At 42.0% G+C, this 71,867-nt stretch overlaps 5 protein-coding genes across 9 annotated transcripts in view; 2 read left to right on the forward strand and 3 right to left on the reverse strand.

Annotated features, from left to right (window-relative positions):
• Positions 1-3,996: 3,996 nt before the first annotated feature.
• On the reverse strand, positions 3,997-9,370 carry gja1b (gap junction protein alpha 1b). Its single transcript, XM_056405780.1, has 2 exons — positions 9,303-9,370; positions 3,997-7,239 (listed from the first exon to the last, which is right to left on the reverse strand). Exon 2 carries the CDS (start codon positions 7,221-7,223, stop codon positions 6,072-6,074), a length of 1,152 nt encoding a protein of 383 aa, XP_056261755.1. The 5' UTR covers positions 7,224-7,239; positions 9,303-9,370; the 3' UTR covers positions 3,997-6,071.
• A 3,862-nt stretch (positions 9,371-13,232) lies between these two features.
• On the reverse strand, positions 13,233-15,582 carry LOC130187210 (gap junction Cx32.2 protein-like). Its single transcript, XM_056404621.1, has 2 exons — positions 15,423-15,582; positions 13,233-14,687 (listed from the first exon to the last, which is right to left on the reverse strand). The coding sequence occupies exon 2, from the start codon at positions 14,669-14,671 to the stop codon at positions 13,799-13,801; it is 873 nt and encodes a 290-aa protein (XP_056260596.1). The 5' UTR covers positions 14,672-14,687; positions 15,423-15,582; the 3' UTR covers positions 13,233-13,798.
• A 4,054-nt stretch (positions 15,583-19,636) lies between these two features.
• On the forward strand, positions 19,637-23,573 carry LOC130187847 (gap junction Cx32.2 protein-like). The gene is made up of 2 exons (XM_056405773.1): positions 19,637-19,700; positions 22,066-23,573. Exon 2 carries the CDS (start codon positions 22,075-22,077, stop codon positions 22,837-22,839), a length of 765 nt encoding a protein of 254 aa, XP_056261748.1. The 5' UTR covers positions 19,637-19,700; positions 22,066-22,074; the 3' UTR covers positions 22,840-23,573.
• A 5,030-nt stretch (positions 23,574-28,603) lies between these two features.
• mcm9 (minichromosome maintenance 9 homologous recombination repair factor) lies at positions 28,604-54,917 on the reverse strand. Of its 4 annotated transcripts, XM_056405769.1 has the most exons (16): positions 54,658-54,917; positions 54,546-54,586; positions 52,770-52,958; positions 49,536-49,692; positions 46,725-46,831; positions 44,345-44,551; positions 44,133-44,214; positions 43,029-43,229; positions 42,804-42,929; positions 42,600-42,719; positions 42,242-42,416; positions 38,002-38,213; positions 36,354-36,557; positions 35,201-35,283; positions 32,643-32,788; positions 28,604-30,498 (listed from the first exon to the last, which is right to left on the reverse strand). In XM_056405769.1, the coding sequence occupies exons 3-16, from the start codon at positions 52,932-52,934 to the stop codon at positions 28,899-28,901; spliced, it is 3,585 nt and encodes a 1,194-aa protein (XP_056261744.1). In that variant the 5' UTR covers positions 52,935-52,958; positions 54,546-54,586; positions 54,658-54,917; the 3' UTR covers positions 28,604-28,898. The 4 variants fall into 4 exon arrangements, with proteins under 4 accessions (XP_056261744.1, XP_056261743.1, XP_056261747.1 ...); XM_056405768.1 differs by lacking the exon at positions 54,546-54,586; XM_056405772.1 differs by having other exon boundaries at positions 44,345-44,458; positions 54,546-54,917.
• A 4,922-nt stretch (positions 54,918-59,839) lies between these two features.
• Positions 59,840-71,867, forward strand: part of cep85l (centrosomal protein 85, like) — a 27,935-nt gene continuing 15,907 nt past the window's right edge. The window contains exons 1-3 of one of the 2 annotated variants that reach the window (XM_056404749.1): positions 59,840-60,474; positions 63,834-63,998; positions 69,010-69,875. In XM_056404749.1, coding sequence (XP_056260724.1) covers positions 60,426-60,474; positions 63,834-63,998; positions 69,010-69,875 — 1,080 coding nt within the window. In that variant the 5' untranslated portion in view covers positions 59,840-60,425. The remainder of the gene's footprint in view (positions 60,475-63,833; positions 63,999-69,009; positions 69,876-71,867) is intronic. The other variant, XM_056404748.1, reaches the window with a different exon arrangement.

Below are 71,867 nucleotides of genomic sequence, written 5' to 3' on the forward strand. Positions count from 1 at the left end.
GATTCTCTTGTAGCGTCACTTGTCAACATATTTGTTGAATGAATTAAGCTCTACATGTATTAGGCAGGCGGAGGTGGTTGGTGTGGGTGTTTGGCGTTTCCATTAACCTGCTCAATGCACAAATTTTAAATTGCGAACTAAAAAACAAGAAATGGAAACGCAAACCCTTTTGATTTAAGTGGCAGGTCCTGTTGTATCAGGCCCCAGGGAGCCACGTCCAACAGAGAAACAGACTTCTGGAAATCTGTTGTCATGTTTAATTGGAGTGATATCATGAGAGAAGAAAACCAGCTTTATTCACATAACATCACTCGATGGAAACACAGAACATTCACTATTGTGTTATGTTGATTTTTCAAAAAAAAAATTGCTTCTTTTTTGTGCAAAATTGAAACGGAAACCTGGAGCGTGTTGGCGACTGTCACTCCAGAGACCAGGGCTCTGTGTTTGTGGTTAGGTTCACACTATCACAGGACTTGGTTAAGGTCAGGGAGAGATTGTGGTTTCGTTTAATACAGAAAAAGTTCACTGTTACTTCAAATCTATGATGTCTCAGCCCATATATACATCATACATCTTAACCGCAGCAGAGGACACTGGAAGTCTATCAGACCCTCCATGTTGAGAAATGACACTAAAAAGTCTAAATAGTGAGTTAAAGCTCCATAATTTCCACTTCTCCAGTGTTTTATTGGAAGTGTTGAGAAATAAGAAGATATAATTGTGGTTTTAAGAACCAAAAACCATCTCAGTGTAGTTTTACATTTCTTCTCTCAGGCTTCTCCCTGGAGTTCTTGTAAAAACAGGCCATTGAGCCAATCAGCCAATCAGAAGACAGGTTCAGAGCGTCCTCTCTTCTGACTGTTTTCTGAGCAATCCAATAAAGATACAGCAGATTTCAGGTAAACACTCAGGAAACGCAAATCCTGCATGGTTGGATGGTGGCTCCAGGTGGGTGGGGCTTGGGGCGTGGCTGAGAGTGGTGATTGCTTCATTCTGACATCATAAAGTTCCAGAAGTCCTGACGGCTGGTTTTAAGGCTCAGTTTCTGAATACAGGCTGTGTGCATTTCTCTGTGGACTGAGGCTTTGATACTTTCACAGTATTAATATAGAAGCTAGACCTGCTTTATAATCTGATACTGGTCAGATACTGGTATGTGACACTGGTCTGTCTGTCTATCCTGATATTTACTTCTGCATTTGGGTCAGTAAAACCTGACTGTGTCTGATGGTGGTATTCATCATAGTGGAGTTATGAATCTGACAGAGCGTGACTCAGATCAGCTTCATATGATATATCACCATGAGTCAACATGACACTCTTCACTGACCTGGAAACCCTTGACAGATTCATGACAAAAAAACACAAGATCTCCTTTTTAGCTTTTTCTAGAGTTTTCAACCATATCACACAGTCTTCTTCAGCATCTGGGTCTGTTGACATGAGCTCATCCTGGGAGACATGGTGAAACAGAAAGGAAGCAGAAGAAGAAGGGTTTGATAGCTTTATAATCAAACAACACATGGACATCTACCTTTATACTATATGGAGCTTTAATGGTGCTGAATGATGAGAGAGAGAGAATATGTTTAAAGTTTGACAGTTTACAAATGATTGGCTAAAGGCGAGCATGTCAGGTTGTGATTGGATGAAGACCAGAATGAGCTAGTGGAGAAAGGATGAACAAGGAGGTTCCTGACTGAGCTTAGAATAGAACGTTAATGTTTTATGTTTTATCTCATCAGTGTTGTTTGCAATGTCTAGGAAACTTCAAACTTTGCTTTTTTTTTTCAGTGCCTGATTTTATGAGTGCAGGTTGTAGTGTTTTACGTTTGCATTATTTCTTTGGTCAAATGTTGAATGTCTGTTGTCATTGTGATAAAAGCTGGTGAACTGACAGCGATGGAAGTCAAGGACGTCATCTCTCTGTTCCTGATAAAGTCTGATGTTGTATTTTATGAAGATGTTTAAATGTTGTCCGCTCTAAATTATTTAGGAGTTCCAGCTCTGCTAAACCATCAGCTTACTGATATTAAAATGATTAAGTCATTAATGAGAGTTTGACGTCCCCCACCTCGCTCTGAGCCACATGTGGTCTTGTAGCTGCAGCTTGGCCTTCTGCTTACATGTGGTTTGATTTAGTGCTGTGGAAAGATTAAATAGGAAACTTGGAGAAGCAAAAAAGAGCCGTGTCCTTTCATATTATGAAATTTAACTGCGTCTCTCGGAAGCCTTTATCGTAGCTGCAGTGCACTTCAGGACTGAATACCTCCATGTTCCTATCACTCGCCTTAATCTGGATCATGACTCGGTTTGTTTGGTGTTCAGACGGCCTTGGCAGAATCAGCTGGACAGAGCTTTCTTCTGTTTTAAGCACATGATGCAATCCTCCAAAAATATTACAATAGTTAAGTCAGAAAAACTCTCATCATAAAGTTAAAACAATATGTATAGATGCCAGTGTGGTTGTATTCGGCAGGCTAGCTGTGCAGGGGGCTCCACACATGCAGCATGGACGAATATACACAACAGTATGAAATTCACATCATTCTACATGTTTGAACAAAACCAAATATGATTAACTATAAAACACAGAGCAAGAGAAGGGCAGCATGGTGGAGGGAGAAACCAGATGTTGATGAAAATCTCATATGTTAATTGACCTGCCAGAATTTGAATATATTTATTATATGTATATTTTAATATTGAGAAATATACGTAAGCAGCTGATCTGTGTATGTGAGTACTGAATATTAAAAGTGACATATTTGTATTTTTCCTTTCCCACCAAGATACTCAGTCAAAGGGCGGTTACTGCAGACCTTGTATCTCTGCTCATCAGAAATTCCTGATCAGTTTTTTATGTGTCACATTTTACTGAGGTGTTAATTCAATTAACAAAGCTATGACTAAGTTTGTGTTGACCTCCTCCATGATAAAACTGAGACTAAAACCAGGAAACGTTATCTTTTATGAAACAGTTAGAACTAGATCTAGAGCTACCACCTCACGACTGTATCCCTCTGCCAACCAGTAAAGTTGCAGTTTACATCCACATCAGTCCAGACCCATTCATGAAATAGACTTAATAAAAGGTAGTGTATGTATGACCTTTGACCTTTTGGATATAACATGTCATCATTTCCATTATTTTATCCTATTTGTGTGAAATTGTGTCAGTTTTTGTTCTTGGGTTATGGCCAAAAACGTGTTGTGTGAGGTCACAGTGGAGGACTGGAGGACCAGGAAATTGTAATTTCCTCAGGACATTGCTGAGATAAAAAGTGAGCTAATGCTAACAAGACATCATCAAGGTAAGTGGATGTGGAGGTGATGTTAGCTTGTCTGCTCGTCTCAGTCTAAACCCAGCAAACAGACAGGTTTAAAGGTCCACATAGTCTAAAGGCAGATGTCCATGTGTAGTGTGATTATAGATCAGCTCTAGCTTCTATATTAATATTGTGAAAGTATCAAAGCCTCAGTCCACAGAGAAATGCACACAGCCTGCATTCAGAAACTGAGCCTTAAAACCAGCTGCCAGGATCTTTGTGATGTCACAACAAAGAGTGTTTACCTGAAATCTGCTATATTTTTTTCCATCACTCAGAAAACAGTCAGGTCACTGAGCCAATCAGAAGAGAGGAGGCTCTGAGCCTCTCTTCTGATTGGCTCAGTGACCTGTTGTTACTAGAGCTCCAGAGAGAAGCCTGAGAGAGGAGATGTAAAACTACACTGAGATGGTTTTTATATGTTCTGATGGATCAACACTTCAGAGGAAAATATGGGACATGAACACTGTAATTGTGGACAATAAGGTGAGCAGTGGCTTTATCAACTGTAACCACACATGAAAGATGGAAACAGCTGAAAAATTCTTGATAAAGTTATTAATGTGGGATAAAATGTGACTAAAAAATGACTCAAATGTTCCTAAAACTAATACGTGTTTAAGCTAAAAGAGAACGATCTGCAATAAAGCCAGTCAATCAGTGATTAAGAAAGAAAAAATATTTATTGGTTAAAATAGCTTTTCACAGATACAATGAATAGATTTGTGTTTTGCTATCATGCACTTACACTGTACAACAGTGGATCCCCATGGATTAGCATTGTCTGAATAACTACAACATATGACTGTTGCTCCTGTTCTGTCAGTGGACGACATCTCTCACAGAACCAGTCAATGAAACCAGTGGTCAGATGTCTGATGGGATGCACTGCAGTGATTTCTGTTATAAAATAAATTAGTAGTGTGTATCAGAAAAACTCTTTTACCACTTACTGTGTGCACCATATTACATCTCTATCACCAAGATCTCAGTGCAAACACCGCTGTAGCCCAAAGATCCATGACACATGTAAGTACCGACAAAATGATGTACGATTGACAAATGAAAACAAAGAGAACAAAAAGAAAAGAAGCCCAGATTCATCCTAGTGTTTGGTAGTTGTGGAGCTACATTGGCATACATTTTAATTTTACTGACTAAATATTAGTCCAGATCTATAAGCAGTCTTCTAAAAACTCACATTTTATTGTGACACAGTTAGCTTGATTTACAGTACTAAATATCTATTTCTCAAGCAGCAATGGTTACATCTGAATCTGAAATCAAAACATTACCTACAGAACCAGGAAATCATTCACTCCAATATGTAAAACACAGATCATCATTCTACTGCCCACAGAGGATGAAAAAAGAGTGGATGACAGTGATTAAATCTTACTTTATGGACCCCGCGTACTGCTGCGCTCACACACACCACAACAGAAAAATCAAACCACAAAATGAAAACATCAGACCACATAAATTCAAAGTTTATCAGGAAACAACAGTCCACACTGACTGACGAAGTTACTTTAAAAAAAAAAAAAAATACAAATTGTTTTTACTGTCAATAAATATACAGTTGTTGGGGAGTTAACGAAAGATGTTTTCTGTGAGTGAGAAATCCTGGATAGTAGTCAATTCTTCCTCTTAGTGGTGGGTGTCCTACAGAGGCCAAGCAATAAATATTCACTACAACTGACACTGAGCTTCTCCTCCACACTTTCCTGTAAGTCACTAACTTCTGTCTACAGTGGGGACTTGGTTAAGATAGTTAGGATGTAAGTTAAAAATGTATTAATAATATAGACCTACGTATAAATTCAGCTTTATTACAGAAGCAAACTGTAAGAGCAACTGACCGCCCGTCAAACAGCAGAGACGAGCTGTTGGTCTCACAGGTGACTGAAGTGAGGGCTCGTCCCGGTTTGTTCAAAGTACCTGACCCATGTTTAGTCCTCTCTCAGGAGCTGAGCTCTTATTTCTTAACCATTACCTTACAAAGTTTCAGTCACCTTAACCTTAGGAGTTTGGGTTTGTCACACCAAACTGTTCGTGGCTGCAGCTCTAATTATTGCCTGTAATCAGAATGAACTGCCCTGCTTTAGATCATTTGGCTGAATTATGGATTTGGGACATGTGGACGTCGGGGGGGGTTTTGCTGTACTGTATTAGTTTATTTGACAGGGCAGTGCTCGCTGATCACAGGAAGAAGACCTGAATGTACCAGATGTTAATGTGTATCTGCTGTTAAACAGACCCAGCTGAGAAGGCACCCTGTTGTCACTGTCGCCATAGCGACCTCAGCTGAGGCAGCGGTCTGTCGTCAGTTGAGGAGAGAGGAGCAGAAACTACGGAAACTAGAAGAACTAGAAAACCAAACGAGTCACTTTGACCAGTGTGGTCCTGGGTTCTAGAGCAGGTCAGTGACTGGTTCTAAGGAGCGCCTCGCTCAGACTCCGTCCTTCTGGCTGTTAAGTTCTCTTACAGCTGGGTTAGCTCCGCTAAAAAGTTATGGTAAAAGTCATTGAAAAAATATTTGCAACTTGTACCTTTGACAGTGTTACATAATTAGTTTAAACGTCTCTTTGATCGACTAAGAGTCTCTATGCTGAAGACAGTGACTGAGGTTAGTCCCACCTCTTACATTAACCTATGTGATGGAGTGTTTCCTGATTCTCTGGCTGCAGCCGCACGTCTCATCAGCCAGGCAGAGGTGGGAGGAGGAGGAACCTGGTCTCACACGTCCAGGTCGTCTGGCCTGGCTCGGCTGCTCATGCGGCTGCTGGCCCGGCTGCAGGGCCTGGCATCCATCAGCGCCAGCGGCTGCAGCTCATGTCCTGCTGACGAGGACAGTTTCTTATGCTCGTGGGTGTCGTCGGGGAAGTCAAAGGCTTGTGCGTGGGAGTTTGAAATAGTGCTTCCTCCACCGTTCTGGCCGAGCCGGTTCTGCTCTGTGGAGTAGTTGGCCCAGTTCTGCTCATTGGCCTGCTTATTATAATTGCGGCATGAGCCGGTTCCTCGCTCCCCTGTGGCCATCTTGTAGCCCGGGGGAGACATGGGCGTGAGCGGGGCGGTCGGGGAGGAACAGCCGTTGTAGTAGGCGAACTTGGTGGTGGGGCTTGTGGTGCCTCCTCCGCCGGGGAACAGCGTGGTCTGCTGTTTGCCTTTCACTCGATCTTTGATTCTCTTAAAAAACACATAGAAAAGCTCGATGATGTTTAGGAGCAGGGACACCAGAGAGACCACCAGCATGAAGATGATGAAGACTGTCTTCTCTGTGGGGCGGGACAGGAAACACTCCACCTTCTGTGGACATGGGGACCTCTCACAGGTGTAGACTGCAGAGAGGCTGAAGCCATACATGTACCACTGGATGAGCAGAAAGCCCACCTCAAACATAGACTTGAAGAAAATGCTGACAATGTAGGTTCTGAGCAGAGCCCCCTTCATCTTCACTTTCCCGTGCTCTTCAATGCCGTACTTAAGCTTTTTCATCTCAATTTTCTTCAGAGGGATGTCGACATCACCTCCGTCGTTTTGCACGGCTTTAAGCGTCTCCTCCTTCCTGTTGAGTTTCTGCTCCTTCCTGTTCAGATAGAAGACGTGAGCCAGGTAGAGGAGTGTGGGCGTCGACACAAAGATGATCTGGAGGACCCACAGGCGAACATGGGAGATGGGGAAAGATTTGTCATAGCAGACGTTGTCACAACCAGGCTGCAGGGTGTTACATCTGAAGGCAGACTGCTCGTCTCCCCAGGCTGACTCCACCGCAGTGCCCAGGACCAGGATTCTGAAGATGAAGAGGACCGACAGCCAGACCTTCCCCCCGGCAGTAGAGTAAGCCTGGACCTTGTCCAGCAGACGACCCAGAGCACTCCAGTCACCCATTCTCAGGGAGCGTTAGCTGGTGAAAGAGAGTAGTATCAGCTATTAAGACATGTTCAGGTTCAAACAGACACAGTATAAACGAAGATTAATGTCCTCAGCATCGAGATATTTTTTACTTTTAGCAACAGTCCGTGATTAAAAAGCTTTGTTATCGGTGGAGACGAAACGAGTCATTTTAGGCTAATCCAATTAGAGAGAAGCAGTGTGTATGCCCCACTGCCTTCAGATCAACACAGTGTGACATGAAACTCTATGTAGTCATCAAAAGTGCTTTAGATTGAACTGAGCAGGTTGAAGAAACCCTGGATCCCAAGATCACGGACCCACGGAGGGTCTTTGTTGACCCCTGCTGTTACTATGAAGATTTAAACACAACACGAAACATGTTAGAACAACATACACTGCCTCAAGCACAGAGAGGGTTCCACCTCCAGGACTGTAAAACCTTCTCCTCCGGTCAGAACACCTGCTCCTGCGCCTCAGGCCTCTTCTTAAAAATCTGTGTCAGAGTTTACACATGTGAAGACTTTCTATTAGTCTTTACTCCTGTTGCTACTGAGCAGAAAGAACAGGATCTGCTTCAGGTGCTGGATCATCAGCACACCAGATACCTACTGAAATCTTTGGTCTGAGCCGAGCTGCTCAGAATGAGGTTTCCGGAGAAAGGCCAGTGTGCTGCGTGATTATGCACCCAATCTGATCAGTGTGTGTGGCAGAGCAGACGCTGCAGCTGAAACTGCTCAGGAAGGCCTGTGGTGAGCCTCTTTCCTCAGATCCACACACACACACACACACACACAAACACACACTTCCTGTGGGAAAATCCTTGGGACCAGCAGGACACAGCCCAGGGAGACAGGGAGTAAAACACGCTCTCAAACACTGACCAGTGACTAGTTTAAGTCAAGTTAGTTTTATTTATACAGTGCCAAATCAGAGGGGGGGGCACTGAACTTATCTGGGCCCTGTCCCCTGGCAACTACTGCCCCCCTTGGTCAAACCGAACTGTGTGCTATAGAAGCAGTGTCAGCGCAGAGAAAAATACTGCTGAGCTCCTCTGACAAGCAGACCTCAGTGAGATTTAAATAAGCTGGTTATAATAAAATCAACTGGTATATTCAGCACAAATAAAACAGAAGAGGTCCTTCCACTGTGATTTGAACTAGACTGAAATGACGAACCACAGATTTAATCCGGTGGATGTCTGCTGTGGGTCTGAGAGGAAAATAACTATAAAATAAGAGGAGCTGTTACAAGGTTCAGATCCTTGGAGGTAAAGAGGAGAAGCCTCCAACAGACCCATGTACAGACATTTACTTAACGCGGATTAGTAGGAGCCTCCAATCGGACCCACATGGTGCCAAACTAAGTGCATGTGTTCTCACTTATCTCATGATAAACTAGGTCCACTCTGTCCCGTGACCTGTGTTCCTGCAGGAATCACCTGCAGCCCTGAACAATGGCAGCTAAGAAGAGGATGAACAGACTCTCAGTGTCTGTTATTAGACTGAGAACATCCCGCCACTTTCTACTTGACTGAGTTTGTTTGGTGGAAATGAACAAGACAGAGCAGAACAATAGAGTCCAACACAATGAGGCTCTCAGCAGACTGAGCACTCTCTGCCTCATATCATGGGACATTCAGGAAAAAGCTCCAAATGATGGAGCAGTCCCTCTGTCCCCTCAACTCAACTGTTAGTCTGAGTCCTTGAAGGTAAAACACAAGTTTCCTCACGTTAAAAGTGCAGAGGACAGAGTGGCCCGGGTTACAGCGTGAGGCCAGAACAACAGGATGAGAAAAGAAAAAAGAAAAAAAACGCAGCGACTTCATTTTTCATCTGATAACTGAAGCAAAAGAAAATATCAACCAGTAAATGAAAAAAACTATTTTATCTACTTCTCCCCCTCCAGATGTGAATCTGGAGTTTTTCTTAGTGGAAGTGAGGAGTTAAAAAACGGAGCAGAGACGCGGAGGGAAACTTCTCAAAGTTAGTGAAGCAGCAGCCGCAGAGACAGACGCAGCCGCGGAGCTTCAGCGTCTCCGCCGCACAAGTCCAACACAAAGCGGCTCTAACTTACCTGGGAAGTTTGAGAGATACAGAAGAGGGGGCTTCCTCCGCCACTTGTACCAGTCTCCCTCTGACGATGGTGAAATCCCTTTTAAGAGTCCCGTCAGAGAAGTTCACAGTCACCTGATCTCTACGTCAGGACCCCGGTCTGCGAGGAGGACACAGGGAGAGATTCGCACTGGGAACCGCCAAGGTGTGGAGCCCGGACTCTATTGTTTCATCTGTGCAGAAACAACAGGATCCAGATGTGGCAACAACACACAGGCAGATGAGGTCTCAGAGTTCTCCAACACTTTTACTGCAGCTCCTCTGTTTCTGTTACTGTGCAGCTTTACATTCAACATGTGATCAGTTCATACAAATAATCATGTAACACACCGACAGGAGAAACACCACTGCTCCATCACTCCATGTTAATGAGTATTTTGATATTTGGTCCTTTTATATTTTGGTACTTTTACATAAGAAGAAGATCTGGATTCTCTGGATTTCTTTTTTCTTTAACGACCTCAGCTGATGTGTTGATGTGAGAGCTGTGAGCTTAACTCAATTGAACCACATGTATCATTAACATTTATCCCTAGTAACAATGCACTGATTATATTGACAATGCAATTATAATGTTTGTATATTGCTATATACTCTATCTGAAGCTTTTTAGCAGGTGATATTTATCCATCATCTTATATATCTTGAATATACTGCAGTGTTTCTCTGCTGGTGAGCTGTAGCTGATGATAAAAGCCCCCTGTGGTTATCAATTGTTAACATATAATTATTTTAAAAAGTATTATCATTATGAATTGAAATATGTTCACCACTAACACTCCTACAGTCAAACTAAAACTGCCTCTGTGCATTTTGTAACTTTCCATTGAACCGCTGGGTCTCCATGACTACTCTCCACCGGTGCACACCTCCACCTAGTGGTGGAGATGATGCGGTGTCGGTGTGAGTGTGGGGACACACCGTGTACATGTTGTTGTATTACAGGGTTTTACACAGACATGTTTGAGGGTTTAACAGGGTCATTGGCTTAACAAGTATGGAATGAGGACACACACACACACACACACACACACACACACACACACACTGTCTTGAGGTGACAGCCCCTCATTAGGACCTCCAGCAGGAAGAGACTGATAGTCTCTGCAGATTGATGAAGTCAGTGTCATTTACATTTGTTCATATTTACTTAAATAGTAAGTGTTAAATCATAAGTCTAATACCTGTAGCCTAATACCCTACCTCATCTGAAAATCACCTGTCATCCTATTAACCACACCCAGGAAGTTCTATAACCCCACCCTTTTGTCTGCAAAGCCCTTTCCCTCCAAACCACTGAGAACAAAGAGAACCACTGTGAGTTGAAGAATGGACTTTTCAAACCTTGTGTTATTTTATTTGGTTAATATTATAGCAGTTATTTGGTTAGTATTTTATTGTTGCGTGGTTATTGAATGTTTATTTGTATTATATTTCATTAGATTCCTATGTTTATTACCCTGCAAGTGAAGAAAGAGATGGTGGATGCATGAATGAAGTAAGTGGAAGTAACGTCAGCTTGATTTACTTTAGTTTATTATTTAATATATTCTTATTATTGTTACAGCTGATATTTTAAGTTGATGCATAATATATCCATCCATCCATCCATCCATCCATCCATCCACCCACCCATCCATCCATCCACCCACCCACCCATCCATCCATCCATCCATCCATCCATCCATCCATCCACCCACCCACCCACCATCCATCCATCCATCCATCCATCCACCCACCCACCCACCCATCCATCCATCCATCCATCCATCCATCCACCCACCCATCCATCCATCCATCCATCCATCCATCCATCCACCCACCCACCCATCCATCCATCCATCCATCCATCCATCCATCCATCCATCCATCCATCCACCCATCCATCCATCCATCCATCCATCCATCCATCCATCCATTCACCCACCCATCAACCTAAGCATCTTGATTTGTTGGAACGGCTTCTGGAGCCTGTGTTTAAATGTGAGCCATTGCTACAACCTAGTTTTTCAGTAAGATTTCAATATTAGAATTAAAATGTTTCATGTGACATAATGCAGTGATAAACGTCATATACCTCCATTCTGCCATTTATTGTTAGGATACTGACATTATGGATGTTGTTACAGTGTAATGGTTAAATTGTAAGGTTTAATCTTACCTTGTAAAGTGCATTGAGATAATGTATGTTATGATTTGGAGCTATACAAAAATAAAATTGAATTGAATAGTAATATTATAATAATAATTAAGTAAAACAATTATAATGTAATTGTTCTTACTGTCCGTACTGGACTCTAAGAGATCCCTTCCTGAAGTGATCCAAAGTCCAGAGTCTCGCTCCATGTAAAAATATATTCAGTTCATCTGAAGCTCATATGACGCTGCAGTCTGAGTTATACAAATACACTTATAACATTTCAGTATAAAAGTATGTCTGTGTGCTTTCAAAGTGTTTCCATGCTGAGCCACAGCTGACTACAACATGAAATGCAAATTCATCATATTAGCTTTGACTGAACTTTTTTTCCATGTTCACACAAAACAAGGACTATGGACTCTGTCCCCCATCACTTACACTGAAGTTGAAGGACTCTCTTCACAGCCAGTGTGGAGGAGGACTGATTACAGAGACGACAACCTGCAAGGAGGTGGATGCATATATATATATATATATATATATATAGACACACATAACAGCTATAACTGCTGTATATATATATATATATATGTTTCATATATACACGATATACAATTCAACAGCTACATGTATAGCTGTTATGTATATATATACAGTATATAGCTCAGTGGTGGACTGCAGGTGTCATTTGTAGCTTATTTATTATTTAGCTCATCACCGTGTTTACTCCACCTAGCTTACATTTATAGTTCTAATCTGTAAAGACCGATGTTCTATATGTTGTTGAGTTGTGTTCTTACATCACAAATGTTTCCATCAATTCTCAAACCAGAGAAATCTGTGACTTTAATCATGGTAACGCTCCATGTCATTGGTCTCCTGTCAGTGACATCATATCCTCTATGATCATGTGTCAGTGTGTTTGTCTGACAGAAGCTCAACATTGACTTTTATCTAGTTTTAAGCCACATACACTTTTTACACCTTGGAGGTTTTCAGCTCTATGTTTGAAGCAGATGAAGGATTTTAGTCGTCGGACGTCTGGATCTGAAGTTATCAGAGAAACAAGCTGAGGAAATGTTAGACAGCTCAGCTCCCAGCTGCTGGAGACGTCCTGTCCTGTGTCACTGAAGAGTGTCTGTGAATCTCTGATTGTGAAAGGTAAACTGCTTTCTGGGTGTTTCTACTGGTTTGAATCCCCTGGTGTGTTTGTTATGGAGAGGAGGACACCTCTGTGGATAATTCAGCTGCTGGTAAAAACCTGCTGAACGTCTGCTTCATAAGTTATCAGAGAAACAATCAGAACAAAGGTTAGCATCAATCTCAGCTCCAACTCTTCCCTGAGTCTCTGTCCTCCGTACAGCGTCGCTCAAACACTGACTTTAAATGTCAAACTGCTTCATTCAGTGTTTTTAACAGTTAGAATCACCGGGTCTGTTTGATTTCCTGAACCACTGACACTGAAGGAATCCAAACCGGGAGGAGCTTACAGTAATGGTGGCAAAGACAACAACTCCCATGATCCCATGCTACTTTATGAGGTCACTCAACGCCGTATTTTGTTATTGTTTGGATTGAGACCCCTAGAGGCAAAAATTACTGACTGTGTGTTTAAGTTTATTTCTTTCTTCACCACATGTGCAGATATTCACTGAAGGGGAGGAAGTGTGTGGTCTGAGATTCCCACTGTCACCTGGACACTGAAGCTGAAATCTGAATCATGCCCTCCAGTGTTTTTGCCGACTCACCAGTGAGTGTGACCGTACTTACCATCCATACACTCCTGCACCTCCTTCACACACATCACAGTAGACAAACAATACCACACCATGCTCTTTTTGTGTGGAGAATTAAATAACTAGTAAAAAGTAAAGTAAAAGTAAAAAGCTGTGCGTATCACCGAGCTCTTGTAACCTGTAAATTTGGATTTAATGTCCTAATTTTCACATTTTGTTTTCATTACAGATTTTATTTCTTTAACATGTAATGTGTATAACAGAGTGAAACATTTATTACAGCACAATGTGACTCATATTGTCAACACAGCAACAAATATTACCTATTACAAATATAGTAAACATAATTATATTAATGGATGACACACATGTGTGAAACAGTGGTGTTACTGACCAATCAGAGCACAGTATCGTCAAGGTTTATTTTTAAATTAATTAATTCAATTGAACGCTTAAAGAAAAAACAGCAAATGTGGGTAACTCACTCCAGCTGTTTGAGAAAATGTTTAAGAGTAACTGAAGCAAAAAATAGGAAGAGCAAACACCTCCAACAGACGTTCATTAATTATTATAACTGATGTGTCAAGTGTCTTTTTCTTTTGTGACAGAGTCGCCATGTTTGTCGTCACTGCAGAGCTCTTTCAGACCCTGACCAGGCGGAGGCAGCAGTGGGAAGCCTCCGTACTGGCTGCTCATGCCCCCCCAGCCAGGATTGGATGGGTACTGCTGTAAACTGGACACATGCTCCTTGGCCTGAAGCCGTTTCCTGGCGTTTCTCCTCTGGTTACAGAGCAGATAGATGATCTCGATGATGTTGAGCAGCACTGAGATGCCTGAGACCACGAGCATGAAGATGATGAAGATCGTCTTCTCTGTGGGACGGGAGATGTAACACTGGGCTCCGCTCAAATGGGCACAAGGTGGACTCACAGTACAGTGGAAGTAGGACACCATGAACACGGTGCCAAAGATGTAGAACTGGCCCACAATGAATCCCGCCTCCAGGAGGATCTTGAATACCAGCTGGGTCATGTAAGTGCAAAAGAGGATGCCTTTTATCTTCACCTTCCCTCTGTCGTCGGTGTACTTGGGTTTCCACAGTCCATTTCCAGTGGGGCTGTTCTTCAGCTGCTCCATCATCCTCTTCTCTTTGTGGATGATGTGGACAGCGTGGCCCAGGTAGACCAGGGTGGGCGTCGATACGAAGGTGATCTGCAGGACCCAGTAATGAATGTAGGATATTGGGAACATCCGGTTGTAGCAGGCGTGTTTGCATCCTGGTTCCAGGCTGTCACAGTAGAACTCCGACACTTCGTCTCCCCAGACGTTGTCCGCAGCGGCGCCCAGGACGAAGATCCTGAACAGGAAGAGGACACTCATCCAGATCTTCCCCACCACAGTGGAGTGAGACTGGACCTTGTCTAGCAGAGCGGACAGGTAAGACCAGTCACCCATGGCTGCAAACTAATGTCTGAAGTGAAAGAGAAACACACACACACATTGAACTTCGCTAAGAGCGTTAGTCTATTCTATCTATATTAATCAAGGTGTCTACATTTCCCTCTAAGAGATGAGCACATTAAAGACGTTTAGGTCTAAATAAACTAGACCTTTTAATATTGATTAAACTGAATTTAAGCCTTTAAACTTCCTGAGGCAGTCTCATCAAACTTCTAGGAGCTCAAAGAACCTGTCAAAGCTCAGCTGATTCATGACAGTCTAAACTAACCTCGTCCTCCTCCTGACACTGCAAAAAAGTGAAGCGATGATAAGTTCAGATAACACAAAAAAGCATTAGCTGCACCTGTTGGAAATCCTGTTGCTTCAGATAACATTGTGTTTATCACCACAGCCCTCTAAGACTGGAACTGGCTGCTGGACTCTCTTAGATACAACAGTAAAATTCAATTCACTTTAAGTACAATGAAATTAGATTAATCAGGTAATAACAGGGGAAATGGCAGAATAAATCAGCAGCATGATAAACACAGATGTCTTAAAGAAATGGCTTTATAAGACCAGTATCATTTACAGACATATAACAAAATAACAAGTTACTCAAGTTGCTCAAGATCTGCGACAACTAGCGTATGGTGAGAAGGTTACATGGAGTCTGTCTTAAAGAAACACTGAAGGACATCCTGTGAGACAACAACATGTGTTAAGTGTTTTCATTCAAGGTTGTAGAAAGATAAAAAGTACTTGCCTGTCAGGCTTCAGATATCAGAAACTCCTTGCCGTGAGCCCATCACAGGTACGGCCAACGAAAGACGCGACACACTGACCGGCGGCAGACTTAAATATGGCCAGGCCTGTGGGTTTGGTCTGGATGACTCAGGTCACGTACATTTCAGTCTAAACTCACAGCTTCTCGTTTCACTCAGTCCAACTCGTGATGATTTTGATGAGTCTGGAGAAAAGATTTCATCACTCTCACTTCCAGTACAGGAAGCCATGATGAACCTTAACACTGCAAAATATTGTGCTTTACCTCCCACTGAGAGCGTATAAGTCACACATCCTACACCCAGACTGTATGTACAGACAACACCTTGTTTACGCGCAGTAATGTGTCTGAAGGGAAGAAACTGATGACAGGTTTGAAAGGAGGTCAAAGAGCATACATCTGGTAGCACTTTACATTAAGACTACCCTTATAAAGGATTTATAAATGGTTTATAATTAAGATATTAATTTGGTTGTTAACACTTTGTAAATCATAAAGAAACAATTATAAAGAAAATAGTTATAACAGTTTTCATACATTGATGAAGGCTCATTATTTGGTTTGGCTTAAGATTACTTTAATGCTTATTACTCACTAAACATACTAATGAGTTACTGCCATTTATACCTGGTAAAAGGAGCATTGTAGTAACTCATTAATAATTGGTGATGTGTTTTTACACTTCACAATTAGACTCCTTCTACCTGTTACAAATAATAGTAACTCATTAATAAATGATTATGCCTATACAAAAATGCAATATATGTCATATATGTCCCAATATTAAGAGTTATGTTGCCATATATGTGAACTATAAGGGAAATATTGTTATCACATATATACATCCTCTGGATATATGAAGATATAAGTTTATAACATATATGAAATACCTATTGTAATACAATGATGAATATTTGTGTGGCATACAGGGTTTTTCCTGCATAGAGAATTAGTTCTTCTAATATGGGGGAAAAAAGTAAATTCATGTTGCGGACGACATACGTCTTGTCAGGTCATCCACAATCCAGGACATGAAGCAGCGATCCACCCCCATCCCTTCCAGCTTGTCTTTAAGGATGGGGGGCTGGATGGTGTTAAATGCACTTGAGAAATCAAAGAACATAATCCTCATGTACCTACCTGGCTCATCCAAGTAAGAATGGGCCAGGTGGAGCATGTAAAGGACGGCATCATCCACTCCAATATGTTCCTTGTAGGGAACTGTAGGGGGTCTAGTGCATGTTCAACCTGTGGCCTCAGAAGGTGGAGAAGCAGCCGCTCCAGGTCTTCATGGTGTGTGATGTGAGGGCCACAGGTCTGTAGTCATTTATCTCAGCCGGTCGTCCTACTTTAGGGACCGGAACAACACATGATGTTTCCCACAGGACCGGGACCCTCCCTGTTTGAGGACTTAAGTCAAAGATCCTCTGGAGAGGCTCAGACAGCTGGGCTGCACAGTTCTTTAACAGCCTCGAACACACACCATCCAGGCCTGTTGCCTTTCCAGGGTGTAGCCTCTTGAGCTCCGCCCTCACCTCCTTCGCTGTAAAGCACAGGAGACTTGACCCCAGTGTGGAGGGAGTTGTAGCTGCAGTGTCAGGTTGTGGAGGAGATGCTGTAGGAGAAGCTGCAGCTGAAGCAGAGGGAGAGAGAACAGGTGAGGCTGTGTCACACCTGGTGTAGAACAGGTTGAACTCACTGGCCTTGTCCACATCACCTGATGTTGCCTGGCTGTTCTTGTCTTTATAGCCAGTGATGGTCCTCATCCTCTTCCACACTTCTCTGGTGTTGTTGTGCTGCAGCTTCCTCTCTACTTTCTTTTTGTAGTCCTCCTTCTCCTGCTTTAATCTCCTCTTCAGCTCATGTTGCACACACCTGAGCTTCTCCCTGTCTCCATCCCTGAAGGCCTCCTTTTTCTGGTTGAGGAGGGTCTTGATGTTACTGGTGATCCAGGGTTTGTTGTTTGGAAAGCAGTGTACAGTCCTTGCTGGTATTACAGTGTGTACAATCTGACGTCACATGTGACAGGCTCTGCTCACGGCCGAATGGCAACGATGTGAGAGAACTCCCTCGGTACGTAGTACGGTCTAAGAACAACTGCCAAAAGTTCGATATCTCTAATATCTCATTCTGCAGTGAAGCCGGGTACACAACAGTCGTGAGTGTTGTTGTTACTCACTACACTCACGGTATGCTGGCTGGTTCTTCACAAGTGCCTCCAGTTCATCACACTTGTTAGCCAGGGAGCTGACATTTCCCATGAGGATCGATGGTAGAAAAGGCTTTTATCTCCATCTCCTAGCCTTTAGCTTAGCCCACAGCTTCCTCTTCTTCACAGTATGGGATGTTTAACTGAATATCTGGTACACTTTAAAGCCAGGATAAATCAACTTATTAGCTAAAGTTATGTGACATGCAGCTTTAAACAGCAGACACGCAGGTCTCCAGTCGAATGATTAGAGAGGGATCATTGTTTGTAAAGCTGCAAATGTGCAGAGCTGCCACCAAATGATGTGTTAACTGGAACACCTTGTATTTTTAATAAAAAGGTTTGGTGGGCTGCTTACATGGAGTTTACATCTGATTTACCTGAAGAGTTTTGTTTTGAGAGATTTGACTTGGTGTGGAGGAGGATTAGTTCTTAGTGATTCACATTTGTGAGGAATAGGAGGGAGGGAGACAGTCTGTTATCAGTCACTGGCTGGAGGTCACAGAGGTCACTCCATAACTGAGAATAATAAATAATCTAAACGATGCTCACTCTACTGAAGACACACTGCAGTTTTGCTGTCTCTACTAAAACACAGGTTTCCAGATGAACTGAATCGTTTCATGTGAAGGATTCTCTGTCTGTCTGTGTAAATCTTGGGTTTAACATCCAAAGTGTAGACATCTGTGGATCACAAAAAAATGTTGGATCCTGCTGGACTGTACTTATACAGCATCTTTCTAATGTTATCACCCCCTCAGAGCTCTTGTGTTTCCTTACCCACACACAAATGTAGAAAAATATGAACCATTTGTGTGAAATTTTGTCATAATTGCTGTGTGAAGTCTTGAGTAATGGCTAAAAAGTGTTTTGTGAGGTCACACTTCCCTTGACCTTTGCCCTTTAGCCACCAAAATCAAATCAGCTCATCTATGAGTCCAAGTGGTAACTTTGGCCAAATTTGAAGAAATTCCCACAAGGTGTTACGGAGATATTATGTCCACAAGAATGGGACGGAGGAACGTACATACTATATATACAGACGGATGGACGGACAACCCAAACACAATGTCTCCCGCTCCGGAGTGTCAGAGTGCAGAGGCATAAAAATAATAATAATAACTATTTCATATATTGGCATATATGTCTAACTCATATAAATACGTATGTTTATGTATATTACTTATATTGTTATGTAAATATAGATCCACCCCAATATAAATCAAATATGCTGTATATCATTAACATATATGGTAGCAACATGTTATAGTCTATAGATTTCATCATATAGATATTTTTAATATACTGTATGTAGATATACAATTTTTAAGATGAGTATTTCATATATTATATAAACTTATACCTTAATATATGTGGTGTGATAATATATCCCCTTATAGGTGACATATACGGCCATCTCACTCTGCATATAGGGATATATGTTATATATTACATACAGTCATCAGCCACATTAACCTGCTGGGGCACTGGGGGCCAATATACTCTACTACCCTCATTCACCCCACTCTGAGCAGTGTGTAGTCTTTCTGGGCTGGTCTTCCTGTTCCCAGGTTTGATTCATAGTTATTGATGAAACATACATTTAGTCTTAGAACTGGTCTACACTTGTCCTTGACCCTCTTCAAGATAAGGCCTCAAGACCAGGTAATGAAGCAGGAGCCTTAAGGAGCCTATGATGGTGAAGTTTAAATGAGCACAAACCAGTTGACCCTTTGACCAGCTGGTGGATCCAGCCTTGGCCCCAGTCTTAAAGAGCAACGTGAGCTTCAGCTTATTGCTCAAGGTGAAAGTCATTTTCAGAGGAGTGAGGTTATTCAACCATGTTGGAGCAGCTGATGTGATGACAGTTTTCGTCAGCTGTCATTGCTCAACATCTGTCATGTTGTGGTTAAGGAGGGAGGGCGGGTCCAGTGGACCTGGGAGGACTCTGATAGTTCTGTTGTCATCAGTATGATTTATAAGGGGGAAGTGAGAGAAGCAAAGTCACAGTAAAGGACTGACTGAACGAGGCAGTGTTCATCACTGAGGTAGGACCAGCTATTACTGTGTGAACAGATAATGCTGTACAATATCAATTATTCATGAAATATCAAATCTGACTTTATTTCACAGTCTTAAGAAACTTATTAGCAGTGTTACTGTGTTATTATAAAAAGGTAATATCACACCTCAGAAACAAGCTTTTTACTGGAAGTTGTGTCTAAATATAATTTTGTATCTATAATCCAATAGTAGCCTACTGGCTTTGGATTTTTAAACAAATGCATCATATAAAATCTTTCTTTCTATAATACTGGTGTTTATGTTTTTAAAGCATTAAGGCAGTCAGGCTCTCTCTGATTTGTCCTAATGAGTTTGTGGTGTCTGTAACAGATTCATTTATTTAGTCTCACTACTCTTTATTCAGAGTCCTCAGACTCTACCAGGGGTGGAGAGTAACTATGTGCATCTACTAGAGTACTGTACTTAAGTATATTTTTTCAGTATCTGATTATTGTTTTTTTGACTTTGACTCCACTACATTTCTATGAAGCACTCTTACTTTGAAGCAGAGCTTTTAGTCAGTGAATGTATTTTCTTTTATTTTGAAAATGTGATAGGGTTAGGATTAGTGAAAAAAACCAGGAGAAAATCAATCACAGCCAACTCCTCCACTGTCAGTCATGTTTGAACCTGTCAGCGTCCTAACAATGACGACCTTAGATAAAGATGAGGCAGAAGATTCTTCACCAGAGACCATGCTCTGATCTGAAGTCTGTGTTTGAAACTTTAAGAAAAATAAAGAAAGATTCATTTAGTTTTAATGTTTGCTGTGTTTACCACGACCAGACTTCATCACTGTCTGAAAAAAAAATGAAAACAGCAATGACTCCTTAAGTTGTGTTTTTATGTCCATGTCTACAGTCTTTGTATCATATCCTACAGTCTTTTTATTCTACAGGTTCTACAGTCAGTCAGTCAGTCAGTCAGTCAGTCAGTCAGTCAGTCGGTTGTTTCAGATTCTTTAGGTTCTGTAAATGTGGAACAATACAACAATGTGTTGCTATAAATACTTTTGAATACTGTAAATCAAGTACTCCAGTACTTTAACTCAACAACTTTCACTTGTATTGAAGTCATATTTGTCCAGGAGGATCTATATTGTGACTCCAGTGATGGAGCTGTGGATTTTGTCCACCTCTGATCTCTACACTGGCTTCCAGAGTCCAGTCAGTATAATAGACATAATGTGGTTTCAGCATGACCCTTATGCACCTCTGAAGTGTTGCTAAAATTCAAACTACAGCAACAGGCACTTATACTGAAACAATAAAACAGGCCATTGGTCAGAGTGTTGCAAACAAGTCATACGACTGTTTCCAGAAGTCATGATGTCAGCTCTTTGGCGGAGGTGAAGGGTGAAGCCAGTGAGATGAATTCAAGAAGTCTTTTCTGTTTTGGTGCAAGCTGTAACGTCTGTAATCTGCACAGCCCACTGACAGGAACACTGTATGCTTGTGCACAAGGCTGGACTGAGGCTGTGGCACTAATTTAGTTTAGTCAGTCCTCCTCTGTATTCCTAATGTATATCTCTCACCTCAATGAGGGATCTCAAAGGAGAGTTGAATATTCCCAAAGCCTTCATTCCTCCCCCTCAACTGAAGTTAACAGTCAATATGGACTTCCAAGACCATGCAATTTTCTATCACAGCCTATTAGCCTTTACAACTTATGAGAATTTTTGATGAAATATACAGCAGCTCTGTATTTTTGGTTGATTATATTTGCATTCCCCTGGCTGAAAACTTTCTTTATGGAATAGCAGTCTAGTGCTGATGCACTAATGTGACATTTAAAGTTTTGGCTGAATAAAACTCCTTGTTCACACATAAGAGAAGACTGCTAACTGTTGACCGCTAAATGTGGGTTGCTAACTGCGGACTGTTCACTGTGAGCTGCTAACTGTGGGCTACTAACTGTTGACTGCTAGCTGTGGGCTGCAAACTGTGGACTGTTAACCGTAGGCTGCTAACTGTGGGCTAATTGTTGACTGCTAACTGTGGACAGCTAACTGTGCTAAGTGTGGGCTGCTAACTGTGGACAGATAACTGTGCTAACTGTGGACAGCTAACTGTGCTAACTGTGGGCTGCTAACTGTTGACTGTTAACTGTGGCCTGCTAACTGTGGGCTTCTAACTGTGGGGCAGCTAACTGTTGACTGCTAACTGTGAGACAGCTAACGTATAACTGCTAACTGTGTTAGTGCTGTTTAGGTTTTCATGTCCACTTTGAATTGTCCTGTGTGTAAAATGTGCCACACACTGAGGTTTCCTCATATTGACCTCACTGACATGAAACGTGGCAGTGTCAGTGGTGTGCTCATCAGTGCTGTCTCTGTTTTCTCTCTCTTAGACTTTCATCATGGGGCAGTGGTCCTTCTTGTCTGATCTGTTGGACAAGGTGCAGTCTCACTCCACTGTTGTGGGGAAGGTCTGGATGAGTGTTCTGTTCCTCTTCAGAATCTTTATCCTGGCCGCTGGTGTAGATACAATATGGGGGGATGAACAAGCAAACATGGACTGCAACACCAGAAGCCCTGGTTGCAAGAACGCCTGCTACGATAAATCTTTCCCTATGTCTCACTCACGCTTCTGGGTCCTCCAGATCCTAATTGTCTCCACACCGACACTCATCTATCTGGGGCACGTCCTGCTGGTGATTCGCAGAGAGAACAAGTTGAGGAGACGCGTGGAGCAGAAATTTGGTAAGAATGGGATGGTTAAAGCTCCAACGTACTCAGATGAACACGGCAAGGTGCAGCTGAAGGGTGTCCTGCTGGTCAGCTACATGATACAGCTGCTGTTCAAGGTCCTGCTTGAGGTGGGATTCATCGTAGGCCAGTATTACCTCTACGGCTTCATATTCATGCCCACTAAGATCTCATTTCCCCACTATCCCTGTCCATCCCCGGTGGACTGCTTCATAAGTCGTCCCACAGAGAAAACCATCTTTATTGTCTTTATGATGGCGATGGCCGTCTTCTCTGTGGTCCTCAACATCGTGGAGATGTTCCACCTGATCACCAGCAAGATTAAGGAGCGGAAGAGGAGGAGCAGTGGCTCAGTCCCGTCAGAGGTGTACAGCCTCACCTCGCCGAAGCACAGCGAGAGAGTCACACTGTGCTGAGAGACTATGAACAGACATTCAGCTTCACCTGCAGTCCGCTGCTTCTCGCTTTGCTCAAGATTGTTAGAGATGAATGTTGAGATGACTCATATCCAATTTCAAACTGTCAGAGTACCTACAGTGATTCATCATAGATTTTGCCTTTTACTTGTAGCTTTAAATAAATGAGGTCTGTAGAGCAGCACTATAATTTGTATTCAACCATTTCCATCAAACTGGTCAATGTGAATGTGACAGGGACTATTAAATAATGTGCTTGTGTGAAAATTAAACTTTTGAAATAGTTTCAGGTATTTCAAATGTAAATTGGACGGATGTGGTTCTGGACCTGGTGAGTCTGTGGCTTTAAGAGTTTCTAGAAATGAAGGAAAGATAATTAACTTTATTTATAGCACTTTTCATTACAAATAGTCTTTATAAAAGTCATCTTATGGTGGCTGAAACACTAGTTCACTGTCACTTTGACCTGGGTCATTTTAAAAATTCACCTCCGTACAAATGTTAGTTTGGAGCTGATAACTTCATTAGGATGTTTGTTGATTTCTTATAGTTTATGTCTGTGTATTAGTGGGAACTATTAAAGACACACAGCTGTTCTACAACCCATTTCATATTGTTTCATTTACAGATTGTCATTGTTTACTCTGCTGCTGTACAGTGGAATATTTCTCCTTTAAGAATAAAACTGTTTTTTAATCATGAAATAAGTTAAATCAATAAATCAGTGGATAATGTGGCTTTATATTTTTTCCTCTGAAATACATGAGGGGATAGTGTCGGTTACTCTACAACAGCTGCTTGTCGAACCAAAACATACATTATACCACTCTATACACTGATATGTACCACAGACATTAATCGCTGACATTAAATACTGATTTTTAATCTCTTAACCTCTTGACCTCCTGGTGGTTGTCTGCCTCTTCCACTCAGACTAGTTTCAGATTACATCGCTGTTTATCCAGAGTCATATACAATATGCCTGGAGCTCCATCGCAGAGGTGACTGTCAGTCTGATCTGGTTCAGTGTCGTCACAGAGGGAGGTTGATCACAGACAGTGTGTGTGTGGAGAACCTGGAAGCTGTTGGTGGAGACGTTACATTTCAATCAGCTGCAGCTTCTCTTATTCTTCTTCCACATCAACTGAGAGAGAATCTGAGATCAGCCTCAGCAGACATCATGACAGAGATGCTGCTGCTGCTGCTGCTGCTCAGAGTCTCTTTCAGATCTCAGAGGACTGAAGTTCTGTCCCACGTCTACACCAGTTCACATCTCAGTTCCTGTCAATGACGCTCATGTTCACAACAGATTCTGCATGTGAGTATCATTTTAACTCTAGAATAACTCATAGGCGGCGTCGGGCCGCACCTGGCCTGTAGTCTGGGAGTACCACACCACAGTAGTTACCAATGATTAACATGTTTTCAGCCGAGTCAGCCATCAGTTAATGTCGGTTGAAATGACCTAAATTCATTTCGCCGTGTTAATGTTGGGCCAGTGAGAATCTGTATTCAACAAACATGTAGCGATAGTTTTATTTTCCTTTGTCAAACTGTTGTCTTTATCATTTTACGGAGCTGTTTTATGATTACGCTGTTCTGACACTACAGCACAGACTTCACCGCAGCCTTCAGCCGGGGGAGCTGAGGTGTAGCTTCTCCGCTTCCTCCTCTCCAACACTGCACATGTCAGGGATTTAGTTAATCATGTGGTTCTGTGAAGTGGAATAAAATCACAATGTCAAAGAGTAAACCATTACAGCATGATAATAACTAATGATTCATTCTGATGACACCGTGGATACAGTTCACTAACAGTGAGTTACTAAAAACATTGTCTGCCTCAGACTTCCTGACTTCACATTATGTTAAAACCTCATCTCTCAAAAAGTGAACTTTCCAGAAAAAGAGGAACTGAGAGTTTAGGCCGCTCATCTGTGTGAAACTCTTTACTGCAGTAAAACTTTGGATTTATCACATTATCTTGACTCAAAGCTTTCTCTGAGATTTCAGCCCCATCTGATGGTTTTCGACAGCAGATGGCTCAGCTGTCGACACGTCACTTTGACATACAACATGTGTCACATTATCACCGGTACATGGGGGAGATGATGTCCCCCAATGACTCGTGGGTCACAACCTTTGGCCTCTCCACAGGTGAGTCTTACAGTCATTAGTAAAATATTGTTGAGAAGCTCATCAGGGCGCCCCGGTGGCGTGCACCTTACCGCATCAGCCTGGATTTGAATCCAACCTAAGCACTTTGTTACAGGTCCTCCCCTTTCTCTCCCCAACTTCCCCGTCACTCTCTCACTGTCCCTATCAAAAGAAAGGCAAAAATACTGCCCGAATAACCACAAAGAAAAACATTGCTCGTACTTTATACAGTACATTTAGGTGCCAGACCCTCACGGTTTATAAAACATCAAAAGTACAGTTACAGTGGTCAAACATTTAACTTCATTACCAGAGGGGGACAGAGTCCACAGCTCCATTACTGGAGTCAGAGTACAGCTCCTCCTGGTCAAATACGACTCCAATACAAGGGAAAGTTGTTCAGTCAGAGTTAAAGTACTGGAGTACTTGACGTTAAAAATACTGAAGTATTCAAGGGGTACGTTTATGTGAACACATTGTTGTATTGTTCCACATTTACAGAACCTGATGACTCTGAAACAACCTACTGACTGACTGACTGACTGGCTGACTGACTGACTGACTGGCTGACTGACTGACTGACTGACTGGCTGACTGGCTGACTGACTGACTGACTGACTGGCTGACTGGCTGACTGGCTGACTGGCTGGCTGACTGTAGAACCTGTAGAATAAAAAGATTTTAAACATAAAAACACAACTCAATCAACTTAAGGAGTCACTGCTGTTTTCATTTTTTTTTTTAAGTCAGTGATGAAGTTTGGTCGTGGTAAACAAGGCAAACATTAAAATTAAATGAATCTTTCTTTATTTCTAAAGTTTCAAACACAGACTTCAGATCAGACCATGGTCTCTGGTGAAGAATCTTCTTCCTCATCTTTATCTAAGGTCGTCATTGTTAGGACACTGACAGGTTCAAACATGACTGACAGTGGAAGAGTTGGCTGTGATAACTCTAACCCTAACTCAGTGTATGGTCACATTTTCAAAATGAAGGAAAATACATTCACTGACTAAAAGCTCTGCTTCAAAGTAAGAGTACTTCATAGAAATGTAGTGGAGTCAAAGTCAAAAAAACAATAATCAGATACTGAAAAAATATACTTAAGTATAGTAGTCTAGTAGATGCATGCATTATTAATTTCATCTCTATGATTATTACACCTTGCATTTACTCTGTAGATAGTGGTTTAGTTAATAAACTCCTTTATTTACACCCAGTCTTTGTCCTGTTGTGTTCTTTTGATGTAGAGACTGGAGATCCATTGAATCGAGAAGTCATGGCTTCTGAGATGAGATTGATAAATTTATCAATGAAGTAATTGATTCTTGTCCTCCCAGAGGACTGGTGGCTAAACCACTAACAACCAGAACTCAAGGTTATTTATATTTAATCAAACAGCTCTGTGATGTAATCTTTTGACCTGTAGAAACACAGACACACACATAAAGTATAGAGCTGTGTATGTATACGTTAGTACAGATCCAGGTCCTCGACCTGCTGACTGAGCTCCAACACCAACAGCTTCTTTACTGTAACAGCTTCATGTGTTCGTCAGCATCAAGACTCAAATCACTCAAAACAAAGTGAGGATTTTCTTTTAATAATAATTTGCGTAAACTGAGACTTTAAAGAGACGTGGTCCGGTGAGCCCACAGCTCTTGTATGATGAGAATAAATGTACAGTGGTCTGAAATGAATTGCTTGGTAAGAACAGACCAGTGTGCACCTGAAAAAATCCAGATTTTATACTTAATGAAACAACAGACAGTAAAATGAAGCTGGTGTGTGACAGGCCATCTGTTGATCCAGTCCTCAGTGTCTGAGACCAGGACAGGTATGAAAACCAGAGGCAGGATGCACAAAACACCTTAAGTCCTCATATGGAAATGTAAAATGTTAAATATATGCCCATCTGTCAAGAATGATGTTGCCACATAAGTTAACTATAGGTGATATATCACTCTCAAATATGCACATTCTCTGGTTATATGAAGATATATATTTATAACTTATGAAATATCCATAGTAAAATGTGTATGAACATGAGCATGTTTAGTGTACCTTAAGTTAAAGGGCCCTAGTTTTATTTTATTAATTTAAATGTTTTTTTTGCTTTACACACTTGGTTTCTTGAGCCTTTCTTCTCTGGTCCCTGACAATGATATTCTATGCTGCGATTTAATAGCTGGCCTAGCAGTGGACTGAGGTGTCATACTGGCTCCTAAATGACATGGATGTGTTGGAGGAAAAAAGGTCCTGGTCCGGGCCAGACTCTAAGTCTAGACCTCTTCACCAACACTTAACTTTCTACAGAACTGCACTTTTAATGGAGTCAAAAAAAGATTACAAAAAGAAGTCACTGGAGATGGTCAGAGTCCAATGCAATGGAATTTATTCTTTCACAAAAACAAAAGCGAGATCAGATCCGGATCCTAACTGAAGACAGAGTGCCTGTGCATCATCATATATATTTCACTCTTAGGTGGGTTCTCCACCTATTTTTCTAAAGCAAACCTATCAACGCCATTGGAACAATGGTGTCCAGCCCCAAACCAGGCCTGCCAGGTGTCCAGAAGCCTCCTATCCATCCCCACCCTAGGTCTTCTATCCATCCTCAAAATCACAAAAATATCAAAATAGCTATATCATTGGATTATATAACTTTGGTTTATATAAGTTTAACATTCAGTATATTTATAATGCATAGTATATTTTAGTGAAAATTTACTTCAACAGATGGAGTGACAGGTCTCAGACAAAAGGAAAGCACTCTGGTTAAAAACATCTGTCAGCTGTGGTGTTACCTGGGCAGGAGTCTCTTTCAAAAAGCAGGTTTAGTGAAAACTCTGTTTTTTTCTTCAATGTGACATCATAATGTTCCTTCAAAAACACTTCTGGTAATTATTCAACACTGTAACCATATTTGCTGTAACACCATCCCACTGGGTATATCAATTATTCTTTTCACTGTTAGAATTAATAATCAACAGTATATTCTCTCTCTCTCTCTCTCTCTCTCTCTCTCTCTCTCTCTCTCTCTCTCTCTCTCTCTCTCTCTCTCTCTCTCTCTCTCTCTCTCTCTCTCTCTCTCTTCTCTCTCTCTCTCTCTCTCTCTCTCTCTCTCTCTCTCTCTCTCTCTCTCTCTCTCTCTCTCTCTCTCTCTCTCTCTCTCTCTCTCTCTCTCTCTCTCTCTCTCTCTCTCTCATGATCAGTCTGCAGCTGAGAGGTTGGAAACAGCAGCTAACTCCCTCTGAACTGTTACTGACTGCTGCTTATTGTAATGGACTGATTCAGCCTGATGTTAATGATTTGTAAAAAATTTGTTCTTGAGCAAATAAAAGTGGTTTGAAAAATCGAAATCCACCCCCCTCCCCTCCGTAAAGTGCTGTGAGATAATGTATATTATAATTTGGCACTATACAAATAAAACTGCATTGAACTGAATTGCATTGGTGGAGGGGAGGAGGCGGCGATTCTAGTTTGCTACTAAAATGCCCAATAACTCACAACCAGGAAATGATCTGTCAACATAAGTGGTACTGACCAATGACTGACGGAAGCACTGATGAATCCAACAAAGTACGATTACATGATGAACACCTGGAACAGTTAAGCAGTTTTATTTTCAGACTGAAGCAGGTGACTACAGCACACATCAGGCACAGAGCTGAGCTGATGTGCCCCCCAGTGACATGTCACATGAAGCTGGTTACAGTGGTATTCTTCACACACACACACACACACACACACACACACACACACACACACACACACACACACACACACACACACACACACACACACACACACACACACACACACACACACACACACACACACACACACACACACACACACACACACACACACACACACACAGTGTGACAGCAGCCTGTGATTCAAACTCTGACTTTCTTTGAAACCTCTTGGTCCCAGTCAGTATCGAGAACATCATCACCTAACTCCACAGAGCCAAAGAGGGACAGTCCTGAGAACGGACCCTTAGACCCACTGGCGCTTGGTGGGGGGGCCAGCTCAAAACACTTCCTCTTCTTCAGGTTGAAAGAGCTGTCAGAGTCAACAGGACCATTGTTTATCAGACTGTGTGCAGTATGAGTGGGCTCTGTCTTTGTTTTAGACTGTGACCCCAGTACTCGTTCAGGTTCTTGTCCTGGTGGGAGCCCACTAACTGGGGGGGGTAACACATCTTTTACTTTGCCCGTGGTGACGACAGGTTTCATCTTTCCTTCTGAGGGAGCCTGTTGAGGAGAATTTTGAGTTTTCTTGACGTCAGAATTTGCTCTGGAACATTCAGGACTGTTTCCTTTAGATGAACCTTTTCTCACTCCAGGAGGATGATTTGTGGTCGTGGACTCAGTTGTGCAGGTGAATGAGAATCGTGAGAGTTTAGCCAGTGTTGAGAAGCCCACAAACGACTTTGAATTTGAAGGTGGGGTACCAGCCGAGCTGTCTGCTACAGTCTTATCAGCAGTAAGAGCATCTGTATCATGACTCCTCTGTACTTTACCGACAGCTTTTCCTCGAGCCACTTTGTCCTTTCCAAAGGAAAAATCGTCCTCATCCAGTTGTATTGATGTTAAACAGGAACCATCTTCAATTTGTCCGTCACCCACACAGCTGACATGTTTTCTCCTGCTTGCACCTTGTAGAAGATTTTGCTTCTGGTTCTTCTCTGTGTCTGTAGGTGGACTGGCCGACTCATCACCACCACGTTCAGTTTGTAACTCTGAGCTGAGTAATGGTCTCATCTTCCGTGGTTTGAATTTAAAGCCTGACAACTTTGCGTGCAGGTTTTTACCTGTTTGAAGTTCAGCTTCCATCTTCTCCCTCAGCACAGAGCACATGTTCTTAGTCCCAGTCTGGTCCCTCCGGTTTTTGCCTGACGACTGGTTGTCCTGGATCCGGTTGTGTTCAGCTGATGACAGTGTGCTGCTGCTGTGGGAATCTGAAGTTGAATTTAAAGCATCAGTCACATTTTTACCTGCACTGTTCGTCAACCCCACCCTCTCTCCATGTCCCCCTTCTCCCTCTGTGTCACACAGCTGATGGTTCGGGTCCAGGTCCCCCAGTCTTCTGTCCCTCAGACTCTTGGAGACTTTCTGAACCACATGTTGATCATCTGTGTGTGTATCAGAGTGTGTTAGACCCCCTGCAGCAGAGCTCACTGCTCCATCCTGGTCTGGTGATGAGTCTGTGTTGCTCTGAACATCACTTTGACCGTGTGGATGTTTGACTGCTTTTCGATTCAGTTTTTCTTGGGTTGACGTAATTGTCGGTGAGGTCATATGATCTGGTGACACTGATGGAGTGATGGAGTGGAACCAGTCCAAGCCACTCTCCACTGTGACATCACCCTTATGGTCACTGGTGATGTCATGGTGGTGTGTTTTGTTGATGGTGTATGCGTCTCTGAGTCGATGCTGGTGATTATCAGCTGCTGGATCAAACTGGGAGGCGTCTGACGTGCTGCTCTTCAGCCTGGTGAACACAGAGGATGTTTAAAGATAATAGAAGATAGAGAAGATAATACAACCAAAGGATGAGAAAAATAAACTGCACCAGCCATGTTCATCACAGTAAAGAAACAGGGCAACAGTATGGATGGGTTTTTAAAGGTTCTGTAAACAAGATTTCAAACAATAATACAGCAGCTAACAACTGCTTTCTCTTTAAAGATATAGTGTCGTCAGAGTGGCGCAGTGGGTTGAGCAGGTGCCCCATATGTAGAGGCTACAGTCCTCGCTGCAGTCGGCCCCGGTTCGACTCCCGCATCAGACGGCCCTTTACTGCATGTCATGCCCGCTCTCTCTGCCTCCCCATTTCCTGTTTCTCTCTACTGTGTTATCAATTAAGGCATAAAAAGCCCCCCCCCCCCTAAAAAAAGGAAAAGATATAGTGTAGTCATGTGGTCCTGAGCAGAGAACAAAGCCACACCCCCTCATCTGTTTTTTGAGTCAAGCCATGGAAAACAATTGAAAAAAATTAAGTTTCAAATCAAATTACTAATGGTTCAGAATGAACTCTTAAAACAATCCACGGATAAACAATCAGCCACAACAATAAAAACAGTTAGCTGTTTTAATGTTGTGGCTGATCTGTGTATATGCACTGACATGCACATGGCTGATTGTTGTTTGTGTGCATGTCATTGACTGTGAGCCCCTGCTGTTAATCCGTTGGTCCTCCCCACATTTATAAAGACACAGGCTCCGCCCACAGGTGAGATTGCTCGGTGCAGTACACAATGTTCAGGTGAAAGTGAGAAACCACATTTTCGTCTAAAAAGGCCTCAGACAAATGGTCTCGCCCCCCCAGTACCTGTCCGACCTCCTCCAGCCCTATACCTGTCCTCAGAGACGGGTCTGCTCTCCACCCCCTAGGAACTTTGGGTGACAGAGCATTCGGTGTGGCAGCCCCCACCCTCTGGAACTCTCTCCCTGAAGAGATTCGCACAGCCCCATCTCTGGGCATTTTCAAAAACCTGCTGAAAACCCACCTGTTCACCAAGGCCTATCACCTCCATCATGGCCATCCTTATTCTGTCTCATCTAGTTTTCATTTATATGTTTTATTTACTTTGTGTTCTTACTCTGTAAAGCTGCCTTGGGTACCTTGAAAGGCGCTATAAAAATCCAAGTTATTATTATTATTATTATTATTAGTGTGATATGTAGTGGCAGTGATGATGGTTTACAGAACCTTTAAATAGTTGTGTACATGAGTAGAGTTTGATGGCATGGATCAGACTGTGTAGACAATATTGATGGTTTTCATCTCTTCCTGGGATTTCTTGACATTAATACAAAAACAACACAAGCCAGAACCTTCAAGCACAACAACATTCATAAGCTCATCCAACATTAAGACTATAACTGACACCAGTATGTGAAATACTGTCAATCAGGGGGTGCTTCAAAAACCAAAGAGAAAAAATAGCCAAAAAGAATTATATACAAATAATTATAATGTTTTAACAAATTTGCAAATTGGGAGAAGACATTTTTCATCTTCTGTTCACACTTTCGTGTGAACAGAACGTTTCCAGTTTAGAAGCTAGATACATGTTGGATGAACAAATAAAAACAACAAGTGACACATGCAGTTTGCACACGCAGGAGCACACACACACACAAAATTATTTTCACTTGTGTGTGGACGCATGTCTCCAAAACCCTGTGTAACATTACACACAGTGTGGAAACCTTCATCACTTATATAAATCTTCAGACACAGCACCTGGGTTGAACTGTTCTGACGGATTCAGTTTACACACTGAGATCATGAGCTGTAAAGCAGCAGATCAACAAGCACATTTTGTTCTGAGTTTTCAGGACTGTTCAGAATCTTTTTCTGTTGGATAAAAAAAAAAGACATGAGACATAAATTATCTGATAAATGTTGTTCAGATAAGGAGAGTGTGAGCAGAATGTATTACTTGTCTGTATTAACATGCAGCAGCTGCAGGACTGATAGTCTCTACATCAGCTGTTCTCTGTCAGTCACATTTTTAATGTTTTTTTTTTACATTTTTACATCTTGGGGGGGCATGGTGTTGATTAGGGGTTGTGAGACCGCCTGCATTGACACACTGACACTAAACATAGGGAAAAGCAGTCGCTCACCTGGCCAGCCTGTCCATCTCCCTCTGAAGGAGCAGAGGCAGGTTCAGTCCCTCCAGCAGCACCTGGCACTGAGTCTGATACTGCTGACCAGGCTCCGCAGGGAATGAGGTGAGTAAAGCATTCACATTCCCCAGCAGAGCACCACCCTAGAAGAGGAGAGCAGTTAGTGACACAGGCCGCACTGTTGATGTGATGGTGGGTGGAAATGTAAATGTCAGTAAACAGCAGGACAGGTGTGATCTGTATCAGCTGGCATCCACATCACAGGGTGAGGAAACATGTCACCAGTAGATGGCAGGATATATCATTAGACTTATGTAGGCTGCTGCAGGGACATGATATTACCTGATCTTATATTAGCAACATTAAACTACTAAATTATAGCAGCAGGAGAATTTGTATTAAATTAGTGCAAATAAAACATTATCGCTCTCTCTCTCAAATCCAAATAGCTTTAATGGCATGAACAAAAATATGTTTTTGCCAAAGCAGTTTACATAATATTAAAATACATCTCTCTCTCTCTTATGCTATGCTAATTACACAAACTACCAAACATGCAACTCCTAGCAACCACGAGACAGAAAATGGTATTTAGGTGGAAAACCCCTTTAAAACTACGTAGAAATACGGTCCTGAAATCAGCCTCCAGTAGCTACTGCAGGAACAAACTACTGGCAGCTCCTCTGTTCCAGCCTCATACACACCAACATGCTACTGTCGTCTCTGCCACCAGCAGTGTCAAAGCTCCTCCCTCATCACTACTACAGAACAATGCCTGTGACATGTCTTAGTGTATTTCATATCACAGAGGGGCTGAGCTGGATAAATAATCAGAATATGTAACATCTGCACATCCACACTTGACTTGTAGAAGCTGTTTCACAGTCCTGTACGTCACTGAAGGAGCCCCGACCTCCTCTGTCTCAACCACTTTTTGAGACAATAACAACAACATGTGGTATCTCAACCACCCTGCTGTGTATCTCTTACGACAACAGCTGTCCTCTCCCAAAGGAGTCAGTCATGTGACCAGAGACCAGTATCGTGTCTCTGATGTTAGCGGCAGCATCGTCAGTCAATATACTCACCAGGACATTTCTGTTCTACACCAGTGTCGCTATCAGTCACACACAGTAATGAAGTGGCATAAAGAAGTCGGTGAACCTTTTAGAATGACCTGGTTTTCTGCAGACTGTGATCTGATCTAAGTCACAGATGTAGATACACAGTGTCCCTAAACTAATATAACACAAACAATGATAATATTTTGTGTCTTTATTGAACACAGTCATTAAACCTTCACAGCTCTGGTGGAAACAGGAGGGGAAGCTTGTATTTAATAACTGGTTGAACTTCCTCTGAAACCAGCTCTTCAGTAGCTGCTGATCAGATTAAGGACCATGTTCTTATAGCGATGCTTCAGTCAGACATGTTTTCGGGATGTCTGGTTTGAGCGGCTCTCTGAGCTCAGTCTACAGTTTCTCTACTGGATCCAGGTCTGGGCTCTGACTGGACCACTCCAGAAGGTGGATTTACTCTGATGTTCAGGGTCATTGTCTTCTCCTGAGCTTCAGCAGGTGGACAGACCCCCTGACATTATCCTGAAGAGACCTTGATAAAACTGATGAGGTGGAGCTGGGCCAGGTCCAGAGGCAGCAGAGACTGATGCTCCCTCCACCCTGCTCCACCTGTGGGAGGATGTTTTCATGTTGGTGTGCAGAGATCTGTTTACTCCACTCAAGGAGCTGATCTTCTTCACACAGTCCAACCTCAGTCTCATCAGTCCATCAAACATGTTCCAGTAGTGTTGTGGAGAGTCAGACTTAGGCTCAATGATGCAGCATCTTCTGCTGTTGCGTCCATGGCAACAATACTCTATGCTCCATGATGTGTGTGGTGGACTCATGAGCAGAGACGTGAACCAGCTCCAATGGTTCCGTTAAGCCTTCAGCTGTGACTCTGAGCTTCATCTGTGTTGAGGTGCTGGAGTCTCAGCTGGACGTTGTGTCACTGAATCATCTCCATCTATAGACAGTCTGCATGACTGTGGACTGATGAAGATCTGAACACAGCTTCATCATCTCTTCTTCATCCTCAGTCTCTGAGATCTTTGTTGTGAGGCCTGGTTCACATGAGCTGATGTTTCTCTTAATGTCCAAGTTTTGTCAAAGTGTCTCTAAGCCAAACCTCCAATCTGGTTTCACTGACTGACTCCAGGTCTGATAAGTCCTGACTGCAGTTAGCTTCTGTTCCAGCTACACTCTGAATGTCTGAATCTTGTTTTCAATATGGACATATGATTTGTGTGTTGTTGGTTTAAACAGATTGTGTTAACTTGTGTTAATAACTGTAACTTGGATGATGATGTGACCATATTTAAGGACAAATTTATATAGAAATGGAGGTAATTCCATTCAAAGGGTTCACTTACTTTTTCTTGTCACTGTATTTTACACAGTATATAATGTATGTAAAGTGTTCAAAAAACAAATAAAAAGACACAGGTAAAATTATGTTTGTGATCATCACTCACATAGTGAAGTAGCTCATCTTACCTGCATTGAACACTCCATGACAGAGACTGCTATGACAGCATCCTCTACAGTCACTGTCTCTCTGTACATTAGCCTGGCGTGAGCTGCAGGGTTAAAACAAATCTGTGTGAATGATGCAGGTTTCAGCTGCTTATATACACTCAAATTTATGTCTATTTATGTTTTGCACAACACAATGTTTACTACATCATCAACACAAAATAATTAAGGTTAACTTATTTTTAATATCCCACCAACGAACCTCCCCCTGACCTGAACATCAGCTTGCAACACAAACTTTGATGGGTGTCAGGGTGTTGGGGTGGGGTTTGGGGGGTGTCCCAAACTTTTACACATGACATAAATAGTGTTTTTTTTTTAAGCTGAGGAAATAAAGAGTGCAATAATATTTTCATGTGTTTGCTGGGGGGGGTCTGTTAAAAGGAGTAGATCACCATGGTAACCTACACTGCCTTGTTAACCTGCTCCAGAGCAGATTATCTTACTGACCATCTCCACATGGATGAAGTACTGACAATAAAGTGATGAGTCATAATGAACAGTAGATAGTTTTATAGATCAGTATTAGCTCACTTTGCTGTTCCAGGCGTTTCATGTCTATAAATTATAGTCTGTAACTTTTCCACATTAAAATGTGTAAAAACAACCATGTTCTATATATTGAGCTGTGTTCTTACATTATCACAGATGTTTCCATCAATTTTCAAACCAGAGAAATCTTTGATTTTTATCATGGTAACTTTTCATTGGTTGCCTGTCAATGACATCATATCCTCTATGATCATGTGTCAGTGTGTTTGTCTGACAGAAGCTCAACACTGACTTTTATCTAGTTTTAAGCCACATACACTTTTGACACCTTGGAGGTTTTCAGCTCTATATTTGAACCAGATGAAGGATTTTAGTCGTCGGACGTCTGGATCTGAAGTTATCAGAGAAACAAACTGAGGAAATGTTAGACAGCTCAGCTCAGAGATGTCCTGTGCCCAGCAGACACCGTCAGTGAAGATTTTTAAAGTGGAACTGTATGATTCAGTGTTACTAGTTTTAAAACCATGGTCTGTTTGTTATCAAATATTGTGATATTTCCCACCATATGGAATATTTTTCAATATTCAATATCGCCCGCCTGATATCAAAACTCCACCCTCACCTTCAGCCAGCCTGCTCAGACTCTCCAGCATGCGGATGGTGGTGCGGGCAGCGTTGCGGCCGTCACTTTTTCTCTGTAGCTGGTAGTAACGAGACAGGATGCTGTTGGCGTCCTCAGACACCTGCGGCTGCAGGCGTTTAATCACACTGAAGTAGCCCTTCATCTTCTCCATGGACCACAGGCTGGAGGAGTCAGCAGGCATTCCTGAGGGCAACACCAGACCCCTGTCATCATGAAGGGCTGTGCCATGGCAAAATGAAAACTATGACAATTATCACAGCATTATTATTGATGTTACAGTATTAAATTACAGTGAAAATTCTTAAGTCATACCTCACTAAAAACATTATCGATCATTAGCCTATTCAGTTTATTATATTAGTGCACTCTTGTAACAACATTCTGCAATTTCCAATCAATATCAATAATTCATTTTCATTGATCAATTTTTGGTGCATATTTTTTCAGTGCTGTAATTATAAATATTATGTATTTTATGATTGATATAGACGTACCACTTTCTGCCTGGAATGATGTTGTACAAGTCAGAGGTTTATATACACCTTAGCCAAATGCATTTAAACCTGACATTTAATCCTAATAAACATCACCTGTCTCAGGTAGGTCAGGACCACTACTAGGATAATAGCAGGGAATGAGCTATGATAATAGCATTGCCTTTAAATTGTTTAACTCCAGTCAAACTCAGGCAGCCTTCACAAGCTTCTCTTGGCTGAGCAGCCTTTCAGGTTATGTTTTACTGTGGATACAGATCCTTTTATAACCGATTCCTCCAGCATGTTCACAAGGTCCTCTGCTGTTGTTCTGGGATAGATTTACACTTTTCATCTCTAAGAGACAGAACAAGTCTCCTTCCTGAGTAGTCTGACACCTGTACGGTCCCAGACTAGCAGACGCCCACATTTTTTTCTGATTTCCTTTGATTTTCCCATGATGTCACTTAAACAGGCTCTGAGTTTGAAGGTAATACTTCCACAGGTAAACCTGCAATTAACTCAGATTATGTCTATTAGCCTATCAGAAGCTTCTATTTCTGGAATTTTCCAAGCTGTTTAAAAGCACAGTGAACTTAGTGTATGTAAACTTCTGAGCCACTGGATCTGTGATATAGTTCATTAACCTCCTAGGACCTGGCGTCCACATATGTGGACCTCACATTTTGGGTTCTCTAGACCACAATACTAACTTTTTCTCAACAAGGGCCTGGTGACCACATATGAGGATATTATACTGCCACTCAGTAATCGAAATTTAAAACTAATGTCCTCATATGTGGACATCATTTTTCTCAGGTCCCAATCAGCCTAAATAGCAAAGAGAAATTAAAAATGCACGCCATGCAAGAGTTCGGGTCTTAGGAGGTTAAAAGTGAAACAATGTGTCTGGAAACAATTGTTGTGTCATGCACAAAATAGATGACCTGACCGACTTACCAAACATATAGACTGATAACATGAAATCTGTGGAGTGGTTAAAAAATGAGTTTGAATGACTTCAACCAAGGTGTGTATTAACTTCTGACTTCAACTGTATTGTAATAAATACATGCAATAAATAACACAATAACCTTCATTAAGTCATTTTTGAATTTGTTTTTTTATTTTAGCTTTTCATTTCAGAATTCTACCTGCTGTACCTCTGTCCTCCAGAATAAAAGAGGAGATGACGCGGTCCCACTCTGCGTTCCTGGTGTCCAGCAGAACCAGGACCAAGTCGAAGCGACTCAGCAGAGGGCTGGCCAGAGCTACGTTCACAGACAGCGGCTCGTTGGGATTGTACTGGCCTTTAGGGTTGGTGGCTGCCAGGATGGTGCTGCGAGTATTCAGCTTACACACCATGCTTGTAGAGACATGAGAGAACAGAGGAGGATACAGAAAAGGTGAACATCTTAACCTTGCTCAGGTTTCTGTAGAAAAGGTCCATAGTAAAAACAGTACAGTGTTATCAGCTTATTTCTCCAATAACGTTGTAGAGGACTGAGTGAAGAATCTAACCACAAAATACAGAACTTCACTGGTTTCTGCTGGTGGTGTCAGTCTTTTCACAAATGTCCAAGAGACAGAGACTTTATATTCCGGTACATTACAGTGTATATCAACATAAGCATGTTAGGAGTACAGCTCTAGGGTCAGTTAGTCCACCACATTGGTCCAGACTGAAATATCTAAACCACTACTGGATGGATTGCTATGAAAGTTTGAACATGTATGCATGGATACGTCTGAACCAAGTCGAACAAGTCGATGCTAAAATTCTGAAAATGTGACAGTATTTGTTTTCCCACAGTACAGAAGGTACTATAGATGTAGATTCTTCAGCACTGATGAGCGCAGTATAATAACACTACAAGTGTTCTAGGATCTGCTCTAAGAAAGGAAGAATGCAGTACAGTAAACTATAACAACTAGGGATGCACAATGTTATCGGCACGACATCGGTATCGGCAAATGTGACATGTTAACTATGTGCATGCGACGATGCTAAATGTGTACTACCAGCGCTAGCGACAAGCTTCGGTGGCTACATGGAAGTATTTTCAAGTATCTGAAACAGACAACAAAATCCATCTTTGCAATATTTGTAAAAGCACCAGTGATGCGAGGAGGGGTAAAACAACACTCCTTTAACATGACCAATCACCCTGAACAGAACCAAGACTTCCTTAAAAGTAGGAGAGCTCAAAACCTGTCAGCATTCTCTATTTCAGTTGTTCAACAAAGCTTAGTAATATAGTAGCGACCACCCAAAGGTGAAAGAGCTCAACAACAAAATCATTGGCTCTTGATAACCAGCCTTACAGCATGGTGGAAGATGTGGGCTTCTGTGGGCTAATGATGTGCCTGAAGCCACAGTATGCTTTGCCTGGCCGCCGTTACTTTTCAGACGTGGCCTTAACTGAACTGCAAAGCACATTCTCCAATCACATAGAGAAGCTCCTCACTGATCACTCACTCACTGAGCCCTGTCAGCATGCTGAGCTGTCCTACACTCACAGGAGTGCTGCACTTCTCACACAGCAGCTACTATTGCATCTGCTTGTGATGGCATGTTTGAGAAATGGAAAATAGCAAACGAGAAAGAGAGTGTGCAAGAAGTGCTAGATGACAATGTGCACAACATGGCTGTCATGAATCAGCTCCAAATTCATAACAAAATAAGGGAGACCACACAAATAATGGTAATAAATCATGTAAGTTTAAAGCCCAAATCCAAATTTATTTTGAATAATATTATGCAAAGACTCAATGCCGAATGCCGAATATCCTAATGACAGGGCTGCAAAAATAAAGCCCATCACATCAAGCGTTGATTAGGTTTCTGAAAGGAATGCAAAAAGGTGAGGGGATTATGGTCTGTGTACACAATCAGAGGATTTCCAGAAACAACATACACATCAAAGTGCTGTAACCCCCAAATCAATGCTAAGGCCTCGTTCTCAATGACTGAGTAGTTCAGCTGGTAGGAGTTGAAGAAGAATCCTCTCCACCCCCACATCATCAGCTTGCAGCTGCACCCACTCAAACTGTGGCGACAGGAGAGAGACAGGAGAGGAATATAGGAGAGCTTTAACATTTTCAAAAGTGCACTGGGCCTTGGCTGACCAAAACACCTTGACCTTTGACTTTAGAAGATCAGTCAGGGGTGCTACAACTGAAGAGAAGTTCTTACAAAAGCTTCTGTAATACCCCACCAGAAAGCAAGCAAGCACATCAACTCCCTTTTAGTTACAGGTGGAAAACTCTTGATGGCCACTTTAGCACAATGGGCCGAACCTGTCCCTGCGCCACCACTTTGCCTAGGTCGGTAACTGTAGCTCGAGATCAAGTAATCCTGTTCAGAGACTTGCTGTTTAACCGCAAATGGGCCAGAACACGGTGCCTGAAACGGTGAACCCACAACTGACAGAAGCAACATGACTTGATCCCCAAGACTGAACAGTCTTTGTTTCGCTTTACGCTCAAAAATAGCTTTCATTTTCTTTTGGGATCTATTCAATCTGCGTTCTGCCATTTTCCCTGCCAAGTCTGTGCCTAAATCCATTCACATAGTCCACCAAATTGTGTGGTGGCTCAGACTGATGGCATGCACTTTTCAAAACAGACAGAGATCCACACACTGAGTCCCCAAAAACCAAATCCTTTGTACTGAACTGTGCAAGCTGGGTATAACTCTGCCTCAGGTGTAGACTCCACAACTTTACACACATCTGCTTTTGAAGGCAGTGGGACAGATACCTGAGTGACTATGTCAGGTGGTGAAACATCAGCCCAAACTCTACATCCTGCCAGGTCATTCCCAAGAATCATATCAACCCCATCCACAGGCAAGGCTGGACACACCCCAACCTCCACCTCCAACCCACAGACCAACTCCATTTTATGTACCGGTACTGGAATAACGGTCATGCACATGTCCGTTATCAAAATGAAGCCTCCAGTGTTTGTATCTGAAAGAGAAAGGTAGAACTGACACGGAGACAAAGGTATGTAGTTCACCAGTGTCCCTCAAGATTTTAATTGCCACCTTCTTCTTCCCAGGCAGGGACACATAACCATCTGAAATAAATGCTGACTAATCACCTGTACTTACAATGACACTCAGAGAGGAACACACAGGGCATCAGAATGACCCTCTGGGTGGAGCATTAGCCAGGGTGAAGAAACAGGAGTAGCCAAAGCAGCAGGCTTTATCTGCGCATTACCTGCAAACTTTGGTTTTCCTTTCAGTCTTCGAGTGCCTAATTGTGGGAGGCACTTATACACTCTAAATCAGTGGGGTGGGAAGGCAACTGGTTAGACCAGTGACCACCTAAACAGGAAGAAAAAGACAAAGAGCCTAATGCAGAGTGGGAGGGGCTGTCACAATGGCAATGGCAATGATGGAGTTTGGTGTGCCATGTCTACCATGCAGGACATACACTGCAATTGGCTGTAGACGAAGGTGTCCTGTTTCAGCGAAGTTTCGCATGCAGGCGCATTCTATTGCATTGGACTCTGATCATCTCCAGTAACTTCTTCTTTGAATCTTTTTTGACACTCGTAAAAGTGCAGTTTTGTAGAAAGTTAAGTGTTGGTGAAGAGGTCTAGACTTAGTCTCTGGCCTGGACCTGGACCTTTTTTCCTCCAACAAGAGAGTCTTCATGAGGCTCCAGAGGCTCTGACACTGTGATTAGTAAATATTCAAATAGTATCAAACAGTTACAGAATGACTCACAATAAATAATAAGGATATTAAATGATGATGAATGAGCATAAACACAATTATTTCTGTTTATTAACTGTAGATTTGTTATTGCTGTGTAAATGGTAAAACTTAATGAATGAAGCTCTGTGAACACAGTTATTTTATTTTCTGTTAAATTACATGTCTCTTATTTTGGATTTTCACTGTAACTTGGATCACTTTGGAAAACTGTGTGTACACATGGTCAAAGGAATGTGTGAGGTGACACAGTCTGTGTTTATAAAGACCAAGTTATGTGTGGGGAAATGGTGGTACGCATGGTTTTTGTCTGTATGCATCATTTTGTATCTGACTGTTGGTTGTGGTGTAGTTAGCATGTTCTACAGGACACACCAAGTCAACTATTTATTTTAACTATAAGATACTCAGGAGGGAGTGGTCTGGAGTGGTCTGGAAGTGACCGACTGAGCCAGCTCTGTGTAGAGTTTGGTAACAAATTTACCTCCTTGTTGTGTCCTTCAGTGAAATCAGCTTTTTCTCCTTGCTAGTGTTCTAACATTTTTGCACTCTATAATCTGATGAGGAGCAGTTTTCAAAGACTCCGTACCCCCTTATAACTAGGTGCTGCATTATTTGCCTAGACTAGAATCCTCTGAGTGTGTGGAGATGCAGGACCATCCTACCCAGCTTTGGCCACACTTATAGACTGTTGCTCCATAGCTTCGTGGATGCTGATGCGGTCGTGTTCCTTGATGCTGTTGAATTCATCAATGCAGCACAAACCACCATCTGACAGGACCAGGGCTCCCGCCTCCAGGTGCCAGTCACCTCCATCTTTGACCGCTGCTACTGTCAGTCCTTCAGCAAATAAAGTGATGTGTCAACAAATTCAGTCAATCCAGTAACAAATAAACTAGTTAATTAGGTTTATATGTAAGTATGAATAATTCTTCATCTGATAAAATTAAGCTCTTGATGACAAATTCCTGATAAATGGACTAAATGAGTCACTGAAACAGACTGACAGTGTACAGGACCCACCTGCACTTGTTGATCCGATTCCAGCTGTGAGCACAGAGCGAGGCATGATCTTAGCCGCATACTTCAGGAACTGAGACTTCCCCGTGCCAGGGTCACCAACCAGTAACATATGACACTCACCTAGAGAGGACAGCGTCACATAAAGGACCAGTTTTTCCCATGACAACAACCAACATACAGCAGCACATACAACATGTTGTTTACCCCTGATCTTGGACCCAGAAGAATCTATCCTCTGTACTCCACCAGCCAACACCATGGCCACTGCCAGTTTAATCACATACATGCCAAACACCTGTGGACACAGGCTCAACAACACCTGGTTCCTCCCTATAGAGATGGGAGAGAGCATTAAAAAAAGAAATCAAAATAAAATAAGAAGGAAAAATATAGTAGTTGTTTAGTGTTGTAAGGTGAATTCTTCCATACCAGCTATGGGATCATGTTTGTAGCTTTCCCAGAAGTCTTCAAACTCCTGCTGAAGGTCTTTCATGAGCAGAGCAGCAGCCACCTGCTGGTTGTTTACTTCTATGTTGTTCGCTTTGAGGACCAGCTCCACATCACAGCGCGTGCCATCATAGAAGGGCTTCCAGCGTTGGCACATCACCCCGTAGACCGTCACGTCGTCTCCTGGGAGCACCCACACAGTCCAAGATTACTGAGAGCTACAGCTTGAGCATGACACCCAACGCTGCCAGGTGGAGATGAAGGCTATGCTTTCTCATTCACTTTCATGTCAACCTTCAAGATGCAACAGTGCTTTGTCTCACAGCTTGTGTTGTACCAAAAAGGTGAAATGATCAATCATAATGTTCAGTGTCTGATCGCATGGAGGTCAAACAGGCCGTCAATATAATTAGTGATGCCCTGATTGATCGGCCGCCGCTCATGATCAGCCAATTTTCATTAAAAATACGTGATGACAGATGTGAATTAATGCTTCTATTCACCGATCACCTTAAAACTGATCACCTGTGGTTAATTCTCTGGTGTCTGCAGCTGAGAGAAGCACTGTGTAGTGTAGTCCCGCCTCCCACCTTGTTCACTGTGCCTGCCAGCGACAGGCCACCAAAACAAAACATGTGGGCCGTGTGGAACTTTTACAAAGTGTGTGAGACTGATAGAACGTACGCCATCTGCAATGCATGACACGACAGAACACCTACAATTTGAATGCATTGTAACTGACTATAAATCCTATTATTCTTTGGTTGGCATAATGCAACTGGGTTAATGTTCTGAAACATATTGCCTTATATTTATTAGTATTTGCTATTTTTCATTTGCAGTGTTTAACCTATTGAATAGGCTTAATTAAATTAATTTAAACAATTGTATTAATTTACATAAATTAACACATGTAATTGATTAATTATTACATTGTGTAATGCAGTTGTCCTTTCTGTAGGATACTTGTTGCATTGCTTCTTGGGACTTTTTTGTTCTTCTCTGCTGAACAAGGTCAAAACATGTTGTTGACTTGTTGTCCTTTTATCAGGTTATGCAGTGCCTTCTGCTATTTACAGCTCTTACCAGATTTACAACTGTCAACCAGGTCATCCTCAAGGACCACCACCATGGAACGAGGAATACTGCCCACCGACAGCCTCTGCACCTGAGGTGGGGTTGGGAGGGGGGCAGGGTTTACACTGACCAGAAGTACTATCTATATTTAACACACTTTTTAATTTGAAGAAAATTTTAACAATACTCTGACAGAGATCAGTTTGTCATAGTGTCCCTACTTGCTCTTGAATCTTAATCTCCTGATAGTCCCTGCAGGCAGCAGGCTCGGATCCTCCTGACAGACAGCTGAACTTGTAGGAGTTACAGGCATCAGGATTGGGGCAGGCCACCGGCTGGACAAAGGTGTAGAACTGGTCAAAGTCAGCCTGCATCGTGAAAACATGACGACACTTTGCGCACATGTAATCACGCTCGTATTCCAGAACCTATGATAAGTGGAGAAGGCACTGATTGTAATACAACTTGAAACAAAGAAATGAAGACAACACTCACATGTTTGTTCAGCCACAAGCTACAGCATCTGAATTACCAGTCATTTTTTGAAGGTACAGCCTCCAGCTATTAAATCTCAATTCTGTCAAAATGTTGAATTTTTAGGGCAGCATGGTGAAGCAGTGGTTAGCACTGTCGCCTCACAGCGAGACAGTTCTGGGTTTGAACCCCGGGCCTGGGCCCCTCTGTGTAGAGTTTGCATGTTCTCCTTGTGTCTGTGTGGGTTCTCTCTGGGCACTCTGGCTTCCTCCTGTTGAAGAAAATTCACTCAAGTCCTTAGTTTCAAGTTTGCTGTAGTGTTGCAAGCTTATTGGTATCCGAGGATACGGTGAGTGTACGGCAGGGGGACAGTTATACAGTTCAGGACAATGGGATGGACAACTGTATTTGCATATACCTGGGGTTACAGACATTTGGTCAGACATGAAAGGAAATTAGAAACAAAAGGTGACGTTCTCTAGAGGTCTTGCAGTGTAACACCTAGGTTCAAGTTATCAAGGGGGTAGGAGGGCCTCTTAGGCTGGATCGGCATATCCACAGGTAGGGCAGGAAGGGCCCTTAGACTGAATCAATATATCTACAGGTAAGTTGTTGTTAAGACGATAAAGCGTTGGTGATGTAAGAGGGAAGAAGGGGTGTTCTCCTTGATGAAAGGATCAAGGGGCCAACTCAGTAGGGTTATAGAGTTGTTCATAGGTGTCAGCAAGTCTACACTGAATACACTGAAGACTGTGTATATTCTTCCTGACTCCCATTAGGTTAATTGGTGACTCTAAAGTGCCCATAGGTGTTAATGTGTGCACAAGTGGTTGTTTGTCTCTACATGTCAGCCCTGTGATAGGCTGGCAACCTGTCCAGGGTGTATTCAACCCTCGCCCAATGTCAGCTGGGATTGGCTCCAGCCCCCCTGTGACCCTTCAAGGAAAAGCGGTATAGATAATGGATGGATGGATGTGCGTTTCCTTTAATCATGGCTTGTGTCAGTCCATACTTTCAGACTGTGCATAAACTATTCAGCAAAATAAAAAACAACTTTAACTGTAACACGTGGGTACACTCTGTGATTTCCAGTTAAGGTTCACTGTAAGAACAGGTGTGAACACCTCAGCCCCTCCAGTGTGGACCTGGGTTGCGTCGGATGCTACATGGCTCCACATGGTAAGGAGCTACCTGCCAGTCACAGAATTGTTCATCAAGTATAGGAAGAACCACACCACCAAAAACAAGGCTTAATCTAATCTATGTCCAAAAGAATAAGTACCAGTTCCAAATGCCAGTTGAGCTAAGGTATGAATATATAGACTATATAACTATACTACAACTTTTTCTATACAAACAGAGAGCTTATGTTTCTCAAATGTTGTTCACAAATGTGTTTAAATCTGTGTCAGTGAGCAGAATCTACCTGACAGGTGTGACTCAGGCTGGTCACAACAAAAGGCTACTTTAAAATGTGCAGTTTTATTTTGGAAAAAAAGACATTCATTAAGCACTGAACTGTGAATTTCTCATGACTTCAGCTTCAGATGTGCACTTTTTTGGGGGGAGGGTCATGGATCACAACCCTTCCCCTAGAAATCCATAGTTCAGTACCATCATTCCTTTATTGTGACCAGCCTGAGTAAAACCTATACAACAATCGTGCTGTGTAATCAGCATCTGGATATGCCACATCTGTCAGGTGGAGGGATGACCCTGCTCACTGACAGATTCAAACAGATTTGAGAGAATGACAGATCTTTCATTTCAACAAGCAAAAACAATAATGTTGCATTTATATATATGTTCAGTGATATTTGGCAGACGTGTTCACAGCTGTTGGTAGATTTACCAGATAGAAAAGCTCTACAGCTGTTACAGGACACAGCTGTTGTGTGAAACAGAAAGTGTTTTCTTTACCTTTGAGTGTCAGAGAATACACTCTGTACATATTCGAGCCCTGTGGACTGTTGTAATTGGCGGATCCAAATAAAGCATTTAAAATGTTCTGTCCCCTATCAAATGTTCTGCTCATGTAACAACAACAAACAGCAGCTGCTGTTAAGAGGCGAAAGCAGCATTCAGTTCAGTTTCAGCTAATTGCTAAAAAGTGAACCATGCTATTACCTTGGCAACACTGGTGCGTATGACAGTACCAGTGACAGACAAAAAGTGCCCTACATCTCTGGACCGGGGAACAGTGTCTCTGGTCAGCTCTGGACACACTGGCAGACCTGGACACAAAAGAGTCAGTTAACAACAGAAAATAAGAGGAACTGAATTCAACAGATCAAATCAGCAGCAAACTAAACTATGCAGTCTGCACACAAACTATTACTTACAGTGTCTCCACCAAAATCACAATCCTTAGAGATATCTTTATTCTATAATCCTATAATCTATAATCCTTTTCAAAGTTAGTATGAGCAATGTACTGGTTTCCTGTCACACCCACCCATTCCCAATCTTAACACCCAGTTTCTGACTCTGTATTTTCAAATCGTCATGTTGTCATGTAATAAAGACACCAATGTGAATGATTAAGGTCTGTTAGCTTGTATGGAGCATGCTGGCAGTCTGGACACGGGGTAGATACTGCCTTAAACTTTGTATTCTACATTTTGACCTCTCTATAGGACAGAAACCTGGGAGTGAATTAAATTACATAAAACATTACACAGGTTACAGAATAGCTGGGCACAGGAAAATGCTGGTTTCTGGTCAAGATTGGAATGTGGCTTGTGATTTTGATTTATTTATGATTATTATTCATTAGTTTGTGTGTGTATGCATGTGTGTCCAGAGTTCACACCTTAGTGATAATCACAGTCTTTTTGTACTTACTTTTTCTATATAATAGTAATAACAACAACAATAATAATAATAATAACAACACTAGGGCTGCACAATAAATCAAAATATATTCGAAATCTCCATATTGCCAAGTGCAACATCCAAATCACAGGAACTGTAATTTTTTTGATAAAGGTAAAATGTGTCCCATTGTTGTGCATTGTTAGCACCATAAGTGTTGTGGTGCTAACCGCTAAGCCGCAGTCTACAAATCATATTCTCTGGATGTAAAGGAACATGATCATCTGGTGCAAGACCAACAAAAATCACATCAACATCGTTTTTACATTTTTTCAATTGATTCATGGATTTTTTTCCATATTGTGCAGCCGTAAATAATCCCAATGTAGAGACAGAGGCTGTGCTCCAAAAGCCTTTTCTTCTTCTGAAGGCTCCTCACTGAGTGAAACCAGCTGAAGTATCTGAGCAGCAGCCATGATCACAGCTGCTCCACTTCTCTAAGTGATGAGGAAAGGAGCTTCAGTGCTTCCTATCTTATCTCCTTTAGGAGAGGAAACACCGGACCTTCCTTTATGAGAGGAAAGGAGAAATGCCGTCCCACAATTCCTTGCTGCTGATTTAAAGAGAATGAATCTATATTCATGGATTCGGGCTTCAGTCAGGAGTCGTCATGAAGAACAAGCAGATTGAATTTATAGTTAAAAATATCATCATCATAACTAAATACTATAGTCTGTACATAAATGTTGTTTCACTAAATCCCCTCCCATTGTGTAAAAACCTAAACATTCATTTTCTCTATTTAACAAATGTATAGAAATGTCAAAATCACCTACAACAGGAAACTATATACTGTCTGAATATAATTTATTCTGATTTCCTGAGTTCCTTATTTCTATTTAATTATTATTTTAATGGCTCAACTTTCCCTGTTTGCATTTGTCTTTGTCTTTCAGCTCATTGTATTTCAACATTTCAGTCCTGTTTACTTTATTCTGTGGTTAGGAAAGGAGGATTTATCCTCCAAGTCCTTATGAATTCTCCTTCACATCTTTGACCTCATGATGTTTTCCATTATATTGACTTTTCCACTGAGTCTTGTTGTTACAAAATGGATGTTTTAGTTGTTTACTCCCATTTTGCCTTGTGTTTGCTGAGCTGATCTTCTGGAGCTGACCATATGACCATGTGACCCATGAGCTGGTCATGACATGTCTATGATGTGCTAATAGCTGGTCTGCTTTTGTAAGTGTGAATCCTCTGCCTGTTTCCTTTCCAAGTGGTAGTTTGATGGTGGGAGGGGTAAAAGCTTTAGTCTATAAACTTAACATGAGCTTACTATGAACTCTTTAATAGGCCAAGGATGTTGGCTACAGTGATCATCATAATAATTCCTGAATGTAGTCAGCAAACAAACTATCATCGATCACCTCCGCAAATGCTCATAGTCAATCAAATTGGCACGAGCTGAATTTCCATCACATTTCCTAAAAAAGCAGGACTCCCAGAATCCTAAAAGATTCCAATTGCTTTTTCAATGCAACAAGGACAATAGCAATCGTTGCCAAATTATAATATGGTGATTTCATGTTATGCTCTGGTGAGTAAATACAATGTGGTCAAAAAATCTGAGGGGGATCTTTGCTGTATGTCATTCCCCATCTCTCTCGCCTCATGTCCTGTAATCTGTGTCTGTCGCTATCTAAAAAAGGCATAAAATGCTCAAAAAAATGTAAAAGGTGATAACCAGGAAAGGAGTTATTTCCAATTTGTTCTTTGACACGATTGAACCAACTGTTAATAACCTGTACTAATGCCGACTTAGGCTTAAAGGCAAGTCTCTGTGTGATACTGTCAAAACTTACAGAATCCTGCACAGGTTTCAACTGTAAAAATCCTTTGGAACGTGTTACTTAGCGACAGTGCTATCCATTAACATCATTTCTATAGTAGGCAACACAGTAGACTGCAGATTACTAATCCCAAAAAACAAATGTTATATATAAGGGCAGAAAAGAGGAGAAAGCTCATGTATGTCACAGTCTGAATACCACACAGCCTAACAATACAAACTCTGAGCAACATCTGGTAACATCTGACCATCATTTCAGGTGGAGGTCTAACCTGTAATGCGGGCATGAAGAGTGTATCTCATTTTCTGCTCTTTGGTTGTTTGTGCTCCGGGTGAAGCAGTCTGTGATAACTCCATGGCTGTTCTGTGTAGCACTTTATCAAATATCACCAGGACATCATTGGGATAGGCGTTGAAATAGTCCCCAACCTGTGGCCACACATAATACAGATACCATGTCATTAGTGTAAACACAGATTAAATGATAATGGGTAATAAAAATGACACTCTCTTATCTAATACACACACACACAGTATATAAAGAGTATATCACAGCACAAGCAGAGGTTGCGTCAGACTCTCTCATTGTTTGTCATTTCGATGGACAGGTTTGTAAAATTCCATCATCATCTATTACCACCCGTCATTTTCATGATAATAAGACGGAGCCTATTTAAGAGCATTTGATTTTCAAGAACAAGGATTATGTATTTATAAGGGCATGGAGAGAAAAGATGAACAGAGACACTGTGTGTCGCTCTTCACGTCAAACCACACAAAGCAGGCTAATTATTTTTTTTACAACACTGCAGCCATTGTGCCTAAACAGACAATGAATGATACAATTTTACAGAATGTGACAATTTGCAATTAAAATATGAACAAACCACTGACAAGAAATTACATGGAACTCATTTGAGCTGTTGTAGCTTAGGCATGACCTCAAACCGTCCTCCATGTGTTCAAACTGGGTGCTCGCTTGAGCGTAATCAAACACATTGGGAGACTGCTGCAGAGGCAACTGTCATTAGGTTCATCATCTTTGCCTCAGACAGACGACCTTTAATTTTGTCCTGAAGGCTGAACTCTCACTCTGCTGACACAATGGAAACTGGAATCGATAGCGCTACTTCAGTTCTGAAGTTGGGGAATATTTCTCCCAGGCAAGTGATCAGGAGTCAGCAAGACTCTCCGAGTGTGGACTTCCTGATCCTGCAAACACCGGGGGCTTCACTGTGAAGAAATCCTGCAGCACCACCTGTACTCTGCACAAAATGAAAAACGACTCCACTTCTGATGCAACAGAACCTGACGTCTACCCTTTAGATTTTTCTGTTGTTGAAGAAATTCAGACAATGACAAGTAGCACCGGTAAAATGATTTGGCCTGAATGAAGGAGGTGGTGAACCATTGACCAGAGGAGCCAGAGAAGGAGAGCAAACAAGGATTGATACATGTTTGCCGGTCAGAGAATTGAGTACTGACAGTTTTAATAGAGGAGGCAAAGATATCAGTTACGAGTTTGTGTCCACTGGAGGTGTTGGAGGACTGAGTAACATTTTGAAAGTGGAAAATAAGTGTGTGATACTGCTGATCTTTTCATTGTAAAAAGTAGCTTTACCGGCTCAATTGCTGGAAGAGAAGAAGAAGAAGAAGAAAAAGAAGATGTCAGCGACTGATAACCCTTGAGATCAGCAGGGTCACTGCATTTGTCCTATCTTTTCCTAGCAGCTCTGAGATCAGTACGCAGCTTTCAGATATCGTCAGTCAGCCATGGGTGAGGCAGGTTAGAGCGAGCAGGTGTGGTGGATAGAGGACACAGGTTATCCAGACATGATGTTGGTGTAGAGCAGAGAGACTCTGGCATCATTGACCTCTGGTGAGGAAACTGTGCTAAGACGAGGCAGAGCGGAGGCTTTCTCTCCCACACTCAGATATCTTTAACTTACATCATGTATAACCAGAATAACTACATAGACACAACGCTTTTTGTTTTGAAATCTGTTTACTTAATTTTCTTTCTTTCTTTTTCCTCTATTTATTCCCCTCAAAGTCAATAAGTCATCGTGCTAAATAATCAAAGGTGGTTCACAGCAGCTGCCATCCCATTGCTTCCTTCACCCAGCCTCAATCAGCAAAGCTTGGCAGCTCAGGGTAGTGGTGGTCCATTGCAGTGGCAAAGAACTGAGTGTTACTCTGAGAGGACCATCATGTCATGAACATGTGCTGAGAGCCACCTGAAGTTATGAATGTGGTCCAGAGCAAACTAGCTTGTTTCTGATTAGAATGTTCGCTCATGTATTAGCTAGCAACATAATGTCTTTTGGTTCTTTTAACCTTTTTTGAAGTTTTAAGTTGTTTAATTTCTGGTCCACTTCCTCTTCCTCATGTACTTTCCACCAAAATGATCAGTTATAACAGGTTTTTTTAAACACAGGTAAACCTGCTAATAAAAGCTGATTGATTGCCAGCTGAGTTTGTCTTTCTGTTCGGACTGAGGACACACACAACTGCAAGGAGTGATGTCATCACATGCACTTAGTGTTCCTGGTGTAACAGCACCGTGCTGGACAGGTGACAGGTGTGTTACAGTGTCTGTCTCTGAAAGACGTCACAGCAGGAAAAGGGGTGAAAATTAGCACGTTCACTCAGTAACAATAAACACAATCATAGATTTCTTTTTGACACTGTAGCTAAACTCACTCAGCAGCAGCCATCTCTTAGCTGCTCGCCCTTTACAGACCATGACTTTCTAGAATTTTCAGTAATAACAAATTTGGAGACTGTCTCTTGAAGCACTGTCTAAGCTGGTGTTGGCTTCTAAACCCACCACCTGTCTACCAGACCCTCTACCAGTTAAGCTCTCCAAGGACCTCTGGCCAATCTTGGGACCTTCAGTGCTGAACATTATTCATTCATCACTGACTTCTGGCACCGTTCCCAATAGCTTTATAACTGTTGTGGTTAAACCTTTACTTAAAAAAAAAAAAACACACCTTGATCCAGGATCCTTAAATAATTATCGACCAGTCTCGAACCTTCCCTCTTTTCTAAATTACTGGAAAGAGCTGTGTCTCAGGAACTATCGTCTCATTTGTCCAATAACAATCTGTTTGAACCGTTCCAGTCTGCCGTCAGGGCCTGTCACTCCACTGAGACACTGAGATCTTCTTATCTCAATAAAAATTAAAATCTTACACATCAGTTTATTGATAAAACTGAACAATGTTATCCTGTCATGACCATATGATCAGTCTGTGTATTTTACTAGATTCAGCTGTCCAAATGAATGAGTCAGCGTAAAGTGTAATTAAGAACTAACTTGAAGTCATTGAAGGTTTTGTGTTATACATTTAAATAGTTCTGTCATACATAAATCTGATTGTATATCAGACTGTTTTACATGTAATTACATATCACTACAGGGAAAATATTCCTATTAATATCATATTGATTCTGTCTATTTTGAATACAGTAAATTGTGTTTTCAATTGTGTTGACAGTACCTCCATACTGGCTTCAAACAGTGTCATGGCATTGACAACAACAGGTTGATGGCTCTCTTCATTAGTATCTTCAATAAGCTGGAGAATGTCACCATGGTGATGCTCCGCCAGATAGGCTTCAAACACCCGGCCAATCAGGGCCTCCTGTTCCGAGTTTATCGACATACTGACGTTATGTGATCTGAACTCCTGGAAGAAGAAATGAACAATGCAGAAATCAGTCATCCACAAATTGTAGGAAAATAGTGAAGATTTTGTTTGTGGGTGTGTGGCAGAGGACATCAACAAATTAACATTTAACACACATAACCAGTGTTATTTACAACCTTCTGGCTAACTTGCCCAAAGTACTTAAATTTGTACTATATTAGTATAATGTACCGCACCTGTTTTCATTGCTGATGTGTAATTCATTTATTTCAAATAAACATATGAATAGAACATAATTGCTTTTTTTTTTTTTAAATAGCTTCCATGTCACCTGACCTACCGACTCAAAATCTATGTCTTTATGTTATTACTGCACTTGACAAATGAGATACACCTCTTTGTATTGTATTTTAGTGCTTCTTCTATTTTATATGAATATTTTTCATGGAAGAAAAACTCCAATAAAACAAGGTGTCTCTTATTTGTCCGGTGTAGTAACAATAATATATCTGACAGATTTTGAGTTGGTAGGTCACATGACATGGAAGCTATTGGAAAATATGCAATGATCTTCTACTCAAATATTTATATAAAATAAGTGAATAACACCTTAGCAATGAAAACAGGTGTGCTACATGATACTCATTTAGGACAATTTTTCTACTTTAATTATCACTAATTTGGCCAAGTTAGTCGGAAGGTATTGTAACTAACTGTGGTTATGTGTGTTAAATGTTAATTTGCTGATGGTCCCTAAGTGAAACCGCGGTTAAGGTCGAGCTGTCGGACGGTTAACCGTGATCTTAGAGCCAACACTGGGTGAAATGGAATAAGAAGACGCTGCTGGATCCGGACCGAATCACCGCAGTCACAAACTGTGCTCTCTACACTGCAGCTGACCGCGGTCAAGTACTGGTGGTTACGTGTTGTTGTGCATATTAATGAACCAGGCGCCATCTCGTGGAAGTATTAAGAAATAAGGAACATATAGTGCAACTTCAGGCTGAAATGAATCATCATTGTATCGAATCAACAGCGACACTTTTTTTTCCACTTCAGTTGGCAGACACACAGATCTGCAAAAGCACTACACATCTCTCATATGTTTTCCCTTTCACTTTGATACTTATATTATTTTCCTATAAACTTAAATAGCCTACGTTTAATGTACTTACTAGAAGTCTTTGATTACTGGGTTGTCTCCAGTTCGACAGATTACACAGCTCCAGTCATTTCAATTACCATTTCTATCATCACAAGATAGATAGATAGATAGATAGATAGATAGATAGATAGATAGATAGATAGATAGATAGATAGATAGATATTTATCCCCTGGGGGAAATTCATGGCGAGCTGTAGTTTACTCTCAGTGCCTTTTTACATGCAGGGTTGCTAAGATATTAATCACTGACAGCAAGTTTATAGCTACACGTAAACACTTAATTTTGGTTAAGCTGTCGAGTAATTTTTAATTGAAGCACCAAACTCCAGATATTCTGTTCTGTCGTTTCAATGTGAATGTTAAGGAGTTTTCAGTGTGGCTGCTGGAAGAGCCACAGTGCGCGGAAGCCTACTCAGATATTCAATAGTTAAATAATAAAGGGCAGTTGCAGTCATACTGACCTGTGCTAGCTGTGGTCTCACTGTCCCTCACACACCTGGTGCTGTTAACATGAAGTGAAGGAGTTAGCTTTCAGCGGGAGAAAGTTAACAGTCTTTAGCCGCACACACTCACATTCTCTGGCTGACGTTACCAGCAGAAACGTCGTCATACTGATGGCAGGGTCACTGCTCACTGGTTCAGGTCAGGTCCTCGGTCTCTCCGGTGTAAACAAGCGACTTGTGTTGGCGGGCTTGAAGTTGGTGTGAGCGGGGCTTCTTCTTCTTCTGTTTTTATTGCGGGTGGCAACCGGCTTTGTTGCGCATTACCGCCACCTGCTGTGTGTGTAGTTCTTTCCGGTGTTGTGTCAACGTCTGCCCCCCCGATGGATGGCGGCTGCTGCTGCTGCTGCTGCTGCTGCTGCTGCTGCTTCTTCTTCTTCTTCGTCTTCTTCTTCTTCTTCTTCTTCTTCACTGAAAAGCGTAAAGCTGTCCTCTAAGGACAAGGAATAACTTTTTATCCTATATGTTTAAATACAGACCACTTTTATTAAGAAATTTTAAGAATGCTGTACCAATATGTTGATATTTCGTTTTCAGATGAAAAAATAGAAAGACCCAGATCTGACAACTCTCTGAATAACTGTTTTCTGTTTTCTGAATAATTTGTTACAAGAGAATACAACATGTTGGACTGTCTCCAAATTTCCACACTGACAGAGACCATCTGGATGTTCGCCTAATATGTCTACCCCTTTGCTCTTCTTGAGGTTGCAAGTTTTTCCTTGAAAATGCTAAAGCATTCATATTTTCCATGCTGTGCCACAACTGCAGATTAGCTGCGTACGTCCCCAAACCAGTTTTCCCAGAGGTTAGGTCCTTAGAACCATCAGTAAAAATCTGCATATACTCTTTATGAAATTGATTAACATATTTGTAGACATGACTAAAAGGAAGATTATTATGTGTCTGATCAAGCAATGGTGAATGTACCTCGGGTTCAGAGAGAAACCAGAAAGGAACAGGAGACATGACAGACCCAATCTGCCTCTCTTTACATATCAAATGATGTGCTGACAACAAGTGGCAGCAAGTCAGCGTAGTTTGTAGTTTTAGTTAAACTAGTTCCTCTGATATTTTCACCAGCCTGAGGCAGAAAAATTCCTTCCTTTTCCAATGTTGTGAGAGCTTTCAAAAGATGTTCCGGAACAGTTTCATAGCCAAATTTATTTTACATCATTTGCTTTACAAAGGAGAGCCAAATAAATTGATGTTAGCTGTGATATCAGTTCAGGTTGTACATCACCAAGTACCCAGTACACTGCTGCGACTTTGTGCTTTTTTATCAAAGTTCCAAGAGGACTGACTGACAAAATCGTCTATATATAGTATAAGTGAAATACTCAACTCTTCATTAGCATGACATTAATTTAGCTTGACATATTTCCCATCATGGAAGGATTCCAATTGTGAAGGGTTTGAATGTTTAGTCAATACACTGTTCACAATGTTTTCATTTTGCAACAACTGCTGTAAGGACTGAAGAGCAGGGACATACTGAAAGCTACAATTCTCCTCTGGATCCAAAATATTCTACTGGCTCAATTATACTGAAGTTTCCCTAAAGTATTTTCCCCTCTTAAATTTTGAAGAAAAAGGACCACCCGGACCAAAAGCTGCACTAAAAGGATTAGATTGACACAGTTTTTCTACCAATTCACTGAGAATGGCTTCATCAACAACAAAATTATTCTCTGTAAAAATATTACAAACTAACTTTGGAATATACTGATTTGATGATGTGCAGATAAACTGAAGCTGTTCCACCAAGTCACCAATGCATTTGCCAGATACGTTATAGATGCTTTCCAATTTTATCAAGAGAGAACCAATATTTTTCACGATTTCACTTTCAGAATCCCTTTCACAACCCAACTCGAGGTGGTGTCTAAGTCCTCATGATCATGTGACTCCAACACTGTAAAGTCAAGTTCATTCCCAGTAAAAACTGGCTGTTCTTCAAATCTTTCCACAAATAAGATTTATGTTTTCTACTTTGTGCGTTGCATAAGTTCCATATATGTTTGTCTTGAAATCACATCTAACAAAAGCACATATGGTTTCATGTCTTTTCAACTGGGAGTTAATAGTACTAAATAGGACTAAAAAGAGTCTTTGGTATTAGAATAAAAGGAGTCACAAATTTGACATCTGAAAGATTGCACAACTTCACATTCTTCAGTTACCTGCAAATTGTGGGATGTATACAAGTGTGTGTGCAGACCATGCTTGACTCCATAATGCTTCAGAAGTGCCCCTTTGGATGATGCCACAAACACACAGAGCTTACATGCCATCCCATAAACTGCCACCTAAAAAAGAGATGTGTTACAGAAGTGCTGCTCATTGTTGTTCACAAGCTTAACACTTGGCCTGATGGTGGCACTAGAGGATATTGTGGTCATGTGGTCAACATTATCAATGTGGTTCTTCCTGTTACAGCCATAGGTGTGCACAAAAGATTGGAAAACAGTCAATAAAAATGACTGGAGTTGCCACATTAATATCCAGGATTTGCAATAGCAGCAGACAATGCTGAGGTAGATGCATAATATGAATAACCCAATGTTTCAGGAATATATCTGAATAATATCTGTAACTAGTAGTCACTGTTAATGTATCCTATAAATACTAGTTAGCCTATACTATAAATGAATACTAGTAGTTTAAAATCAAAGTGCAATTCATTTGGCTCATTCACTGCTTTCCTAAACTTGTATAAACGGAACTATAAAATATTCCTGTTTCAATGTTTATACATTTAATAGTCTTGGAACTATGATAAATGGATAATATTTACCTCCTCTGTTTTATAATATTCGTTCAACTTCTCTCCTTTAGAGGTGTTGTTGGGCGAGTAGGGCCCCCCCTCTTAAGATTTTTTTTTTCTAATAATAATAATAATGATGAATATTTACGAAAAAATATGATGAATGGACCTCAACCACACTATGGAAAGCTGTTTGTATTGCAGATATCCATGATTCAATTCTTCCTCATGAAAATGAGCATTTCCGATATCCACAACATCATTCTTCTGAGGACAACTTAGGTCCCTTTTGTCAGTCATCTGTATTGGGATATCAATTTCAGATATCTGCAATTGCTTTTTTGATGAAAACTGATCATTCTGGACATCAACCCAAAAAACTTTGCTAGCTGGCCACTTACCAGGGTTTCCAAGGAGTTTTCCAGCTGGTGCTTGTCACAATCGATGACTCCTTGCTTGTAGCGACATGTTGCAGAAGCAGATTACCCATGAGGACTCGCTCTTGCTAATTACAACCACGTCTTGGCATTCTACTCAGATTCTTAAATTAATGTTGAGGAAAATTAGGAATATTGATTTGGAATGAGTAATAAGTTTAGCTCTTGAAACTGATCAGTATTATTACTCCTTTCCCAAATATTTTGGTCGAATTTTCCAAAAACATTTAGTATATCTTAAAAATATAATTTGATATTCAAATACTAATTTCTCTTTGTGAAGTACACAAGAAATGATGGATTTGAATTTAAGACAAAATTAACTGTTGGATTTTTAAACATTTATTTTGGTTTGCCTTTCTCAAACAATCACTTAAGTGATATTTAAAGATTCTATTCTATTTATATTTTTTATTATTGTGATATTTACAAAGCCACTGAGTTATTTTTTACTGGTTTCTGAGGCATTAAACGTCAGCTGACACCAACACGATCAGCTGTTACCAGAGATGAAACCCCCATATGTCACACATGCTGAGTCATCAACTGTCACAAAGCTGTCACTTTGGAACTTACATATGCATGAGTAATTTTTCTTCTTTTTCTATACACACTATGTTTTATGAGTATAAGTATGTTATGAGTGAGTATTATAGGTGACAACATATTCCTATCCCCTACGTGCCCGAGTGTTTGAGTGTGACCGGCTGCACATTTGCCTGCCAATGTCTAGCTATGATCTAATAGCTCATATTTAGTATCCCCCCAGCATTGTTGGGTTTTTACTTAGTTTCCTGTTTCCATATATTTAATTACTCAGCAGAGGTCATTTACACAATGCATTGATTGATCTACAATCAATGCATTTTTCTCCCACATTATTGATTTCAGACAGACATCAGCTTTTACCTCCTGTCTACAAGTATTTGATGCTTGCAGAGTTCTGAGGCATTAGATGGGAGTAGGTTTTCTAAAGCTTTGCAAAGCCTTGCAAACTCACAGGGGTCTGGGTAAATAAACTTTGGTATAGTAGGTGTGGGGCCTTTATACACTGCCAGATGCCTGCCAGCCATTCAATGTATGTATGTATGTATGTGGTACATCCTGCTAGCTAGCAAAACTACACAAGGGACACCAAGGTATGGTGAAATACAGTGAAGGAGCTCCCCACTCTGAGTGGTGGGCTGGGCTTAGTCAACAAGTGAATGACATGGTGCTAAACTGCAGGGCTCGTTGGACAGAGAACTACAAGTTCCTGGGGGTTCACCTCAACAACAAACTGGACTGGTCCACCAACACCCACGCTCTCTACAAGAAGGGTCAGAGTCGCCTTCACCTGCTGAGGAGACTGAGGTCCTTTGGTGTGTGTGGGGCTCTCCTCAGGACCTTCTACGACTCTGTGGTGGCCTCAGCCATCTTCTTCGCTGTGGTCTGCTGGAGAGGGGGCAGCGCTGACAGGGATAGGCAGAGGCTCAACAAACTGATCCGGAAAGCGAGCTCTGTCCTGGGCTGCCCCCCTAGACTCCATTGAGGAAGTAGGTGACAGGAGGATGTTAGCTAAGCTGACATCCATCATGAACAATACCTCTCACCCTCTGCATGACACTGTAGGGTCTCTGAGTAGCTTCTTCAGCAGCAGACTTTTACATCCTCGCTGTAAGAAGGAGAGGTTCCGCAGGTCCTTCATTCCAGCAGCTGTCAGACTCCACAACTCCTGCTCTTCCTGACCATGTGCAAACTGGCACTTTTTCATGTACATATCGTGTGTATTGTGTATATTGTATTTATTAGTGTATATTTGGTGTATTTTTGATGTATATTTCCATAGATGTTTATTCTATAGATGTTTATTTTTTGCTGTGGTAAATGAATTTCCCAGTTGTGGGATAAATAAAGTTAATCTGATCTAATCTAATCTAATCTAAAGAACAGATACAGATTCACTTTTGGAAATTTGATTAACAATAACAGTTGAAATATGAACCATCAAATCATAGTCGACATTTCTACTCATTCTGCAGCAGAGGGCTTTGTTTACAGTCATTTATTTAGTCATCCCATGAATGTAGTATATAAAAACACATATGTAAAAATGATATATGAAACCTGCTAATATTTGAAATTAGAGCAATTTCATATATTCACACACACACACACACACACACACACACACACACGAACACACACACACACACACAGCTCTGCTTCCTTCCTGTATGCGCAGAGCTGTAACGTAATTGCAAGAATAGACATTTACAGAAGCTTCCGTTATTTTGCAGTGAAGAGCGACATGAATATCCTCGGTCCTTGCCGTGCCGTTCCGTGCCGTTCCGTGCCGTGCTGTTCCGTGCCGTGCTGGCAGTGTTGCGGCAGAGCTGCGGAGGAGGAGTTTGCTGGGATCACTTCCACTCAGAGGACGGTAGCTCGGGACGTATAGGCTTGGGTTTAGGAGGGGTTCCGTTATGTAGCGGACTGGTTTAGAGGCCGAGGACCTCCTCATATGGATTTGCGTGTTTTGTAGAATAACGTCGGAATGATGCGATCGCCGTGTTTTCACACTCTGGCCTTGTTTTGTCCCTTTGTCCTCTGATCGGTCTGCCGGTCCCCCGCTGTGGCGTCAAACCCACCGACCTCACAATGTGGTTCAAAGGAGATTTGGAGGATGGATACGAGTCTAATAAAACAGGTAAGATAACGGGATTCAGAGAGCGCGTGATGCCGAAGCTACAGCGGAGCGGATGCGGTGATTTTGTCTTAAAGGCCGATAGCAGCTACAGCAGAGCAGCTAGCACACACACACACACACACACACACACACACTAACTGATCCTGATCCTGATACTGATACTGAGCTACGCGGCTACATGAAGCCGTCCTCAGGAAAACATCTGGGTTGATCAGCTGTTCTCGCGGCGCTCAGGTGATCCAGATCGTCACTGAGGGTGAAGAAGTGAGTGAGTGATCAGTCGCAGCTGTGATGTGCGATGTCAATCAAAACAAAATCCTCATTAGTGTCTATATTTATTACTCAGGGACAGTTACAGCAAGTGTCAAACAGATTCTCCACGAACTCCTTTTCTGAAGTTGTACTTCCTGCTGCCTTCGATCTAAGAGAACAGATCATAAAGTGCTACACTGCAACAGATTACTGTAATCAGATTACTTTTACAGTAATGTGTTATTGATTTGATACACCAGTCTCTGCCCTGCTGAATACTGTCAGCACATCACACTATTTTAACCTTTAATTCAGTGTGTCATAATCATGCTGTGACACCTGCAGTGCATCCACCTGGACGGACTGCGAATCTGATTCTGATAGTGTGGAGAGTAAAGGAGGAAATATTAGCTGCAGATACACAAGACAGTCAGATGAATCAATCTGTCAGTCAAACAGAAAATGAACAGTTTTGATAATAAATTGATAATTGAAGTATTTTTTTTAAGCAAAACAGCCTAAACTTGTCATGTTCCTTTGTGTGAAAGGTGAGTATCTGCTGGTGTTGGTCTACTGTGACTTTAAACCACAGATCTTTGGATTCTGGACTCATGGTGGAACAACACAAGACATTTGAATATGTGAACTTGGTCTTTGTGATATTGTGACAGGTATTTTTTTTACTTTTTTCATGGGCCCTATTCAGCAAGAGACACACATGGTGAATGTGCGCACGGACACAGTATGTGACCAATACAGTGTTCCTGCCTAAACGCACTAGCTTGAGTACACACCATCAGCAAGGCGACTTCCTCTGGAGAGAATAATATGTTCAGATCAAACGTGCTGGATGTTTGTGATGTCTCAGACTCTGAGCCTGTGGACGAAGACAGTTCTGCATCCAGCAAAGCAGGAGAAGTGCTGAGCGAGGACCCGAGTGTGGCCCAGCTCTGTCACTGTGTCGGCAAGTTAATCCACCACTTTGGTCCAAACTGAAATATCTACATTGTGTACAGACGTTCATGGACTGCTTAAGACGGCATTCCCATCAGCCACTGCTGTATTTTGTGTCTAGTGCCAAAATAACAAATGTTAGCATGCTAACATGTTAAGCTAAAATGGTGCACAAGGTTAATATTACACCTACTGAACAAGGCGGCTTTCCTTCTGGCTGCGTTGCCCTGGGAAACATTGCATGCCTTATGGCCACCACGGCCTTTGTGCCCATGCTACTGATGAAACCACACAGCATCACTGCAGCAGTTTGCAGCTTGGATTGGTTGTGCACATGTACTGTACTGCTAACTGCTAACTAACTAGTTAACTCTTTGCTCCGGTCGACAGTATCACCTCTCTTTCTCTTTCTCTCTCTCTCTCTCTGTAATCTGCTCATTTACTTGCCACTGCTGCCTCTTAACACTTAATGCGCAAGTTTAGTTTTCCATGCACATGTGTATAACGCTGCAATAACATCTGCTGCATCAGCTTCAACTGCTCTCAGAACAGTAGAAGCTGAATCAAGGACACACTGACCAGCTCCAGTCCTTTTCAACAGGAAACAGTCACAAAAAAACTATAGGTTCAATATTTAACTTTAATAACTTGATTGTGCAAAATGATTTCTTGAAGACTGTTCTTATATTCATCTGCAGAAAGTGATAAGTTTCTCTGACATGAAATATATTTACAAATGTATAGATTCTGATTACATGATGCGTCTTAGCTGATACATGATAATGGACTGCATCTTAAAATATGTCTTTTTTATTTATATTGAAAAGTGAATAATTTATATTTATGTCATTTGTTTTATTTTCTTCTTCTATAATCAGAAAGTCATGTTATTTATTTTGGCATCACATTACTCGATGGCCTTTATGCCCCTAAAATGTCAAAATTCTTGACCTGCTACTAAACATAAGCTTGCAAGCATGTTAGCTTGGTGATGTTAGCATTTAGCCCACAGCAGTGCTGTGTCTGAATGCAGCTCACAGAGCGATCTGCATGGCTACAGACTGAAAGCCAACAAACTGATTGCATTTTTGGTGAGCGCTGGTGTTGGCACGTACAGGGAGGAGAGGCTGAAAACATTATTAGTGGGAACAATGCATTATGAGCAGCTGGGCAATCTGACTGTGATTGTTGATTGTTGCCAAGGCAGGTGACAAAAGGCTGAAAAAAGGTGTGTGTGTGTGTGTGTGGCCAAAATTGTTGAGTTTGAAAAAGGTGAAATAAGGTGTTCTAATGTTAGATTTACCTAAATTCCCAGTGATAAAACCCAGTGATTTCATCTACCTGCGTGGGTCTTAATCGGGTCTTAATCTACCTGGGCACCCAAGTGGAGCCTATGAATGGGACCTCTGCACCTCTGGGTATCAGTACTTTATTTTTTAGCTAAATGTATAGAACTCACTGGGATCATTTTCATGTGAGGTAACGAGAGGCCATGAATGTTTCTCATCTGAGGCTGAGGTCTTGAAAACATTTGGCTGAATTTTACCAACATACGCCCAAAATCAACTGTCAGTGGAAGAGTGAACAGAGAGGTGAGCTGCAGACTCTCATGCTGTTGTCTTTATTCACCTGTGTGTTCATACACTTTGCAGTTCACTTACACAGAAAACATGGAAAACCATTCAGTGTGTGACTGAGGCGACATTCAGACAAAAAAACCCAGCACCCTCCTTCGTTTGAATGAAGGTTGTGCAGAGGGGGCAGAGGGCTCTGGAAAAAGCTGGGTCAGGGTTCAATGATCCTGAATTTGTTGTACAACATATCCAGTAGGTCAGTGTGATGATACATATCTGATGACTGACTTTGTAATGGGAACTCCCAAGTATTCTGAACCACTGTGTGGTGTTACGGCATTTTCAAGTCTTCAAAGTCATGACTCCATCACACAACCATTTGTCCTGTTTTTGGTCTAAATACCTAAGAAGACTCCAGTTTCTGAACAAAACTACAAAAATTTAAAGATCTAAATTCAATTTGGAGAGAAAAAAACTAAACCGGTGACTGTCAGAAAGAAGTTGTTTCATGCCCATCTGATAAGCCCAGTGGTTTGTAACCAATAACTTGTGTAACAGCTTTTTGAAATTGTTGTTTAGGCTCCAGTAGTGGTGGCTCTCCAGGATGGGTCCCTGGCCACGAATCAGCCTGGCACAGCAACCCCCCCGGCCCCGGGAGCAGTATCTTTGGTGGGCGCCGACACAGCACAGTTTCCGACAGTGGCGACACTGGCATTGGCACTTACTACTCTGACAGTGTGGAAGGTAAGATGTCCTGTCTATTTATTACAGCGCTGCTGCTGACACACACACACACACACACACAGAAATCCCATGTTGCTTATCTCCAGAAAACTCCAGCATTGAAGCTGCTGCTCCGTCTCCAATCACTCTGATTTCTGTTTTCTATGTAGCTCTGCTCACATCTGCTCTGCACACAAATCTCCTTCTTCTTATTGATATTCTCTAATATTAGCTTAATGATTAGCTGTGTCCCATCCTTTAGAGCACGCGGTCTATGAAGGCAAAGGCCAAACCAAGATGAGACGGTCTGGTCTACAGAGGATTTCATATTTATCCTCAGCTGCTGTTTCATTTGCGTGCACCTTGTTCCCCTTTTTGAAAAGTGATTCATCTCTGGTGCACAATGAATCTTGGGAATGGGACAGGCTCGTGCTGCAGCTGGTCTTCTAATGCAGGCTCTGAAGGATGAGACCTCTGAACTGAGATACAGCTGTGGAACAGCAAAATGATTCCGTGCAGCATTGGTAACCACGGTGATCTACCCCATTTAAAAGTGAACCAGCAACTTTGTGGTACAGGCTCCCGAACTGGATGTGTGATGAAGTTACCTTTAGATCACAGCATCATGGTGGTCTGTGTAACTGTCTGCTTTCAGTTAGTCGTGAAAAAGACTAATTTTCATTGTTTACATTTTAATGTTTAACTAATTTTTACAGTTTATTCAGCAAGTCTTCAGACTCCTTCAGTTTTTTCACATTTTAATAATAATAATAATACATTTTATTTAAAGGCGCCTTTCTTGGCACTCAAGGATACCGTACACAGTTACACAAATTGAAATTAAAGCACATTAAGAATTAATTAATTAATTAACAACAATAAAAATGAAATATGAAAATAAAAACAATACAAAAGTGACAGAGCAATTGGCATCAGATGGAAAAGGCAGTTTTAAACAGATGTGTTTTGAGTTGTGATTTGAAATGGGGGAATGAATCGATATTTCTGAGTTGGGGTGGTAGTAGGTTCCAGAGACGGGGAGCAGAGCAGCTGAATGCTCTACTCCCCATGGTGGTGAGACGGGCGGAGGGGACAGACAGGTGTGTGGAGGAAGATGATCTGAAGGAGCGGGAGGGAGTGGGAACATGGAGGAGGTCGGACAGATATGGGGGGGCGAGGTTGTGGATGGCCTTAAATGTTAATTGAAGGACTTTGAAATGAATACGGAACTGAACCAGTAGCCAGTGGAGCTGTTGGAGGACAGGAGTGATGTGGTGGATGGAGGGGGTACGAGTAATGATACGGGCAGCTGAGTTCTGGACCAATTGAAGTTTATGGAGGGATTTAAGAGGGAGGCCGAAGAGGAGAGAGTTAGAGTAATCCAGACGGGAAGTGACGAGGCTGTGGACAAAGATGGCGGCAGTGTGGGGGGTAAGGGAGGGGCGGAGGCGATTAATGTTTCGTAGGTGGAAGTAGGCGGACCGGGTAATGTTACTGATGTGAGATTGAAAGGATAGTGTGCTGTCAAGGATGACACCCAGACTCTTAACCTGGGGGGAGGGTGAAATGGAGGAGTTATCAATAGTGAGAGAAAAACTGTTGGTTTTGGATAAAGTAGATTTGGTGCCAATGAGGAGAACCTCGGTTTTGTTACTGTTTAAATTAAGGAAGTTTAGAGTGAACTAGGTTTTTATTTCAGTGATGCGATCAGTTAGGGAGGTGGGCGGGAGAGTGGATGAGGGTTTAGTGGAGAGGTAGAGCTGGGTGTCATCAGCGTAACAGTGGAACTCAATGTTAAATTTGCGGAAGATATTGCCGAGGGGAAGGAGGTAGATGATGAAGAGGAGGGGCCCCAGGACAGAGCCCTGGGGCACACCGGAAGTGACGGGGGAGGGGATGGATTTAAAGGACTTGAGTTGAATGAACTGAGTGCGGCCAGAGAGGTAAGATGTGAACCAGTCTAATGGAGTGTGGGTGATGCCAATGGAAGATAGCCTGTTGAGGAGAGTGGTGTGACAGATGGTATCAAAGGCTGCGCTCAGGTCGAGGAGGATGAGGATGGTGAGGAGCCCAGAATCAGCTGCCATCAGGAGGTCGTTGGTGATTTTGATGAGTGCTGTTTCAGTGCTGTGGAGTGGACGGAAACCGGACTGGAACTGTTCATACAGGTTATTGTGGGATAGGTGAGAATGGAGTTGGGAAGCAACAGTTTTTTCGAGGATTTTGGAGATGAAGGGTAAATTGGAGATAGGACGGAAGTTGTTGAAGTTGGAGGGGTCGGTGCCAGGTTTTTTCAGAATTGGAGTAATGGCAGCAGTTTTGAAAGATGTAGGGACAGTTCCAGTGGTGAGAGAGGAGTGGATGATGGCAGAAATGAGGGGGACCAGAGAGGGAAGGCAAGCTTTAACAAGTTGTGTGGGGAGGGGGTCCAGTTGACAAGTGGATTGCTTGGATTTCTGAATGAGTTCTTTGATTTCTGAGAGAGTGGGGAGCAGGAAGGATGAGAATGAGTGTGTGGATGGGTGAAAGTTGGCTGAGATGCTGAGGTGAGGATTTGGACCTAGGTGCTGGTGGATATTCTTGATTTTTGCAGTGAAAAAAGACATAATGGAGTTGCAGAAGGAGGTTGTGTATAAATGAGGAGGGAGAGAGTCCTTGGGTTGGGTGATATTGTTGAGCAGGGAGAACAGTGACTTGGAGTTTCCTTTATTTGTATCAATGATACTGGAGTAGTAGTGGGTTTTGGTGGTGGCAATGGAGTCCTTATAATGTAAAATATGGTTATTGTACATTTCTTTGTGGATAGTTAGACCAGTTTTTCGATGGAGTCGTTCAAGTTGCCGACCTTTGGCTTTCATAAGACGAAGATCAGGGGTGAACCAAGGGGCGGAGACGGAAAAAGACACAGATCTGGTTTTTAACGGAGCAAGAGAATTAAGAATATTATGAAGTCCAGTATTGTAGTGAGAAACCAGATCATCAGGGGTGGACAGGTTGTGGATGTCAGGGAGGCAGAAGGAGTGGATACTTGATGTGAGAGTGGCAGGGTTGATGTTCTTTATATTCCGGAATGAAATGAGGCGTGGTGTTTTAGAAATGGAAAGAGTGAGTTTCACTGTAAATGAGAGGAGAAAGTGGTCAGTTATGGGGAGTTCATCAGCTGTAAATTCAAGGGGGGTGACACCAGAGCAGCAGATTAAATCCAGAATGTGTCCTTTGGAGTGTGTGGGAATAGTGGTATGCTGCTGACATCCAAAACTCTCTAAACAGGATGTGAAGTCTTTGGTGAGAGGTAGATTGATTATGTCCATGTGGATATTGAAATCACCCAGCAGTATTATATTTGGTGAGAGAGAGGATAAATGGGAGAGGAAAGCAGCAAAGTCATTTAAAAAGTCACTATTCGGTTTGGGGGGGCGGTAGACAGTAGCAATGATGGTTGGAATGGGACTAAACAACTCGCTGACAGTGGATTCAAACGAGCTGGAGACGGGCACAGACACCGGCGAGACTTTCCACTTGTCGCCGTAAATTATCGCGAGACCTCCTCCCCGACCGGAGCCACGGGGTTGACAGACGTAAACAAATCCACTAGGAGTGGATTCAATCAGCTGGGAGAAGTCGTTGGGCTGTTGCCATGTCTCGGTTAAACAAAGAAAGTCTAGCTTACGGTCTGTGATGATGTCCTGGATGAGATGTCCCTTGCTTGTCAGTGAGCGGATGTTGAGCAGAGCGAAGTTGAGTGAGGTGTGGTCGCAGCTGGTGGTGGTGTTAGCTGACGAGGCTAGGCGGGTCAACACACTGTGGTCGACAACCCGGCTGGTGGAGCGTGGAGGGCGTCGAGAGCTGGACCAGATGGACTTTATTGTTGTTGAGCTGTTATAGTGGAAATTCCGGCGGGACCCTCGGTGAATGTATCTCCGGGGCTGGAAGGTGATGTCCGGGTGAAGGTGGAGTGCCTCAGGCGCAGGTCCAGGCAGGTGACAGCGCAGCCGGAGCAGGTCAGTGGCCGAGCACTGAAGCATCACCAGCACTGGCAGGTGGACGGGCAGTAGAAAGAGCCAGACACATACGGACAAGATGTATGTCCGACCGTCTCAGGCAGTGTTGACCAGATAAACGTCAAGTGAGGCTCAAGCCGGAACAGAACAGATGAGCTAACGGTCGGCTAGTTAAGACTCACACGGACGTAGTGCCAGTAAATCGTAGAAATATTCCAAATGAAGGCAATTACAAGGTCCGATTAGGTTTATAAAAACTATAAAATAAGTCAGAACTTCTGAAAAGTTGAAAAAAATATTAAAAGTTAAAAAGTTAGGTTACCGGCGAGCAGCGGCAGCAAGTTGCGCCAGCGTTCACTCTTGTTGCCATGGTGATGGAAAATTCATTTTGTTCCGTTAAAGTTTTATGATTAATTAAAAAGAAAAATGTTCCCCTCCTCAGTCTCTCTCAACCCCCCACACTTCAGTGAAAACTGGATTTATTAAAAAAGTAAAGATTGAAATCTCACATTGACAAAAGTATTCAGACACTTTACTCTGACTCTAAGTTTAGCTCAGGCTCCTGTGGTAAACTGAGCTGATTGGACATGATGTGAAAGACACACACCTGTCTATATAAAGTCTCACAGCTGACGATGCAGATCAGAGCAGAAACCATGAGGAGGAAGGATGCTGCAGAGCTCAGAGACGGGACTGTGTCAAGGCTCAAAAACATTTCTGCTGCACTGAAGGTTCCTGAGAAGAACAGTGGTCTCCATCATTCTGACATGAAGAAGTCTGGAACAGCCAGGACTCTTCTAGAGCTGGACCTGGACTAACTGAGACATCAGGGAGAAGAGAGGAGACCAAGAACCTGATGGTCTCTCTGAGCTGACCTTTAGACAATTGCATCGTTGTCATGTTTTAAGTTTCTGCTTCTCGAACACGATTCTCGAAAATTCCTCATACTTTATGTTGTAATGTTGGTATGCCTGTCTTGATGATGATGATGATGTCTGAGTCACTGTCTTCATCTGTATGTCTCCCTACAGACGACTCCAGCTCCAGTACCACTCCTTTGTCTTTCCAGCCACTGTCCCAGCATCACTTGGGCCAGGATGATGATGGCATCCCCACTGTCCACGTCATGCCATCCCCATCCTCCTCACCCAACACCAGTTTCAGAATACCTTGCTCACCCAGCAGCTCAGGTAAGTGGAGCAGGTCCTGCCAGCTGCTTACGCCAGCCATGTCTCCCCTGGGTGCACCGAGCTGTCTCGACATGAAAGACCATCAGCCCATCCGGAGGTGGTCCTCTCTCACCAAGTTGTCCTCTGGAGCTGAAAAGAGCTCCACCAGAACATCAGGCCATCAATACAACTCAGATTCACAAGGCTCCCTGGACAGAGGTCTGCTCTATGGGTATAGGAAGGAACCACTTGGATCAAATGTGGACCTTTATCTACCTTTATCCTCATCCTTGCTCTGCCATAGCTTGCTGCAGCGCTCGCCCGGCGCTGGCCCCTGCTACCGCTACAACCACAGCAGTAGATCCACTGGCTTGGACACAGGCCGGTCTCTTTCCTCAGCTCTGTCCTCGCCAGTAAGACACAACACTTTGGACATGAACTATATTGCTTTACCAGAAGCTAATCTGGGCCGGGGAGGGGGACAGGTGTATGGCCTAAGTTTACCCAAACAAGCGGACACAACACTGGGTCACCAGACTGACAGAGGCTCCCCAATCCAGCCTGCGGTTCGCACCCAGATGTGGCTGACGGAGCAGATGGAGTATAGACCCAAAGCCGAGCGTGGAAGTGAACCTGGTCAAATCAGTGGTATGGGAACAGAGGGCTGTGGTGGAGATGGGCTTTCGTCATGGCAACAGGGACATCAGCAGGAACCAGGGTTTAACCAGGTGAGAGCAGTCTTAAAATATTTTGGAATATGGTCCAAAAACCATTTAACCAGTGATGCTGGTCAGTAAATTCACTCTGACTGACAGAAGACTGTAACAGGAGTCCAAATGAAAGGCGCTGTTTTGTTTTGTTTGTTTTATAAAAAAAAAAGCTGCATGTTCTCAAATCTTATGTTTTATAGAAGAACAATGATTCACTAGACAATGCAGGTTCTGAAGAAAGTGTAGTGGGGTTAAAGGATTCTGGAAAAGCTGAAGTTAAACGGTGTCAACTTTTTTAATTGACATATTATCCTCACAGAGACATAGTAGTGTGTGTGTGTGTGTGTGTGTGTGTGTGTGTGTGTGTTTGTGTTTGTGGTGAAATGTGTGTAAATCTATGTGTCTTGTATGTAGTGTGGGAACAGTGTGTAGCATATATGTAGCTGGATTTTGTCAGTTAAGCACCACAGACATCAGAGAGGTCGTTTAATCTAATAAAGTATCTGTCTATCTATCTAATCAGCTAATCTGACTCAGCAGAGGTTGCTATGGTGATCAAAGATGTGAAGGAGAATTGAAAAGATGATTTCTTGTGACTGAGAGATGGAAAAGTGTAAAAATCAGACCAACAAAACAACACTTCAATTTGCCTGGTTTATTCCTGCATGAAGGACAGATCTGGAGCTGGGTTCACCAAGTCTCTCACTGAATGACAGAACTTGAGCTGCTTATATCCATCATCTGGGTATGGTAACTAACTATCATCTGTTAACCTCAAGACCTTTCCCTCCGTGTTTCACTTTTATTGCTGACATCCTCCTGGAAGGGAGTGCGTCACTAAATCTCTGCGGGATGTAGATAAACTCCTAAACAACAATATAACCAGAAAACCCAGATGGATGATGGACTCCTTGGTATCCTGCTCCCCCGAAGGTCAGCAGCTTACCTAAGGTTTACACTCTTAACATCCTTAAACCAAAGTTACCAACATGCAAAACAAATACAACCTTACAAGAATTCAATAGGACTTAGGAAAAGAATCTGACTGCACTGACACTAAGATTTTTTTTTTACTAATTTTATTCATAACACATGGAGGATAAATCCTCCTTTCCTACCCACAGAACAAAGCAAACAGGACTGAAATGTTGAAATAAGATGACAGATAGAAATGTACAAGTAGAAAGAGTTGAGCCATTAAAACATTAATAAAAGATATAATTATCTGAGTAAAGGGCCAGAGTCAGTTATATTCAGACATCAGTAGGTTATATAGAGTTTTGACTTTTTATACATTTGTTAAGGAGAGAAAATTCATATTTTAGTGCAGTGAGCTGTTTTGAAATGACATTTATGTAGAGATTGTTATGATGATGATAATCATGATATGCTTGTTCTTCATGATGTCTCCTAACTGGATTTAAAAGAGGGGAAATCTATATTCAAGGATTTCCATCAGTTCTGGATGGTGTCATAAACATAAAACAGCTGCTCTGATGTTTCTTCATTCATGTGGCTCTGCTGTGGTGAAAGTACAATCCTGCATTGTTTTAAATGTTGCAGCAGCAAGGAATTGTGGGACGGCATGTCTCCTTTCCTTTCCTTTCCTTTCCTTTCCTCAGCTGAGAGACACCTCTCAAACTCAGGTTTACCAGTCAAAGACTGTAACTCCTGTAAGTATTACATTGTGTGACAGAAGGGACTCTGTTGAATATAAATTGTTTGTTTGTGGTGTCAAATTGTGGGAGATACAACAGGTTAAAAAAAAAGGGTCATTTCTGTTTTTCTCTGAAAATGTGGTTGTTGATATGTGCTGCAGTCTGTGGGGCGATGGCGCTCCTGTTCCTTTGAAAGTATCACTGTGTGAAAGAAGAATCATTTGTCTACGTTCTGGGAGAAATTATGTGTGAAGATTTAAGTTTGTGGCCATGAGGACTAGTGTGTGGTACCAGGTGAGCCACTGAGGGGGTTCAAGTTTTTCAGTTTAACAACTTCTCCCACTCTGAACAT

The sequence above is a fragment of the Seriola aureovittata genome, chromosome 19 (genome assembly GCF_021018895.1).
Source record: "Seriola aureovittata isolate HTS-2021-v1 ecotype China chromosome 19, ASM2101889v1, whole genome shotgun sequence".
Taxonomy (NCBI): domain Eukaryota; kingdom Metazoa; phylum Chordata; class Actinopteri; order Carangiformes; family Carangidae; genus Seriola; species Seriola aureovittata.

Bases quoted from the DNA above. Each gene is read 5' to 3' on its own strand.
- gja1b (XM_056405780.1), bottom strand. From the start codon at position 7,223: ATGGGTGACTGGAGTGCTCTGGGTCGTCTGCTGGACAAGGTCCAGGCT.
- mcm9 (XM_056405768.1), bottom strand. From the start codon at position 52,934: ATGTCGATAAACTCGGAACAGGAGGCCCTGATTGGCCGGGTGTTTGAA. The intron at 35,284-36,353 runs GTGAGGGTGGAG...TTAACCCTGCAG, and splicing joins TCTGAGCAGGCTGGCTGAAG to CTCACGCCAGGCTAATGTAC. The intron at 30,499-32,642 runs GTGAGCGACTGC...TGTGTTCACCAG, and splicing joins GAGATGGACAGGCTGGCCAG to GCTGAAGAGCAGCACGTCAG.
- LOC130187847 (XM_056405773.1), top strand. From the start codon at position 22,075: ATGGGGCAGTGGTCCTTCTTGTCTGATCTGTTGGACAAGGTGCAGTCT.
- LOC130187210 (XM_056404621.1), bottom strand. From the start codon at position 14,671: ATGGGTGACTGGTCTTACCTGTCCGCTCTGCTAGACAAGGTCCAGTCT.